This window comes from Nyctereutes procyonoides, unplaced genomic scaffold (genome assembly GCF_905146905.1).
Source record: "Nyctereutes procyonoides isolate TBG_1078 unplaced genomic scaffold, NYPRO_anot_genome, whole genome shotgun sequence".
Lineage (NCBI taxonomy): Eukaryota > Metazoa > Chordata > Mammalia > Carnivora > Canidae > Nyctereutes > Nyctereutes procyonoides.
In genome coordinates, this window is record NW_026575140.1 from 62,364,722 (window position 1) to 62,436,810 (window position 72,089).

The 72,089-nt window shown below is 37.8% G+C and overlaps 1 protein-coding gene across 1 annotated transcript; it reads right to left on the bottom strand.

Annotated features, from left to right (window-relative positions):
• Positions 1–23,550: 23,550 nt before the first annotated feature.
• LOC129497877 (14-3-3 protein theta-like) lies at positions 23,551–24,606 on the bottom strand. Its single transcript, XM_055307089.1, has one exon. It carries the CDS (start codon positions 24,604–24,606, stop codon positions 23,935–23,937), a length of 672 nt encoding a protein of 223 aa, XP_055163064.1. The 3' UTR covers positions 23,551–23,934.
• Between the last annotated feature and the right edge of the window lie 47,483 nt (positions 24,607–72,089).

The following is a 72,089-nucleotide window of genomic DNA, read 5'->3' on the forward strand; positions in this document are numbered from 1 at the left end:
TTTGAACAGTCCATCTTTTAAGATCTTTTTCTTGCTTCACAAATACAATGTTTTAATTTTTTTTAGTAAATTGATTATAGTTCTGAGGCATTTTCCTCATAAAGTTTGAGTTTCCTCATAAACTCTGATTTATAATAAATCAGGTGTTTATATAAACACCATAATTTATACTCTCTGCTTCCTATTATTTTAAATCTTGTTTCTTTCATGTTTGACGTCTTTTCTGCCAAATATCTCTTTATTCTCTTATTTAAAAGTGGGACATCAACAAATTTATTGGAAGCCTTTCAGATGTGGTAGAGGGAGGGGAATAAAAATATCGACAGCTGAGATTCAGCCTAGCGCAATTAGGTGAGATCAAGCTACTTTGTCAGGGGACCTCCACGTATTGGGATTGGTAGGTTTTATAGATGAGGCCAATCCCTTTTCTTTGGAGAGAAGTCATAGCATCTCCTGTTCTAGGGGATACACTTAACTTCTGGTTTTCTGTGAATCACACAGGACAAAGGACAAATCACTCTCATTGTGAAAACATGTTTAAGGTCTGTGCTCTCCATAAGGTATATGACCGCTACTCTCCCTTGTGGCTGGTATCTCTGAATCTGGAGCCCCTGCAGCTCAACCTCTCCAGAGATTAGCTTCCATTCTTCTGCTGGACTTGAGGAAAGCCTGAGGACTAAAACATCTTTATACAACAAACAAACAAGAATAAACAAACAAAGAACCTTTCAGCCAGTGCTCTGTGTATGCTGCCTAACTCCATACCTTTTTTTCTAAGTCCTTTTCTAGGACTGGGAAGCATGGCTTGGTTAGCTTCTCCTTGGTTCTTACTCAGGCAGGTGCAAGTTTCACTTTTCTTTGACTATTTGGATATCACTTCCTGTCTACCTTTTATTTCCAAAAGTGTGCTATTTTATTTTTCATTCTCTTTATTCCTTTGATTTTGAATTCTTCTAAAGTTTTTATTAACATATTCCTGTGATTTCTAGAATGGACTTGAGGTACTGCCTGTCTCCATCTGACACCTGCCATATATATTTTTTAAGATTTTATTTATTTATTCATGAGAGACACAGAGAGAGAGGCAGAGACACAGGCAGAGGGAGAAGCAGGCTTCCTGCGGGGAGCCCAATGTGGGACTCAGTCCACCAACTCCGGGATCACGCTCTGAGCCGAAGGCACCGCTAAACTGCTGAGCCACCCAGGCTGCCCTGCCACCTGCCATATTAATAGGATTAGCTGAACCCTTCTAATTTTTTCCTGCACGAAGTGGCAGTAAGGCAAGGCTTACCATTTTTCCCTCTTTGGAAAGAAGTGCCATCATTGTCTTAGTAAGGACATTGAATGTCCTTTCTTAGTAGGAAAAGCTAAGATAAGAATGAGGCTTCCAGGAAACAAGGCTATTTAGGCTTACCTAGCTTAAGCAAAAGTTGTCCTTTCTGGTGCACACACTTCTAGCTTAGCAGAGTTTCACATTAATATCTGAGGCCAATGGTCCAACTGGGAATTAAATCATTGTCCTCTGGGTACATAATGTTTCTGGAATATTAAGAAATAAGCAAATTAATAGATAAAAAAATTATTGGCAGCATTGGGCATTATATATAGGTATATATATCTCACCATAAATCTGTATGAATATATTGTATATAGTTTTATATAATTATAGTTGCATGTATTTGTGTATATGTTTGTATATTTAACATATATATATATACATATATATAATTTAAAATTATAGCTTTCAAGAAGCCTGTACTGCCAAAGAATTGTAGAAATTTGCTTGTATTCTTTGTTTGCATTTTCCAAGTTACCTGCTATAGAATATGCACTGTATGCTTAATAAAGAAAAAAGTTACAAAGAAGTTATAACCCAGAATCTCTAACTTTAGTGGATGTAACTATTTGTTATTTCCTGAGAAATTAAGGAAAGTTAGGAGAAAATGCTCATGAGAGAAGCTTAGTTTGAGGGTAGAGTTCCTACCATGTTTGAAGTACAGTTATTAAATTTGAATCTGTTGCCTGGGAAAACACTGTTAGAAAAACCTTTCTAATAAGCTTGGAGTTACCCCAATTTCTCTTTTATTCCTGGAAACTTGAAGGAGCCTTAGGGATAGAAAACACTGTGGTAATGTTGATTCCTGAATGGATAGCCTCATTGCTCTGATCTCATGCCACCACTAGACCTTAACTTGCTTTCATGTTTTAACACAGAAGACACATCTTCTTGTGAGGTCCTGTAGAGATTATCCCAATGTGTCTTATCAACCTGCACAAGGAAGTGAAGACTAGAGAGGGTTGTCATGCACATTGTTCAGTACTTTGTCAAATTATTTTTTAATATTCCACTCAGCCCAGAAATGAGTTTAACAATTTACTGCAGTGAAGTAATTTCCAGAATGCATGTGTGAGGTCGCTGAGCCATTGTGTTCCTCATCAGAGTTAAAAGAATTGTATTAATCTTTTCATTGTCTCTCCTCACATAGAGCAAAATGACTGATTGTTTGGCATATGCTTGAGTACCACATGGTGCCAAACAGATGGAAGTCATTCAGGCAGAAGCTGAGTCGGGCAGAGATACTCCACAATTTTTTGTTTGTAAGGAGAAATAATTGAATGGGATTCTTTTTCTTCCTCTATCAAATATCCCCTTGATATTTGGATGCTGAACTGCAGGGGGAAAAAATCATCCTGAATTAATTGCTGTCTCTTCTATTGATTTGGTGTCTATTGAATGAGAACACATTTTCAATTATTCCAACCCTCCGAATGAAATAGAAATTTTAGAAATAGAAAATTATTAATGTCATTGAAACCCTACTAGCAGGATTTGGTGATATATTAATTGTGATAGAAACAAAGCTGAAAAGAATACTCCTTAAAATTATAGTAGAAGCTGGCACTTCTGGAATGATAGTGTGAGCATGCAGATCTCTGAAAATTTGTCTCTTCCATATAGGCAAGTGAGAGTACTGGCAAAAATTGTTTGAAGAAAATGTTTCAGAACTTGGAAATTAACCAAAGCATCACAGCATCCAAGGAGCAGGTTTTTTTTTTTTTTTTGTTTTTGTTTTTGTTTTTGTTTTTGTTTTGGCTGAATCTTGGTAATAGCTGTAAGCTTTGTGGTGTTTTAATTTCTTTTTTTTCCCTTTCCAATTCCATAGAAAACTTGAAAACCAGCCTGCTACCACAATGAGAACCAGCATGCTGGGAGCCATCTTAAGATACAAGAACAGGAATCAAAACCATTCTCAGAGAATTTTCATGAATTAAATTTTGTGGTCATTTCTTGGAAGACCTCAATTGCAAGGCAGTATACATATGACCTGACTCATGACTTGCACAAGGGGGTGGAGAAGGCTTTTCCCTAGGGACATTTGTATGCAGCAACAAGAGACAATTGACTGACAGTAAGGGCTAGCCAAATAACTTAAAAGAAAAAGTTAGGAAATGATATGACTATAGGATTATTGAATAGTTTTGACAATTTCCTGGAAAAAAGTCAGAAGACAAGCACTTAAGCAGAGATGTGAATATGCTTAGGAAAGACATTAGAAAGCTTTAAGCTCTTACCTTTGGTTGACTTTGAGGTTCTATGCAAGCAGAAGGTGAGGTTAAGAAAGAGTTGTTGGCTGTCTGGCTGATGTTGAATGAGTGTCTTACCATAAACACTGTTTAAGTGTCCTTAAACAGGAACTTGGAGAAGTAGTGGTTCTAGCTATTTAATAAATTCATTATAATAAATTCATTAGTAAGCTGGCCACTAGACTATATGTAGAACAAACTTTAGTAGAGACAAATGACAAAGACTAGATTTTGTAGAATTATTCAAATAATCACTAAGACAAAGGAATGACAACAACCTGGGAGGGAAAAGAAAGCCCTCAGCTTTTGGAAGACAGAAGACTGATTGGTAGTTTTCACATTATATTATATAAAATGTTCAATTTTTAAACACAAGTGTATATAATTTTTAAACAAAAAATTAGAAAAAGCAAAAATAAATAAAATAAAATAAGGCTTATAGAGAAGGAGAAAAAAATAAAAGCTGTCTATAGAAACTGTCTTTGAAGAAGTCCAGGCATTAGGTATACTGGACAAAGTCTTAACATCAGCTATTATAAATAGATTCAAAGAATTTAAAGAAACTATATCTAAAAAAAAAGAGTATGAAAATTATACTCCAACAAAAAAGAATATCAATAAAGTGATAGAAATTATGAAGAAGAACCAAACTGAAATTCTAGAGTAGAAATCTACAATGACTTAAATAATACATTCATTAGAGAGGCTCAGCAAAATCAACATAAAAACAAAATCAACAAACATCAAAATAGGTCAGTTGAGATTTAGTCTGAGGCATGTAAAGGAAAAAGCATGAAGGAAAATAAGCCAAGCCTCAGGGAAATGAGGGACATTATCAGTATTTTCAAGATAGGATCACAAAAGTAGAAAACAGAAAGAAGCAGAAAGAATATTTGTTTGTTTGTTTTTTAAAGATTATTTATTTATTTATTCATAGAGACACACAGAGAGAGAGAGAGAGAGAGAGAGAGGCAGAGACACAGACAGAGGGAGAATCAGGCTCCTCGCAGGGAGCTCGTTGTGGGACTTGGTCCTGGGACCAGGATCACACCCTGAGTCAAAGGCAGAGGCTCAACAACTGAGCCACCCAGGCTTCCCTGAAATGAAATTTTAAAATAAATCCATTTAAATTATCAGAAATATAAAATACTCATGATTAGATTTAACAAAAGAAGGGCAAAACTTCCATATTGAAAACCTTAAAAATGTCATTAAAAATAATGAATGAAGAGACTTAAACAAATGGGATGATATATCATTTTCATTCAAAGATTCAATATTGAGAAGATAGCAGTACTCCCAAATTGTACATATTTGGTACAATTTCTATCAAAGTACCAGCTGATGTTTTTGCAGAAATTAACAAACCGACCCTAAATTTTATATGGAAATCTACTGGATTCAGAAGCAAATATGATGTTAAAAAAAGAAGAAGAAAGTTGGATGGCCCACAGTATATTATTTCAGAAGGTAAACGATTTAGTAATCAAGACCATGGTACTGGTTTAAGGATAGACACACACAGTTTAGTGGAATAGAATTAAGATTCCAGAAATAAACTTCATATATTTCATCAATGGATTTTTAACAAAGTTTCCATGATAATTCAATGGAGAAAGAATAGTTTTTTCAACACATGATGGTGGGACAACTGTATAGCCACATGCTAGGAATGAGGTTGGACCCTTTCCTCACACCATATACAACCATTTCCTAAAAATGGATCAAAGACCTAAATGTCAGTCTAAGTCTAGAAAACTTTTAAAAGAAACCAAATGTAAACCTTATAACTTTGGTTTAGATAATGAAATCTTAGATACCATCAGAAGCAACAGGAGAAAAAGAAAGACTAGGTAAATTGGGCTTCAATAAAATTAAAATGGTCTATCTGTTACTTTCTGACAGATGCTAGGTGGGATTCGAGCAGCAGTGGTTAGCCTGCCCTGGGGGACAGGTGTTTTAGGATGTGGCCTTTGTAGACTGGGGACAGCACTGCATACTGGGCCGGATTTATGATGGTGAAGACAATAGGAAAATTTGATTTGTTGGTCACCAGAGACACATGATAGCTCCACGGTAGATCTGACTGCTGGACAATCCATAAGTGAACTGGAGAATCCAATGATAGCATGTGATGATCGTCGAGGGATGGCTCTTGGCTCCTTGAAAGTATAATAAACTTGGACAAAGAAACAAAAACAGGATGTACAGTTATTATGGACTCTAGTTAGGACAATACTATCACTAGAGAAATTTGGCACTCTTGTCTTTGGAGGTTGTACATGTGAATATTTCAGTGTTTTCAATATATGAAGATCCTAGTGTTGTACATAGGGTGTTACTAGTGCTGATAAAGGATATGGTTATCAGGGAAACAAAAACTCTGAGAGGTCACTTTATTCCCAGTTGGATGGCTAATTTTTTTAAAAATGCAAGAGGAATAAGAAGTTAACAAGATGTTGAGAAATTAGAGCATTCTTACATGGCTGGTAGGGATGTATAATGGTTCAAATGCTTTGAAAAATAGGTTAGTAGTTCCTCAAAGAGTTAAATATGATGTTATATTACCCAGCAATTATACTTGCAAGTACCTACCCAAGAAAAATGAAAATGTATGTTCAGAAAAAAGCTTGTACAGAAATGTTTATAGAAGCATTATTTATAATAGTTAAAAGATAGATACAACCTACATGAACACAAACTAATGAATGGATAATCCAAATGTAGTATCTCCATACAATTGAATACTTATGACAAGATCAATGAACCTTGAAAAAAAGTGCTAAGAGAAGGAAGTCAGTTGCAAAATACCATATTGTATATGATTCCATTTATATGAAATATTCTTCCTCAGATCCTTTAAAGGATTAGCTCTAGGCAGTCCAATTTGGTACAGTGTGGCCACTGAACTCCTAGCCCTATCCAGCTAGACCAGAGTAGGGGCCTAGCTAAGGACTGTTAATTGGAGGCTGCCCAGGAATTCATGATGTGACTGTTGAATCCAATTGTAGGTAGTCACATTTACAGATGACTTAAACTAGGAATATTGAGATAATAAGGCATTTAGCAGTAATCAGGGTCTCAGCAGCAGGAAATAAGTGGCATCCTTGAATTAGGATAATTCAAGGAAGACCTAATAGAGTCCGAGAGATGTGGGAAAGGTAAATTAGGGTAGGGTGGGGCAAAGGGAGGACAATTCTGGAGGAGGGGGTGACAGCTGGCTGGTCCTGAAAGGGTTAGAGCAGTGGGGATAGTACAGAATGATGAGCATAAGGCACTGGTGAGAAAATGTAAGGAGAGGAAACCTAAAAGGTTGAGAAAAAACAAACAACAACAACAACAACAACAAACAAAAGCTCTCATTTATATGTAGTAATGTGAGATGTACATGGATTGAAAACTCCCTTAAGGGATGCTAAAAGTTTGAGGAATCTAGAATTGTGTGTAATCTCCACTAAGGTTATACTTCCATTTCTCAATAGGACCAAATGCATGTAGTTGGGCCCTTGAGTTTAATGAATACTTGCATATTCCTCTAAAATAAGCAAAACCTTCCTTTCCTTCTGAAATAAGTACCAGAAAATGCTAGTGAAGTCTGCTCTCCTCTTGTGAACAACTGCTCTTGTTCTTTGCACCTATTCTTATGAATATCTTCTGGGCTAAATGCTCTTACTGAATATATCTGAGGATCCTATCATTCTCCCCAAGACACAGCACTGATTCTGAGCAGGAGAGTCAAATTTATCCACACTCACTTACAAAATGACTGAGCAGTTGCAATTCCCATTAGAATGGACTCCCAACAAAAATTCTTAGTATCTTAGTGTTGTTGATAGAACTGACATTTAGTGGAAATAAATTTTTCTTTCAAAAAACAACTTTTATGAATACAAACCATACAGAAGTGGAAAATGGAGCAAATGTGCATTTCCCTATTCTTCCAGCTAAGTACAGGAACAGGGGCAGCCTAGCAAGACAAACTTCTAAGACAATAGCTACTGTACTCCAGCCAAACACCACAGAAAGAACTGTCCATTACAGCAACCACTGAGTGGGAAGCATAGACTTCCACCCTCATCAGGTTGTAATGAGTGGCCCCAGCAGGTGTGTGAAAGTTGACCAGGGAGCTGGAATGTACACCCTGGAAGGTGGGTCATGACCTCAGCCCATGGTCCCAGGGAGATAACCTAAGAAGACTGGATTTGCACCCTTATGGAGCACTAATAGGATGCTGCTGCTATACCTTCTGCTGGGGCAGCTATAAGGGACATCTAGGCCTATGTAACCCTCACCCCTTTCAGTAACCTGGAAATGACCACAAGGAAGCAAACAAAGCTCTGTGGAAGACAGCCATTGTCAGTGACCATACTCCCTGGTGTGTAGGCATTGAGAATGGTAGAATCAGAAATAGCTTTAGTTGATTTTTAGAAGTCCTTTCCACTTTGTGCCAACTCCAGCAACCTGAGGATATTAATGGGTCTGAAGTGTTCACTGAATGCCATGATATTGATCTATTGTGAAGTGGTCTTTGGGACAAAATGCATATCATTCGCAGAATGTAGATGATATGAAAAGCTGAAAACACAATATAGTTTTGTTTCAAGGGTAAATATGATACAAGAGTCAAATGGTCAGAATGGAACAGCAGTGAAGCACCAACTGTTGTCCTGAGACAGGGTCAAATATTTTACACGAACATTTGCTAGAAGCAGGCAAGGGCATCACCTAGTACAGTGTGGACTCTGTCACCATGAGACGAATGGGATCATTGTTGGCAGAAGTCACAGGTTTGGCATGCAGTGGTTGCTTTTGCATTAGGATCATACAGTCTTTGCCTGTGGGTCTGGTTTATGACGGTAGATGTGTTAACAGGTATGGTTTGATGATGGATTTGGCTAAAGGGGGCAGTGACTAGGTGGTGCTGGCTGGCTTGGCAACGTGACTGTAGTTAGTTTCTTCAGAGAACAAGTCCCTAATGGTGGGAATCCACCTGAGCCTCAATGGCAGTGTTGATTTATCTCTACATTTCATGGCCTGAAAGATAAGAATCTTTGATATGCCAGGTGGCAGTCTTCCAAGTGGCAGCCCAGATTGCCAGTAATCTGAGAGTTTGTAAAATGTGCCCCACCTGGTTCTTAGGAGTATGGGCTTAGGCAAAGGTGATGATGTTGAGTTTATCCTGTGTGCTGACTGGACTTTGCTGCAATCATTCTTCCAAAGACACCATTGCTCTGCATCAACTGCTTGAATTCCTCTACCCGGTTGGGTTTTTTTTTTTTTTTTGTATCTTGTCTTGTCTTGTTTTGTTTTGTTTTTCTGGTGGTTCTTTTTGTAGCTTTGGTTGCTTCCTCACATGTCTATTCAGCCGAAAGCTCAAGGTAACCATTTGCATTTCTCCAGGGTTCTATCTTCCCTAGACTTCAAATTCTTTTCCCAACCATTCTGCCATTGCCCCAGACAATCAGTTGAGAAATGTCAGGCACATGGGCACACTGAGTTCTCAATGGTCATTGCCTTGTGCTGCTGGTTACTCAGTGTGTAAAACCGTCAATTCTGCCTTTTGTCCTACTTCACAGTTTTTCTAGATGGAAGGATATATCTGATCCCTTTTATCCGGTTATGGCCCAAAGTGGAAGTTCCCTATTCTCTTTCAAAGTTGGACCAGTAAGAAGAGGCTTTTTCTTAGAATATCCTTCTGATAGGAGAAAAATAAGGGCCAGAGTGATTGGAGGTTGAAAAAGAAAAATGAAAAAAACAAAACAAAACAAAACATAAAATATATCCAGAAATAAAAATTGTCCAAGTGCTTGGTGTGGGTTTTTTTGTCCTGTTTTTAGGGAGATTCTAATCATCCTGCAAGAATTTAGGCTGCAGATCATCAGTGTTAATTCCTAAAATGATAAATCAAAGAGAAGCACCCAAGCTTCTTTAAGGAGTACAGAGCCTCACCAGTGACATTATAGGATGCTCCCATGATTATGACCTTCTTGACCTCCTTTTCCTCCTGCTTTGTACATACTTTTCTTGGCAAGCACCCTTGATTTCTGTGAGGCTGATGAATTGCATTCTGAGCTGGGAGCAGTCTCAGCATCACAGCACTGGTTTGATGGACCACAGGCTGAAGATAAATGACTAGAGAATATTTGAATACGGATATTCCCATATAACTTCTGCTCAAAATCCTTTACAAGACAAAGACAAAGCCACAATAGACGCCAATAACTCACTAACCATTTCTTCTCAACCATTGGCTCTTCTCTTTTGACATAGATACATTTTTAAATAGCCACACATCTAAATGCAGATCTCATCTCTGTCTGTGTTTTAAAATTCATGTGTTTTCTTTCTCCTTTTTGGAGTTGTTCCCAACGATTAATCCTAAAGCAAATGTTTTGCTATACTTTTAAATAGTGAGAGCTTAGGCCAGTTGTTGTTGTCATTTTTTGTGTGCATTCCCTACATTTCACTCATCTTTAGAGTAATGTTCAGTTCTCTAAACTACAGCGGAAGTCTATGAGGGACTGTTCTCTTCTTTACGTTCAAAGTGTGTGAGCTGGTGAGAGAGAAGAGAAAGTCAGCCAGTGGCCCCTGAGGGCTTTTGTTTTCCTTTGTAGCAGGCTCTCCATCTGGGATTGCATATAGACTGTCTCATTTAACAATCTTGCAGTGTACCTATTATTGTTCTGGATCAACAGAAGAAGAAACACACAGACTCATGAAGACCAAGACCCATGCCCGCGCTTTTCCCATTTCTCCAAATTCACAAGTCTTCCTCTTTTATTGTTCTCTTTATACGTTTATTTTGTAAAATCAAGAAGAGATAGTACAATTTTCTTTTTATATATTTTTATTTAAAAAGTTAATATGATTTTATTCTCAATATTTATAAACAATTAGAAATATAAAAAAGTGGTTATTTATAAAAGTGTAAATACTATCCTCCTTAGTTGAATGCCATCTTCCTCCTCTCAGTAACCAATATTAATAATTTTGAGTTTTGTGTTATTTACTACAAATATATCCAAATATACACATTTCCAATATGGTAACTTCTATGTGACATATTATGCGTTTTGTTCTTCAATTTGCTTTTTTAAAAATTTCACTCCAAATTTTTGATTTTTTCTCCATGAAGCATAATATGCTGACTTTTTAAATTGCCGCATAACATCCTATTGTGCTATCACTTAACTTTTTATCACTCCCTGGGCTCTTGTTAGAGATATAGAATATCTGTAAGTTTTGGTGTTACAAATAGCACCTCAGCCCACGTCTATCTAGTTACAACCTTTTTTATACATGTAGAAATATATTATTCATTTTTCTCCTCTGTCTGGCTCCTTCACCCTTTCCATTTAAGAGAATGCAGTTTAATTAGCAAATGTACCATCCAGTCGCTCTGCCAGGTTTCCCTCAGTTTTGTGAGGGAGTTTAAATGATTCCTTCTCATTCCAGCAGTTTTATGCTGACTTATATTGCCAGCAAACATCAAATTCCTGATTCACAGTCGTTCAGCTCTTGATAGTATTGGGCGTTCCCGTATTCGCATTGTCAGAGCTGGGTCGCAGAATTATAGAAATTGGGCCAACTATTCTCTACACCTGACAGAACAAGATTATTCTGTACTATATACATTATTAATGGGATGAAATGGGTTATATATTTCAAAATCAATCCTTCCACTCCAAAAAAAGAAAGTGGTCTTCAACGAGAAAAGAGATGCATTGAAATTAATGATTTCAGAGTCACATAAAGGATCGAGATATAGTCTTATTACAATATTAACAGAATTATGTCAAACAATGTCAGTTTTGCCTAAGTTAAAATGTTCTAAAATCAGTAGAATTTCTACAATCCTTATACGATACTATTTCATTATTTGAGACTGATAGCCAACAGAAAAAAATTCCATCTCCAAAGTAAATTTAGTAATATTCTTCAGTCTTGACTAGAGAAGATTTGATAACTGAGGGATGGACCATATTCTGATTTCAAAATTAATGATGTAAATTAAGAAGAATTCTGTGAAGATCAAGATGTTGTCCTCTCCATATAAAATATATAATTTGGTAATACAAAGATTTTGTGAAAATTAGTTGAGGCAAAAAAAAAATCAGTTATAGCACGATGCCTATTACACACTCAACAAATATTGCTTTTTCCCCCCTCATCTCATTTATTCACCCTCCTTACCACATAAATACAAGTTCAAGTCCTTCCTTTTCCTGTTCTTTCAGTCCCATTCATTAATTCATCAAAAATGTGCTGAATTCCAATCTATTCCAATCATTATTGTAGATAAAACCAGAACAGTGAATGGAACAGTGATGACTCTGTCCTTTTGGAGATCATAACCTGGTTGGGAAATCAATTATTAATCAAGGAATCATACAAATGAATGAAAAGAAATTCCAACTATGATAGGTGAAGGAAACGTGTAAACTTGAGGGTTCAGGGGGATTAGATCTAATCTGCGTTGTCAGAGAAAAACTCCTGAATGATGAGTAAGTCTCAGATTTTGCAAGATAGGGAGAAGAGGGCAGAATATTCCATGCAGGCAGAGGGAGAATAATGAGCAAACATTCTGCTGTGCTAGGAAGCAAGTCATGACTGAAAGATATCTTGGCCATTGAGGAGAAACTGGGAGGATTATGGATGAGACAAGGCTGGAGAGAGGCAAGAACAAGCCATGGGAAGATAACAGGTTGGATAGAATGGGTATAAAGGAGGTAGCTGGCTTACTAGTATGGTGTTCTAGGCAACATAGTATGATTGCTTGAAGTAAAGGAAGTGATAAAGTATTTCTATGGAAATCTAGACTCTGTCACTTTCCAGTCCAGGGAGCAGAATGTTAAAAAATATAGATCTTTTTACCTTTACTTTATTCACCCTACACCTATAAGCCAAACTCGAAGATTATATCAGGGGGAAAAAGACAAACAGAATACAGTACAAATCTAATTTTAGAAAGACTCAGGTTACAATAAAGTATTATTTATTGGTTTATTAAAAGAGAATATAATAGGAAAAGTGACATTATATTATCTCTTTCCCCACTTTCATTGAAATCTTTTGCCTGAGTTGGTTAATCTCTTAGCTAGTGTCAGCAATAGAAGTTGATGATTGAAGATGGAGATCACATTGCTAATATAGCAAATCCCTCATCCTTAAGACATGGGGTGACACTATTCAGTGTTCTTTCCACTACCCTCCTTCTAACAACCCTCCTCCTTCTATTCATTAAATAATACTTGTGAATTAAAGTATTTTGGTAGATAGTGTTAAAATTTTGACTCTTGGTAAATATATGTTTCCTACAGTTCTTCAGCCTCTTTGAGGGCAAGGTCTTTATCTTACATTTGTAATTTTAAGACTTAATACAATTGCTGGTAAATCAGAAATAACAAATGAATATTTGATGAATACATGAAATAATGAACCACAATTTCTTGCTTCTGTAAGTTGAATCATTACTCTAGTATCACTGTCACTAACCTGTGGCATTTTATATGTCTAGAAGAAGATCAATAGATCAATGGAAATAACATATCTCATCTTAAAGATAAGGGAATAGAGAGCTGAGAAGATAATTTATAAACTAGATCTTATTCTCAGTCAAACAATGTTTATATTGCTAAGTGTGAGGATGAAATGTGGAAGGTAAAAATAAAAATATTATGATGACGTACCCATTTAATAATTCATTGATTGCAACAGACTACGCACGGTCTTTATCATGTTATTGAGATGCATTATAATGCTACCATATTAATCAGATGTTAGCATTTTATATACTTGGAAATGGATGGTCAATTCCATGGAGCTCCTTTTTCTTTCTCTTTCATGTTCTGAAATGTTCCATTATTTTAATCCTTAGTTATATTCTTTGGATTCATCACAAGATGGTGCCAGTGTGTCTCTGTCACCACGGAATTAAAAAAAAAAATTAACAATCTCCAAGTACTTGCATTGGAGGTTGGATATAGATCTGGTAAATTCCAACCATATTCACATTTTCTTCTTTTAAAATTCAGTATGCCCACTCAAGCAATTGGTGAATATTTCCTTAGGGATTGTTCTTCAAATTTCAAATATTTCTATGTCTAAGAGAAATTCTGTCTGTAAATTATTCATATATGCCTTCTTCTGATTCCAAAGAGTTTCACCTGTCTTCAGGAATACACACACAACATGCAAACAAATTGAAGGTTATGGTCATTATTCTTATTCTGGCCCATGTATAGAAATGTTCTACTGAGGACTTCTATGTATTGTATATAAATCTCAATTCATAAACTCATCTCTAAATTTCCTCAGGTTAGTGAAAAATTACACTTCAATCATGCTTATGGTTGTCACTCAAACATCTGAAATCTTAAACCATACTAAGCATCTCAGAGGACTAATTGGTCACTGATCATGGGTGCCCTTTGAAAATTCTGTATTTCCGTTGACCAGAATACTTACCCTCTGCTTCTGCACCTTCCTTGGATGTGGGGTTTGGTGTAGTGGTTGGAAGTGCTGGGCTTTTGAGGTCTTCTCAACATGGCATGTGGCCATTCATTCTGAGGGTCTGCCATATATTCAGGGATAATGCAAACCCCTTCTTTCATGAGGCTCATCCTTTCCACATGCAAGGTTCTAGACCTCTCTCAACCTGAAGGCATCTCTTTTAAGTATGGAGATAAACCATGTCTTCTCAGATTCCTATTCATTTTGATGGATTTAGACACTTGGAAATGAAAGCCAGGAAGCCCAAACACAAATTTTATCTGAACAACAACAACAACAAAATACAGTGCAGTAACCTGCTGAAAGAGGGGAAGAAAAAGGCATAAAATGAAAGAATAAAGTGGAAGATTCAAGGAAGAAATAAATATCTGTCTCAGAAAATTATCTTGGCAAATATGCACAGAAATTCATTCCATACCCACAGATACTATATTTTTCCCGTTGTATTATTAAATGCAGGGGCCTCTGACAGGTTCTGCTGAAACCAAGAATACTTGACCAATGTCTGCAAATGGGAAAGCTCACTAACTAGTGAATGTACCTGAATCAAAGAATCTGATAATTTGTTTATGATAAATAAATTATCTAATGCCCTAGTCACCAAAGGATTTAATGTAGCCCTGAATTATTAAACTGCAGCGGAATATGCTCAATTTTCTATCATTAATCTGACTTTTTTTGGTCAGTCCATACTAAGGCTACATCTCACATCAAGATAGTGATGGAATCGTTTGGATGTGTGGAGAAGCTACAGTACTCCTTGATATTTCACATTCCCAGTTTTTAATGTTCTCGTCTGTGTATATGTTATTTTAAACTTTTATATACTTTCTGGATCATTTTTAGTATAATAGACAATTTTTTAATGAAGCATCCCTGGGATATTCCCTACAGAAGTCCTGCTTACTATTAATTTTGATTAATTTGAGAAGCAGTAGTTAATGAATATTTTTAGGAAACATTTAAAAAAATTTTTTGACAAATTCTGTCAAGTCTTCCTCCAAGCCAAGTATGTATGTGTGTGTATGTGTTTTATGCATGTGTTTTAATGAATTTGATCTAAATGAAAACCAATCTCCCCTTTGCCAAGACTATAGGGCCCATTGACTTAAGCAAACATTTAATCATTGAAATATTTTTGGATGTCAAACCACAGCAATGAAATCATTTTATGCCTCATGAGTAGAAAAGTAGCAGTGGTCACGTGTCACACCTGAAGGTGAGCTGTGAAATGCTTAATTCATTCACAGCCCCTATCACTTAGCTACTTCTTGGGGCAAAGAGACATACATTCACACATATGTCTATTTTTTTGTAGCCTGTATTTTCTGGATGATGATCACATCAACTTTAGTAACAGAGCTTCTTCTTCCCTCTTAGTCCTCAGCCTCTCAAAATTGGTATATTGCTTTATTTTTTCTATGGTTGAAACCCTCATATAATGCATAATTTTTCATCATGTTCTACTTTCTCAAACTTATTATCTTATTTTAAATTGTTTCTCCCTAATCTCCATTCTCTGCCCAAAGTACTATAATTGAGTTTGTTTTACCCATATTTTTTTCTCTCTTGTAACTGCGTTCTATTATATCTTTAATACTTATTTGATCAACTTTTATCCCCATTTTAAAATAATTTTTAGTATTGTACAGAAAGCTGAGAGGGGGCAAATGAGATGTCCTGTCTTTTATTCAACCATTCTTTTGTTCATTTATTTGTGAAACATTTTTTGGCAATGATGACGAAGGTCTTGCATATAAAGTTCACTTCCTGCAGTCTAAGAACTGATAGAAACTGAATAAATTTAATGTCAGAGTTGGAAGGATATTAAAGATCATTTAGGTCAGCAGCTCCATAGACAGGATATATAAGAATCACTTCCAGTGTTTTAAAAAATTCAGAGTCATGAATTCTACACCTCAAGCTACACAATGAGTATCAAATGGATTTGGAAATTTATGTATTTATTATGCATCTTAGATGGCGTTGGAATGTCAGAATGACAATAATTAACAATTTGGAGCTGTGGATTTAATACAACCTCCAATTCATGTCTTGAGTTCTTTCTTTTTTTATAATATGTATATAATAAAATTAATAGTTATATATTACATTATATACATAATATCTATATGTTATAAAATACAAACATTTACTACATATGGATATAGCATATGAAAATGTCAGTGTTCTGAAATGCACGTTCTAGCTGTGGACAGCTCTGACCAGTACAAATGTTCTTGAATTGAAAGAAAGGCTCTTTATAACTTCCACAAGCTGATCCTTTTTCTTTCTCTTGGCTTCTGAACAGGTTTACAACTCCTGAGAACACTCCTCTGTCTTTTCATCAGTCCTTTGTAGTTGAAATACAAAAAAATGATACCCAGTGTATCCTAATGGATTTTGTTGTCTCCTTGAACCCTCACAGACAGTGGGCCCATCGGAGTTCTGTGCTCATGTTCCAAAACCATATGTCTCTGATGGATTAGTGGAGAACTCATAATTGTAACTGGATATATTGAAACTGGATCTTGCTTTGTAAGCAAAGTGCAGAAAGGGTAATAATGATCTAACAAACTGAAAGGCCTAAGGAACACTGTCACAAATGTCCTTTCTAAACCCTTTCCTGTATCAGCCACACACTAACACTGAAAATGATAGCGCACACTCATCCATAGCAGCTGTGCCATTTTGCATTCTTATCAGCAGTATTCCAATTTGTCTGCACCCTTGCTTACTCTTGTCATTTTCTTTTGGTGATATTTATTTAGTTAGTTAGTTACTTGTACTAACCATTCTTGACATATATGATATGATATCTCATTATGGTTTTGATTTGAACATCCTTGATGATTAGTGAGGCTGAACATTTTTTCATATATTGTATGGAGGTTCCTCAAAAATTAAAAATAAAACTGCCATATGATCTAGCAATCCCACATTTGGGTATTTATCCAAAGAATCGAAATTAGGATCTCAAAGAGATATCTGCCCTCTTGTTGTGGCAATATTTACAATAGGCAATATGTGGAAACTTTCTGAGTATCCATCAATAGATGAATGGGTAAAGAAACCATAGTATATGTGCACAATGGAATGCTAGTCAGTGTTTAAAAATAAGATGATTCTTCAATGTGTGGCAACATAGATGAACTTTGAGGGCATTTTATTTATTTATTTTATTTTTTTTATTGGAGTTCAATTTGCCAACATATAGCATAACACCCAGTGCTCATCCCACCAAGTGCCCCTGAGGGCATTTTAATAAGTGAAATAAGCCAATCACAGAAAGGCAAATACTGCATGATCCCACTTAAATGATGTGTCTAAAATAAACCCATAGAACCACAGTGGAATGGTGGTTGTTGAGGTTAGGAAAGGAAGAGTTAGAGAGGAACAAATCAAGGAGCATAGAGTCCGTGAAACTATATGGATGAGCCCTAGAGACCTCTTGTGCAACGTTGTATCTATAGTTAATATACAATTACAATTTTGTTCAGAGGGTAACTCATAGGTGTTACTACTATATTAAATTAAATAACATACAAAGAAAGGTGAAAATAGAGCATTTCATAGTTTCATTTTCTTTTGATCCTTTCTTGCTCCCTGGTAGCTGAAGGATAGAGTATTTAGAATGTGTATTTATGAGAAGCTCAGTAAAAAACAATTTTGTACAGTGTTTATAGTGTTCCACTAAAATTAAATACATATTCATGTGTAAGCTAAAGAATCCTGGTGATTCTGCATGTAAGGAAAATGCTTTTGTATTTGTATTTAAAACTGGCATTATATAATATGAGGATAAATAGTAAAATACATGCTATTCACTTAAAATTTTAATTCTTCCTTCGTTTGAATGAGAATTAATGTGTTACTTGATTTGTATCTGTTCCTAAGAAATAACACAGAAATTCTAGGTACCCTTTACTATTTCTCAAATGTTAACATCTTGCAAAATTGTAATATGGTATCATAAGCTGGATGTTGACATTGGTACAGTCAGGATACAGAACATTTCTTTTCCAGAAGTACTTAAATTATGAATTTTGGGTGCCTAGGTGGCACAGCCAGCTAACCCTCTGACTCTTGGTTTCTTCTCAGGTTGTGATCTCAGGGTCATGGGTTGGTGCCCTGGGTGGGACTCCGTATCAAATAAATTCTGTATCAAATGAATTGTGGTAGTTTGTGTTTTTCTAGAAAGCAATACTGTTCGTCTGAGTTGTCAAATTATATGTGTAAAGTTACTTGTAGTATTCCCTTACTATCGCTTTGATGTGGGAAAGCTAAATGTAGCCCGTTTCATTCTTGATACTAATCATTTGGATCATGAGACTCTAGATCCTATTTCATCTTCCTGTTTTAGCTGGCTTCTGTTGACATCTGCATGCAGGCCCCCCCCACCCACCCGGTCTGATTCCCTGCACGGTTTACACTAAGATCATGGGAGGTGTTATTTATAATCTGACAGGAATGAACATCCAAGCTCCCCATGTGGTCTTCTCTAACATTACTTCTTGGGGAGTTTGGGATGTCTTATTGTATCCTTTTGAGTACAGAAGTTTGGGCTAACCGCTGGACCTTGACTGGCATCGGTGCTGTTGAAGCCATAGTCATGTCCATGAGGCTTAGCTTATATTGAGCAATTATTGTCTGAAAGTTTTCTGTCTTTTCTTGTCCCTCTCCTTTTTTTCTGGCTTAAGAGGACACTCTAAGGACAAAGTCTCAATTCTTTAAGAAAGCCTATGAGGTTTTATAGAGTTGGGACCCTGGCTGTCTCTCACCTCACTTTCTCTTGCTCATTATTTTGTCCTGGCCCCTCATCCTCCCAGTTCTTCACAGACTCTCTTCTCTCCCACATCCAACCCCTAAGCATCTCTCTCCTCTGTGGGAAAAGCCAGTTCTTCTAATTCCTATTTATTCCTTATTTGCCAGTCTAAAGGATCTTTCCTCAGGGATGCCTTCCCTAGCGATCAAAATTAGATTAGGGCCATATTATAATAATTTGTGTTGGCCTGTACTCTCTTCCATAGTAGAGTTGGGGATGTTCCATCAACCATCTGTTACCTTCTGCAGTATAAGCTTTGGGATGGTAGGGTCCTCATTCTCTCTCTCTCCCTCTCAACTGCTATTATTTCCAATGTCTTGCACTGTCTCTGGCATGTCATGGTCAATCATTAAATATTTATTAATCACATTATTAACCACATTGTTTTGTGTGTGTGCATAAACATAAAAATTACTCTTGGAAAGTTAAAAATACTATCCTAGGATTTGTAAAAATTCATTATTTATTCAGCAAGTGTTTATTTGGTACCTTATGTGTCAGGCACAATCCACCTACATGGTGCCCCTCCCCCGGTAATGACAAGATTATAAAATTGAAGATTACATGGTAAGAGTTATAAAAGTGATCAAGAAAAAACCTATCTCTGTCCTTTTAAGTCTTGAATCTTAAAGACTTAAATATATTATATATATTATATAATGTATCTGATATATATATGGGTTTATATATATTTTAATATATATGAGTTTATATATGACTTAGGCAATGTGATAGGAAAAGTATGAATACAGTAATAAGAACATCACTGTGAGAGGCTGTCTGGTCAGGGAATCAAGGAGAAAACTATCGTAGCCAAAATATTCAACAAATACAAAAGTTCTAGTTTTATTTTGCTGTATATGTATTTTTATTTGTTATAGCTTTCAAAGACGTCTATAACCATAAAAGCATTAGTTCCCTACTCGGGGCATCGTTTAAGGCACACACATTATCAGTGGAGATGTTTACTAAGCTTGAGACCATTATGTAAACCTAAAATATCAACTTCCTCATGGGAAATATAACTTTTATAAGAAACAGAATGCTTGTGTTCATATAGCAAGACCATTTTATTTATTTGGCCCAAACTCAAATCAAACAATTGCTCAGTCAAAACAGAATTAAATAAGAGAAAATAGATAAATACAAGTATAATGGCATCAAGCTAACAATTCCACTTCACAAAAGAAATATTCTCATTAATGGGTTACGGTATTCAAAGACCACTGATTGCAACCCTTTGCACCCTTGCATCTTCACTAAATACTTTGTTATCATTTAGCTAAGGCTCCCTTTTATAGGACATAGAGAAATGGGTACTGCCACCTGCCCTATGGCACTTCTTCCTTATTATCACATTTCATACCTTTGTACTTTTACATTTTATGAAGTATTTTAAATTTAACTTTCAGTAGAAAGTAGTTACCCATTATATCTGAATATTTCAGATATTTTTGACTCTCGATTTCAGTTCAGGTCATGATCTCAGGGTCCTGGGGTCGAGCTCTGTGTTGGGCTCCCTGCTCAGTGGGGAGTCTGCTTCTTACTCCCCTCTGCTCTTCTTTCCTGCTCATGCTCACTCTCTTTCTCCCTCTCAAATAAATAAAATCCCTAAAAAGCAATCAATTATTCAATCAATCTTTAAAAAAATAAAAGTAATTTGTCATATGGACCAGAAAAGAAAGAAGTATTGTTTGATTATGAGGAGGGACACTGTTTTTAATCTTTTCAAGTATTTCTCTATTTTCTACTTGTATCCTGCCTATGATATTCAAAAGTATCTCCTGTTGTTGCACATATCTGCCCCTCCCCTGATAATGACAAGATTATAAAATTGAAGATTATAGGAATTATGTCTTCAAGTGCTTGTGAAATATTTGTAAGGACTTGTTGATGTGACTGTGTATTAAGACTATTGATATATCCTTAACTGGATGGTTAGGGAAACAGGGAACAGGATGGATCTTCCTTCTGAGAAAAGGAACATATTTTACCTAAATTATGTTCTTTATTCCTGGAAATGCAGGCTTTTCATGGGCAGCTAAGAAAGTGTTTTTCTCCCTTGAGTCTAATTCTTCCTTTCTTTCTGGGTTGCATTACTGACTGTCCTCCCCTCCATTGGAAGATGGTCACACAAAAATTAGTGTCCTGATAGAGGGAAGAGACTTTGATGGGAAGGGAAAGGGCAAGACAAAGGAAAGAACTGATGTCACTTGAAGCTCATTTGCATTTGATTCCTAACTGAATTCCACCTGCTTCCCCTCTCAGATTTAGAAATTTTGACAAACACTTGGTGATGTGGGCAATTCTGATTTCATACATGCTGTTCAATCTTCTATCCATTTAGTACGCCTTCTTTCTTAATCAAAACTGACAACATAACTCCCCTGGTTAGTATTCTTACATGGTTTTCCATTATCCTTGGGGTAAATAACCCTGATGCATTTCACCAGGACATCTAATCTTTTCAACTAATGCCTCATCCTTTCCTTTCCAACCATGCAAACATATTTTTAAAGTTTTCTTATTTATTCTCACTCTCAATTTTTATACATTATTTTCCTCCTGCCTGATAAAAATGTCCTCTTATCTCTTCTCTTGGATTACTCACATCCTGTCCTTTCTGGTCTTAATCTAAAAATTACTGCAGGGGATAGAAGTCTCTAGGAAATCTACCTGTGTATTGCCACAGAACTCCATTCACGGCCTCACAGATCGAGTAGTAGCTGCTGACTAATAAGTTCATCTCACTAGGTTTTAAACTTCAGGAAGATAGGAATTGTGTCTTACTCAACATTCTATACCTAGGGCCTAGAACAGTGTGCATAGATGGTTCAATAATTACTGTATATCTCAGTGGCACTTTCTATTTAGGGAAAATTACAATTTTGAGTTTTTATAATTTATTCATACAATTAGTTGTATCCCAAACAGCTTTACAAACAAAAGCAAAAACACAGAAAATACACTCAAACACACTACTGTCTGAAGTATTTAGTCTGAGATAGCAGAGCTGTCCTGATGGCGTATATGACTATTGCAACATCTTTTTTCTACTCCTAAAAGTATTTTATGTGAGCAAAATCAGGTAATAAAATTCATGATAGACAGACTGTAAATGCCAAAAATTCAAAAGTTCAGAAGGAAGAGATGAGTCTTATGTGTGAGGAACAAGATTGAGAGGGACCAGGAGGAAGATTGCTGCTGTAACCTGAAACCAGCACCATTCAAGGAGCAAGCATAGAGAGAGAGAGACCAGAGGCAGAGGCAGGCCTCTCCAGATTTGCAGGTGGCAGGTTTGATAAACAAGGGAACTTACTAAGGAGGCTTGCTTGGGGCAGCTGCAAGATGAGTGGGTTTCTGCACCTGCTTGTCAAGTTAAGAGTTTATACAGAGGCCTTAACTATGTTCAGTAATGTACCTGGTCCAGAGAGCCTCAATGCTACACTTTTATCTCCAGGATGTATCTTTGGAGCAGCATCTGGGTGTGGGGAAGGCCTGCAGAACACATACATACTACCAGACAAGTGGAGGAAGGGCTTCCATTTGCTCAGGTTCAGCTTATGAGTAAACTGGTGCTCACACCTTGATGACCTCCTCTATCAGGTACAGTTAGAAATGATATACATTTGACCCCACCTGGAGATTTTTGAATATATGGACTAAAGACTTGTCTACCCAGCTCTTTGCAGAGCCAAGTAATAGAGACAAAGCCATAGAGGAAAGACTTTCCTTATTAGCGTGGTCACTAATACCAGCATTTGTTTAAGGGAACACTGCCTGAAACTACAGCAGTAGACCTCATGCACCATGTACCCTTCATCCGGATACTCATAGGCATGGCCTTTATTTAGATGGCGCTCGCTGTGGTACACTTCCTTTGTTTATAATGGAAGCCCTTTTGACAAAGGTGTGTGTGTGTGTGTGTGTGTGTGTGTGTGTGTACCTCATGAAACTTTTTTTTTTTTTTGGTTTATAAAATGTAGTTTTATGTTACTCTGCTGTTACATAGGGCATAACATTTTCACAAGACTTTTTTGGGACTACAGTCAATGATTAGCAACACACAATAGTGTCTACATGACAATGACTAGACAAACTGGACACCCTCTCACATGTGTACACATCTGCATGGAAAAGTACTAACGTTTTAGACTTGGACTTGTGTACTTTATTTCCCCATTCTAGTGTAGTAAGAAATGACATGCACTTTAATTTGCCAAAAGCAATGCTTGTATTCTGGCAGCAACATGCTACTTCTATTACATAGTAAAGTGAATACCAGGAGGTATTCACAAAGGCAGGAGGTGTAAGTGAATTTTTATTGGGAAGGGAAGTTGTCAACTTAAACAGCAGCAAATGAAGAATGAGTAAGGAAACTTCCTGTTGTCACAGATACACAAGACCTCCATCATGTATGATACGGGAGGCATTTCAATTTGTGACCCCCAGCGCAGAAATGCCAAACGCTTTTCCACTCAATCTAATACTTCTGGATTCTTACCATAAAGGAATACATTAAGAGCATGAAAAGTTGCTTACTGAAAGGAAACCCCCGAAGAAGAGTAGGGGAGGGAATGTAGAAATTAAGAAGTTATATGGAACACTTTAAACACAATAACTTGCAGAACTGGTTCAGATTACTTAAATACCAGATACATTTTTAGTCCTCTACATAAGTGTTTGGAAGTTACTTATGTTTATATGAAATGAAGCTATTAATACTTTTCTACAGCAGAAACTGCACACCAGGAAGGCCAAGACAAACACAAATCAAGGAATGGAGTTTTCCCAAAGCTGTGGTGTGAAAAGACTATAAACAGTTGATTCCACACACATGAATGGGTTTCTTTGCTATAGGAAATCCAAATGGAATAAAGAATGGAGATGAGTAAAAAGGTTTCTCGAGGGGAAGAAGGATGGCCACCCTGTCTGTATGCATTTAGTTTTCTGCCCCTTCTGCTGCATCACATTCTTCTCCTGCACTGTCTGATGTCCGTGTTAGGTTGTCTCTAAGCAACTGCATGATGAGGGTGCTGTCTTTGTATGAAATCTTCATTCAGTGTATCAAGTTCTGCAATGGCCTCATCAAAAGCTGTTTTAGCCAGAGTGCAGGCAAGCTCTGGGTTACTAAGGATCTCGTAGTAAAATACAGAAAAGTTAAGAGCCAGCCCCAGGCAGATGGGGTGTGTGAGTTGCAACTCTTTTTTGCTTATATCAAAAGCCTCTTGGTAAGCTCCTTGGGAATTATCTATCGTTTGTTTTCGATCATCACCCCTCGCAACTTCAGCAAGGTACCGAAAATAATCTCCCTTCATTTTCGGATAGAAGACCTTACTCTCTGGATTAGTTGCTTTGGCTATCAAATACTGATCCAACAATTCCAGCACCGTGGTGCCGATGGACCTCAGCTCGGACTCCACTTTCTCCCGACAGTCCTTAATCAGCTGCAACTTCTTGTCCGAGGTGTCGGTTTTCTGCTGGATGCTCGAGCTGACCCGCCAGGCGGACCTGCGGCCCCCGACCACGTTCTTGTAGGCCACGGGGAGCAGGTTGCGCTCCTCGTTGGACAGCTCGGCGGCCTGCTCCGTCACGGCCTTCACGCAGGTGGCCGAGTCGTCGTAGCACTCGGCCTGCTCGGCCAGGGCCGGCTTCGCCTTCTGGATCAGCTCCGTCTTCTCCATGGGGACGCGGGGAGGAGAGCGAGGGCCAGCACCCACCCGCATCGCCAGGAGGCGTGCGGACGGCCTGCAGGTCTCATGAAACCGTTCTGATTGCCAAATCGCAAGTAAGAATGCTGGTACAGATCAAAGGAAAGCCTCCAAAGGCTCAATACTGGATTCAACGTTTTTTTCCTCTAATTTTTGACATTCATGATCTATGTACGGGCATTTATTTAACTGCTAGAGCCGTAGACAGATGGCCTAGCTCATTGACCTTGACCTTGTCACTGAAATAGAAATAAATTGTGCTCTTTGGTAATTAGAAAAAAAAAGTTATGAAATAGTAAAACACAAATTCTACTTATACATTACAGTTGGATTATTAATGGTTACAGAGTTGATGTGCAACAGTCAGTATATGCAGTATTATGTATTTTGTCGTTGGTTTCAAATCAGGATATCCAGAAAGGATTTACAACAGGACAAGAGCTACAGTGTGGTGTCTTCCTCAAGTCTCTTATTCAAGACGCCTGGGTAGCTCAGCAGTTGAGTGTCTGCCTTTGGCTCAGTCCCACATTGGGCTTCCTACATGGAGCCTGCTTCTCCCTCTGCCTATGTCTCTGCCTTTCTCTCTATGTCTCTCATGAATAAATAAATCTTTAATAGAAAAAAGTCTTCTATTCAACCTCTTCTTTCCCTTGTGTACTCCCAGAGCTTTGCCTGTCCCCACATCCCAGCCACAACTGAGCTTCTAAATCTCCTCCCCTGACCAATCTTTAGTTTCTCAAAAGGGCTATGGTAACTTTTTATATAAAAATATTTGTATTAGGGGCAGCCCGGGTGGCTCAGTGGCTTAATGCTGCCTTCAGCCCAGGGCCTGATCCTGGAGACCTGGGATCGAGTCCTGCGTCAGGCTCCCTGCATGGAGGCTGCTACTCCTTCTGCTTCTCTCTCTCTTTCTGTCTCTCATGAATAAATAAATAAAATATTTAAAAAATATATTTATATTATTTTTAAAAATTTTATTTGCAATAAACCCATTGTAGAATATCTGCAAAATAGACTAAAGAAGAAAGAAAATATAATATTAGTAATATCTGTCAGTCTTTCCTTCTGTATATACATATTTTGTGATGATACCATTCTTTGCCATATTTTTTAAAACAAATGTTATGAAATTTATCGTGATTTTTAATGGTTACATAATGTTCCAACTTAGGGATTTATCATAATTTGTGTAAGAATTTCCCTATTATTGGACTTTTATATTGATTACAATTCTTTAATAAAGAAGAGGTATTAAATTCATAAATCCTTGTGACTTGGAGATTTTCAAAGTAATCCAATAATTCAATTGCTGTCCAATAAATGCAATTACTGTTTCAGACTGTATATTTTAAGCCACTTTATACATTTTGTAAATGCCTTATCTTAAATTTATTCATAGTAGTTACTGCTATCATTTATATACGAGATTGCCCAAGTCACTACATCCTTCCTTTAAAAAAATATTTTGTTTATTTATTAGCAAAAGAGTGAGAGAGAGCATATGAATGGCAGAGGGGCAGAGGGCAGAGGGAGAGGGAGAAGCTGACTCTCCACTAAGCAGGGAGCTGATGTGAGGCTCGATCCCAGGACCTTGGGATCGGGACTTGAACTGAAGGCAGACACTTAATTGATTGAACTACCCAGACTCCCCCATATCCTTCCTTATAAAAGCTGCACACATGTGTTGTGATGAGCACTGTGTCATCTATGGAATTGTTGAATCACTATATTGTACTCCTGAAACTAATGTTACACTGTATGTTAACTAATTGGAATTTACATAAAACTTTGAAAAAAATTAAAAAAAAAGAAAGGGGAAAAATAAGTAAAATTAACAAATTAAGTAATTTAGGGCCGGGGGAAGGACAAACCCCTTTTCTAATTTTTGGTCAAGAATTTCTCCTACATGGTGTGCAATGATAACACTTAATCATTTATTTAATGTATGCTTATTCTTTCTTTCATTTTCTGTATTCTCCAATTTGCTGAGAACCTACTTAGAAAAACATTTTACATGAATTATGTTATGCATGTTGAAAAAGCCATTTCAAATAATGTGCATGAAATAGCATGATGTAGGAAAAAATTAAATAGTAAGATTTCTAAAAATCCCACATTGTTTTGGGGAGAAGCAATAAACTCTGCATATATTTTGAAAATAAAGGAAAAATATGAAACAAATAAAAAAGCTGTACATAAATTTAATTGCTTCATGAATCTGAAGAAGCACTCCCTAGGTATTTGTGATTTTTATTAATTTATATTTTTCCTCTGGCTTTTCTGTTTATATCTTACAACCAGATTTCAACTGGAGGTTTATTTATTTCAATTAATTGATAATTAATTAAATGAGGTATTTTAATTAATTGGCTAATTAATTAAATGAGATATTTTTATAGTAATGCTATTGTGTGTTCTGTTATTTACTGCTAGTGAGGTGTCATCTTCCCCCTTCTACGGACTCTGAGTATCAGGGGTTGAAAGCCTGGGAACTGTATTTCCCAGAATCGCTCACAGCATGTTATTGGGTTTGAAATAGCAATGTGAAACATTCACACAAAATTTGTGAGATGGAGCAGAAAGAAAAACTACTGTTGCTTCTGCTGCAGTATCGTAATAGGCACGTCCACCAGGCTACAGATAGACAGGATGACCAAAGGCATATGAACATCCTTGTACCAATTGCCCACTTGAGTTCTATAGACAACTGATATTATAGAGTGTGGTATCTGGTGCTCTCTAAACTTCCTGATTTCTGAAACCTTGTCAGCCCTGACTCTGACACCCCCAGTGCCTCAAATGCCTCATACTATACTGCCTTGCTTATATTAAATCTTATGTTTATATTACCCTATATAAATCCTACTGACATACTAATATTTTCCTCAAATGATCCCTATTTTATTTTTACCTTTTTAGTTTTCAGAATTTCAAGAAAGTTTTGTTTCTACATATGTAAAAACTTAGCACACCATTTTTTTTATTAAACCTTCATTGTTTAAAAAAATCTCAAAAATACAAGATTGTTGCACACAAAGTGCAAACATAATTTTTTGAGCTGAAGCATTTGAGATAAACAGCTAAACTGATGTCTCCTTTGAACTGAACACGAGAGTACTTCCTGTAAGCAGGGGTATTATTCTAATGTCCTTATGCACAATACAACCAGCAATATGTGTCCTTGTGTCAACCAAAGTCAGCAAAAGAACATTGATACTTCATATGTGCAATTCCTAGACTTCATATAACTTTCCCCAGTTGTCCCACTGAAGCCCTTTATCGCATACAATTCCACTCCCGAATCACATGCTGCATTTGGTTAGTTTCTCTTTATTCAACTAAAATCTGAACACTACCTGAATCTTTCTTCGACTCTTAGGTTTTTAATACTTTTGAGGATTGGAAGACATTTATTCTGTAAACTGCTCCTCAATTTGGATTTCCCTAATAGTTCCTATGATCAGGTTGTCATCTTTGGCAGGGATATCACAAAACTACTGATGTGTTCTTTTTTTTTTTTTTTTTTTAATTTCTTTTTTTTTTTTTTTTCAATTTCTTTATTCATTTATGATAGTCACACAGAGAGAGAGAGAGAGGCAGAGACACAGGCGGAGGGAGAAGCCGGCTCCATGCGCCGGGAGCCCGACGTGGGATTCGATCCCGGGTCTCCAGGATCGCGCCCCGGGCCAAAGGCAGGCGCCAAACCGCTGCGCCACCCAGGGATCCCTACTGATGTGTTCTGTATATATTCATCTTTATATTGCATAGAAGATGGCATATGATTTCAATTTGTTTTACTACTTGTGGTAATAACTTTGATCACTTGATAAAGGTATTGACCAGCCTTCTGCAAAGTGTCTCTATGGTCTTTTGTACACCACCTTGATGTCTAGAATAAGAAATTGTGTAGGTTTCATCATTTGTGCTTTCTCTTTCCAAGGGCCAGGATCAGCCATTTCTCCAAAGAGTTCTGGCTCACTTAGTAATGACATTCAGAAGGAAAAAATCTGGAAACTATATTTGCTCATTACCATGAAGGTGTAGTTTTTCCCAGACCTCTTATATGACAGAGCTGGGCTACATCTATATCTATACCCATCTATCAATATCATTTATCCATTAAAAACCACATGTTCACCTAATCTTCAATTCAGTCACCATAGGATCCATGCTACTTTTTTCCCTTTCTATAATTTTCTCTTTCTTCTCCAACAATGTGAAATCTGCCCTTCATTAGCCTGAATACATTTATTTAATTGACCAGTTCAGATGTTATTAACTAATCCTGTTGCTATATCAACACAATCCTTAGCCTACTCCAGTGCAGATGCCCTATGTGGTGCCACAGCTCTCCATTTGGTTGCCTTCCTCACTTTGGCTGCATGTCAACACCACATATCACCACACACCCACCAAGCCCTCTTAACCATGCTTAGCCTATGACACCCCACGCTGTCCCACCACTGTCACTCTCATATATGGAAATTTTACTGACCCCACTTGGACTCTAACATCCTACATTCAACTTCCCTTCGGCACTCCCCTCCTCACTTTGGGGCTTCACAACCCATCAACACTCTACTTATGCTCTGACGTGCCTTACTAGAGTGCCAAAGCATGGCACCTCCCACCAGAGAGACACACTTTGTTTAGTTAACAACCACTGATTTTTGTTTTTAGACTAAGTTATAAATGCCTTACTCAGTGAAGCATTTACAATCCCTGCCTGCCTTTTAATTGGAGCATTTAAGTAATTTATATTTAGAAATATTAATGATAGAATTTAAATATACCATCTTACTGTCTCTTTCCTGTATGTTCTATTTTTTAAATTTATTTTTTCCTTCTGCCTTCTTTTGGATTATTCTATATGCTTTTCTTTTATCGCCTTTGTTGGTTTATTAGCTATAACTTCTTGTGGTGTTATTGTACTTGTCAATTTAATGTTTATACCATATATCTTTACTTGATCATATTTTATCTTCAACTGATATTAGACATTTCCTCTATGGTAGGGCACTTGATGGGATGAGCACTTGGGTGTTATACTATATGTTGGCAAAACGAACTTCAATAAAAAAAAATAATAAGCTGGTCAACTCAATCCTGGAAGCCAGTTTATTTACAAAGACTCCATCATCATGAGAAAACATTTATGAAAATCTTAGTATGAAGCTCAGAAGCTCCAGGTATGACAAACATAACTATGATGCTAAAGCAACTCTAGTCTCTTCCATAAAGTGAGTAAGATGTACATTTAGCAGAGCATATTGAAACAGCGATCTTCAGATTTCAGTATGGCCCTACATGTTTTGAAATAAGCAGGGGAAGAATGAGCTATAGAGTTTTTAAGAGTACATTGAGTGACAGATGGCAATCATATCAAGTGATCTGAACAAAGGCCTTCACATAGGTGGACTATTGATGCCATTACCAACCCATATGGCCCCCTGTTTCATTAGGACTGTGCGAGTCTCTAGAGGAGGGCAAGGTGGCTTTTCTCACCTTGCCCTATTCATAGCTTGTTATTGGCCTGTGTTCTACTACACAGGCCTGGTTCTCTCTCGTGGGAGAACCACCTACCATCAGTAAATGCTTTTGTCTGTAAGAAGATTAGCCGTTCTGTTCATGTTAGCATCAGCAGAGGGAACTTGATATTAAAAAATCTACATCAAAAATCTGTAGGATGAGTCTCATTAGAAAACTGAATTGTACAGAGACTTAGGTCAAAATCATTTTCATAAATCATTTATGAGCTTTAAGGTTAATAATGTGTTTTCAGAGATACAGTATCTAAAGGACCCACCAACATGACATAGATCATGAACAAAGAGCAGAAAAAGATCTTAAAACTGAACTGGAGAAGACAGTAGGAAATACTTACCCTAAAGGAAAGGGTTCAAAATAAAGTAAATTTACAGGATGTTGGGCTGGCTGAGAGACAGGGGGACCCAAAATGGCTGATCTTCCCACCAAAGCAGCCATGGCCACCACATCTTCTCCAGTAAATCAAAGCCTAGACGGGAAACCAAAACTTTCCATCCAGCAGGACTTTCCAGCCAGGGACCACCCCCCATCGTCTGTACTATCCCCACCCCAGCCTCACCTAGGGACACGGTGTTCCCTTGCCTAATTTGGCAAGGGACCCACCTGGATCCAGACCCGGGACCAATAAGGCTTAAAACCCTCCACACCCCCCAACCCCGGTGCGACTTCCCTGACTCGGGCCACCTCTCCGGGTCATGGAACCTAACCCGGGAGTGCCCCCCATTAAAGTACTCTCGAACCTACTGCCTGGCTCTGCTGTTTTTTTTTTTTTTTTGTTTGTTTGTTTGTTTTAATTCTTCCGCTGTTCATTTTGGAAAAAAACCTAACACAGGATGTTAAAAACATTAATCTTCAGCCACAGTGAGGCCTCTTGAAACTCCCAAACCTTTGCTTTCTTCTCTGCTAGTTTTTGCTCCCCACTTGTCTGGAGAAGAAGTGGTTTGTAAGTCTTTCTGTGGAAGCTAACTCTGTTTACTTGCTCCTTCAGAGAATTCTTCTCTTCATTTATTTATTTTAAATATTTTATTTATTTATTTATTCATGAGAGACACACACACAGAGAAGCAGAGACACAGGCAGAGGGAGAAGCAGGCTCCACACAGGGAGCCCGACGCGGGACTCGATCCCGGGTCTCCAGGATCGCGCCCTGGGCTGAAGGCGGCGCTAAACCGCTGAGCCACCGGGGCAACCCGATTCTTCTCTTTAGATTGACCCCATTGTTCTGGCCTTCCCGGCATAGCTGGTGGGGGCGGGGTGGGGGTGGGGGGCACAGGTCAGACCCTGGTGTCCTGCTGGAGGCTGGAGTCCTGCTACCTCGGCCACCCATCTGACTGGGGTGACCACAGGAGTGGAATCCCCCCTTGCTGGTCTCTAGGTTAGATGTCCCCCGCCCCGCCTGGCCTTTTGGGGCATTCCCAGAGGCAGCAGCATGTGGACACTTTCTGGCTGGAGTCGCTCCGTGAACTTACGCTCAGTATCTCTGGCAGCCGCTGAAAACTTGGTGTTTTCAAGTTTGCTGGCACTTGGTGGCAGTTGCTGACAGGGCAGAGGCCTGCAGGCTGGTGGCAGGATCGCGCAGGGTCTTCCCCTCAGAGGGCCTGCTGTCACCACCGCTCTCTGGGGGACCGGCTACCTCAGTACATTGCATGACTTGTGTTCTTCAAAACGTTTCTTTTTCTCTCTCCATACACTGATCTATTGATCGGTGGACTTCGTTTTCTGGAAACAAGCCTGGCGAAGCCTCTTAAAGGTAGAAGCAGTGTCTACAGGTCTTGCACTTGTTCCAGGTTTGGAAAACCCGTGTGTGCAGAGAGGCTTCCCTCAGAGGGCACCCTTGAACCCTCAGCACCAAGTATTCCGCCTCTCCTCCAACACCACTCCCACCCCCAGGAATCGGTGCTCAGGGCCTCCCCCTCCAGGGTCTCCCCCCCACGCTACTGCGTGGGGTGAGTGCTGCACCCTGGTGGAACTGAGCCCCATCACCTGTGCGGATCCCTGAGAGTCCTGCTGGGAACTGGGGTTCCCGGAAGTCCTGCAGCCCTCCGGTGCTGCTTCCAGGTCCCAGCCACCCAGCCCCAGGTCACCCTCATCCCACGAGGACCCAGGATGTGCAGGTGTAACCTCCATCCTGACTCTCCTGCACTATTTCTGCCCAGTAGTTAGCTGGGTTTGCAAGGCTTTTATTTTATTTTTTATTTATTTATTTATTTATTTATTTATTTATTTATTTATTTATTTATTTATTATAGTCACACACACACAGAGAGAGAGAGAGAGAGAGAAAGGCAGAGAGAGAAGCAGGCTCCATGCACTGGGAGCCCGATGTGGGATTCGATCCCGGGTCTCCAGGATCGCGCCCTGGGCCAAAGGCAGGCGCCAAACCTCTGCGCCACCCAGGGATCCCTTGCAAGGCTTTTAGCAGCGTGTGTGCCCTCAGGTTAGGAGGCCCAGACTGGCCAAGCCTGCAGACGTGTAGGGAGGGAGCAGTGAGGCGGGCTGCATGCAGGGGCAGGGAGGGTGAAGGGGAGGGAGAGCATCCCAATACCTGAGAGCAAGACCTCAACTGAAGCCAGTCCCACGCTTAATGAGGGAGCTCCAAGGCGCCCCTAAAGTTTTTAGTAATAAAGACGGTCTTTTCCACTTGCCAGTGCTTACCCTCCTTGCCCTGTGGCCATGCTCCCCAGGTCTCCCCCTGCAGGTGTGCTCATGAACCTTTGCTTGAGCTTCTGTGTGCGCAGGGAGGATTACACCTGCCTGTGCCAGAGATCTTTTCTAGCTTGGTCGAATTTTTCATTTCACTACATTGAAGAGATTCCTCCCCTGTCTCTGGCTCACAGTTTTCTAACAAGAAGTCCTGTATCATTTTAGTCTTTTTTCTCCTAAATGTACTTATGCCTTTCTCTCTGTTTTTAAGAATTTCTCATCCTTGGTAAGCCAGTTGTTATAATAGGACTTGATATTGTTTTTAAAATTTTTCCTTCTGCTTGAGGTTCACTGAGACTCTTAAATCTTTGTGCTTCTAGTTTTTATCATATTTGGGGAAAAGTTGACATCATTCTTTGAAAATTTACCTTTTGTCTCTCTGTTTCCTCCTCTTAAGGCACTCAGATTACACATACATCAGACTTTTTGAAATTGTCCCATGGCTCAGGGAATCTTTGTTAATGTTCTGTGTCTTGTTTTGGATGTCTCTATTACTCTATCCCTGATCTTTACTTCTGTAATGTTTAAGGTACTGTTAATACCATCCAGTTTATTTTTTACCTGAGGCATTGCTTTCAGCTTTGCAAATATGAATTACAGCTCTTTCCACTTCTCTGCTTATCGTGTGCAATTTAGCTTCACATACGGAATAAACTTTAATAATTATGGTGATGTCTTTATCTATTAATTCTATTATCTGTATTTTTCTGAAGGCTAGTTCCAATTGACTGTCATCATGTATTTTTTTTATTTCTTTTCATGCCTGGTAATTCTGTACTGGATGCCAGCAATTACTTTTTTTTATATCCTTGGGTGCTGGGTATTTTGGTACTTCTCCATATATTCATGAGCAGTTAATTCATATGAAAATTATTTGATCCTTTTGGACTGTTTTTTAAAGATTTTTTAAGCAGGAGCTCTGCCTTTAGTCTTCAGTTAATTTTATTGCATTTACAGAGTAATCCCCATATTTCACTCAGTACCTGTATACCCAGGTACATTCCTGAATTACAAGAGTCTCCATTCTTGCTGTTGGAACAGGCACTACATTCCTGGGCCAGTGTGAGTTCTCCTTACTGCTCCCTCTAATTCTTTTGGAGGCTTTTCCCTTGGTCTCTGGTAGTCACCTTGCATGCATGAACTAATCAGTACTAAGCTGCGCATCTCCAGATTTCTCTCCCTTTCTCTCTGTCTCACCTGCCCTTCGCTCCTCTCTATCTGTAGCTGCCTCCTCTCTGGTCCTCTCCCCTCAAAGTCCAGATACTTTTTCCTCCCTGTTTCACAAGGCTTTTTCTCCTTGGCTCAGGGTGAACACTAAACTCACCACTCAGATTCTTCAACATTGCACTCTAGCCTGAGCTCACTCCCCAAAGAAAGAAGATTGGGGCTTTCTAGGATTCACCTAGTCCGTTTCTCCTCTCTCAGAAACATCTGTTCTTTATTACCTGCTATGTAATATCATGAAAACGGTTGTTTTGTAATTTTTCATGGTTTTTATTTTTGGTTGTTTTGGACAGAAGGGCAAATCCAATCCCTGTTGTTCCACCTTGGCTAGATGTGGAAGTCATTTATGCTTAGTTTTGTAACATGCCGAAAATCTTTTTATACCATGTCAATATATATAGAATGTACCCTAGCTGTATCAAGAACCAATGAAAACCCTTTTACAATATACTCAGATGTATTTTTAAATATTTTTATGTATTTTATTTTATTTTATTTATTTTATTTTATTTTATTTATTTATGATAGTCACACAGAGAGAGAGAGAGGCAGAGACATAGGCAGAGGGAGAAGCAGGCTCCATACACCGGGAGCCTGATGTGGGATTCAATCCCGGGTCTCCAGGACCACGCCCTGGGCCAAAGGCAGGTGCCAAACCGCTGCACCACCCAGGGATCCCTATTTTTATGTATTTTAAAAGTCACTTGGCATTTTCTAATCTAGATTTGAGAGAGATGACATTTATTATGCAAATTACATATTTATCATAAATTCATAATTCAGATAATTACATAGTATTGTAAATTCTAAGTTTACAATACTTTTGAAGCAGTTCAATGGAAGCAGGAATGGAAAAGGTAGGAATGATAAAAGTTGAAGCTTATTTTAAGAAGTTACACAGAATTGTGTTGGTGTAGTGACTGTCCTCATTTGGGTTTCCCATTAGGTTTAATCAAGAACTTTTGTGGAAAGAAATCTTTGAAAGTTGCTCACTCATCTTACTCCCTCATTTACTTTGTTTCTCTTAATAATTTGCCTTAATTCTCCCTTTCATTTTGAAATACATTTTGAGACCCCTACAAGAATATACCAGGTTGCCTATTTAAGTCTCATGTTCAAAGTTGGAATTGTCTCTGCATCCTAAGACAGGTGGTGCTGAGCCATACACCATAGTGATGTTTCTATTACTTTCATTTGAAGATGTGGTTTAAATGAAGAACACGAAGAGATTTATTTTTTTTACAGGTAGCATAGTGAGTGGCTAAGAGTGGAATCTTGGAGTCACGCTGCCTCAATTCAAATCTGGACTTTTTCATGCTAGCTTTGGAAACTCAGACCTGCTAATAATTCCTGTGTGCTTCAATACTTTATCCACAAATTGTAGATACCATTACGACTTATCTCATGGTGTTGTGCCCAAGATTGCGAATCCGAGAAACCACCAAGGAGCCGACACCGATGCAAACACACGAGGGTTTATTACAAGCTCGAGCTTGGGTCCAAGTACACCCGACACAGCGGAGCAGGGACTTGGACCCCGAGACTAAGAGGCGTAGCAGCTTTCTAGGGGCCAGTGGCCCATGGGATACGCAGAAAGGTGCACAGTCACGTCGGTCCACACGCAGGTGGCCGATTGAGTTACACCTTACCCTCCAGTATCCACTTGAGCTGGCCTAGTACTGTGGTCAGAATCGGCGCGCAGTTTTGGCGGGCACAAAGCAGGGTTACATCGTTATGAGCCGATTTCCCATTCGGGTGTGCCCAGCGGCTTGACTGGGGGTGGGGGGTGGGCAGCGCCTTAAGCAATAAGCAGGTCATGTGGGGGTCATATAGGAGGTGGCAGGTGTAGCACAAAATGGAGTTAGTCCTGCTCTGCTTGTCCAGGGGTAGGGGATTTTTGTTAAATTTCCTGGGTCCCACAATGGAATCATTGTGAATATTCATTGATTTGATACATGTACAGCTCTTAGAAAAGTACTTAAATAGCACGCAAAAATGTCTGGCTATTATCATTTTGTTAGCTACAAAATAGTTCATTTTTCCTAGAGAAACTTGGTAGTGCTTTAATGCTACCATGGTTATTTTAGTGCAGTCTGCCTACTATCTAATTATCATAGATCTTTATAGAGAAAGGTTATTACTGTATTAACTACCCAACAGTGATCCCAAGGAGAGTTTGTGATTCAAGAGATGGAGCTAAGTTCTTTCCAAATAATTTGTGCTCTCATATGACCCTTTATGATTTTGGGCAGTAATATCTATGGAATAGTATTAGCATAAGATGTCACCTAATAATCACAAAAAATATTTTATTGAGAACATTTTAAAAGAAGGAAATGCTTTATTTTGTTCTTAAATTTTATAGTGTTTCTTATTAAAAATAAGAAAGAAAAGATTGTATTTAAATCTTGCTTAAAACTATATAAAAATGGTTTCTATGTAGTGTGTTGAGGTCAGACTAAAATGTTTAAAGGTCTACCATGCAGAAATGATGATGGTCAATGATCCTGCATCCTTTTAAGCTATTATAGCATTTTTGAAATGTCTCTCCAGAGTTCTTGAGTCCATAGCCAGGACCTGGAAAGAAACCTATTTCCTGTATATCCATCACTCACAAAAGAAAAACAAATAAATAAAATGTACAATGAATAATTCTTTACTTTAGAGACCAGTTTCTCAAACTAAAAATTAATCAAAAAGAAAGAAACCATGAGTTAACCCTTTCAAATACATGTTCTTAGAGAAACTAGAACACTAACTTATAAAACACATGATTTCAAAGGCTTACAGCTATCTAATACTATACAGGCACACTGGATAGCAATCATTTTTAAATTATAGGCTGAAGGTGGTCATATTTTTTAAAGATTTTATTTATTTATTCATGATAGAGAGAAGAGAGAAAGAGAGAGAGAGAGAGAGAGAGAGAGAGAGAGACAGGCAGAGGGAGAAGCAGGCTCCATGCAGGGAGCTGGATGTGGGACTCGATCCTGGGACTCCAGGATCATGCCCTGAGCTGAAGGCAGATGCTCAACCGCTGAGCGACCCAAGTGTCCCAGTGATCATATTTTGGACAGCATGACATAGGAGCATGAAACTCAAATATAGCTGTATTTTAATGTGTGTTTTTCCTCACTCTTTATGAATGATTCATCAGTCTTTGACATTCTACCTAATCCCTAGTAGAATTTTCTGTTACAATGTTCCTGAATTTTACCATTCAGTAGATGTAGGTCTATTTTGATTAGTACTTTGTTTTCATGCATGAGCAGTATTATAGAACTGAATATATTTGGGAATTCCTTTCAGAAATTCTGATGGGAACTATATAGATTTTCACTTATGACACCTTGCAAGCCTCTAGATTTGTTAGCACATTAAATCATAAAATAGATATCTTGGTTTGTTGTTAATATCCATTAATTATCTTAGTGTGGCAAAAAACCCTTGTAAGGGTACAAGCAAAGGCATAATCAACAAAGGAATACCCACTTAACTTTGCTTAAGAACATCAGAAAAGACTTCATCTCACAGATCACTGAAGGAAAGGGAGGCTTGCTTATGCATGTGTGCCTGTCTCCCACTTAGCGTGTGGGAGTCAACTTCCAGATGATGAGGCCTCAGGATTTCTCAGCTTTGTTTGCCATGCTATCAGCAGATAAAAGTAATTTTCACCAAGTAAGTAGTTTCCTCAGACTCTTGGCTCTTTGGTCCTTAAACATTCCTGTTCTTTCCTTCCTTGAAGTATTCCTGTGGTGAGATTCATAAACAGGTTATCGTCAGTTTATATAGGATGATTAATTTTTCTTTCATTTGTTTTGAAGACAGAAAGCTCATGTTTTAAATCATATGGGTATGTCTGAAGGTATTTGTAAGTTAGAAAATGTTGAATCATTTCCGTAGGGCTGACTGGATGGAGTCAAGAGGGGAAGTTCAAATTACTGAATCTTAAATTCTGCCTTCTTAATTTCTGTTTCAATTTCTCGGAATTGGGGTGGCTTTTGAACACCACGTGCAGAGTAGACTCCCTATGTCTCCACGGGGGATCACAGATTTGGTGACAGCTCCCTATCCCGGTGTACTTGGAGCAAACTTTCCAACAATGAACCTCCGGAAATGAGTGTTTCTGTCAGCCAGGAGAGCCCCTGCTGCCTGGCTGGAGAGAAGGGCAGGCTGAGCTCACAGATGGAGAACAGTGCTGTTTTGAGGTGTTTCATAGAGTTTATGTATCTGAGCCTGTGCATTGAAACTTGTCCTGCTTAGCTAGCCCTGTTTCATTCTCAGAAGCATACACTCCTCCCATCTCCTCTTCACCTGGTTCTGAAAGTTTTACATGAGATGCTATATTTCCTGTGTTTGCAGAGGTTTTTAGTTTATCTGCTGTCTTGCAGAAAACATGTAAACGTGTTATTTGCTATCAGGATACGTTTGGGTGGCACTATTCTTTAAAGAATCTCCATATGATTAAGTGATTTGTTTCTAACAACAATGTGAAGAAAATAGTGTAACTACTCCAGTAGCTATTTAGTTACAGAATGTTTTAAAAATTGGGGTACCTAGGTGGCTCAGCGGTTGAGCATCTGCCTTCGGCCCAAGGTGTGATCCCGGGGTCCTGGGATTGAGTCCCACATTGGGCTCCCTGCGAGAAGCCTGCTTCTCCCTCTGCCTGTGAAAGTTTTAAAAATCTGAATGAAGGTGTATGGTTTAGCAAATATGCAGTGGAAAGCTTCATCTGTGAGCAGCTCAGGGAGATGCTGTTGGGGATGCCGTTTGAAGGGCATTATCTTGAGTTTTTGCTCCAAGATCTTTCTCCCACCAAATGGTCTTCTAGCTCTCCCTATAAAATTATGTTGTACACTCACCAGAGGTGAATTTTATATATGCAAATTATTTGCATTAAAGCTGTTAAAGCAAAACAAAACAAACAACTCTGGTCATTATGGCCTTGGGTGTGTTTTGTTTTTGCTCTCTCTCTCTCTCTCTCTCTCTCTCTCTCTTTTTAGTGATTGTGTTTGAGAAAGAGTAATTATTTTAGGGAACATAAATTGACAACTCACTCATTTTAAACTCTGATGGGCCTTGATGCTAAAGATGGGAGAAAAATGCTTATGGCAAGAGCTATTGTATAGATCCATTTGTGTTGTTTCCACTTTTTACCTGGGGCAGATCTTTCTCCACAAGGACACACTGCCTTCCAGTGTAAATTAGGTTCTCACACTGCAACATGCCACCTAGAGTGAAATTCTTGATTTATACCCATTTTGAGCAGCTGTGGCAGCTATTTTATTCAATATTAAGCTCCGCAGTCAATCATACATAATAAAAGTGAAGCCTACATAACTCATTGAGATACAGTGTGAGCCAGCTCCTTGTACACTGACAGAGCTTACAAACAACTAAATGGCTGTCATTTCTGAATGGCCCTACATCATAAAATTTATATTTTACTTTAATGTAAAGACAACCCAGATACTTTTAAATTTTTACAAAATTATAAGAACTGAGAATGGAGGACCTTTTTTCAAAGTATTCAATGTAAATGTGGAGGCATACAGATTTTGGGGAAAAAGAGCACATTTAAGAAAACTTTGGTATGACTTACATATTAGAAGGAAAATGATGAGAAGGATGGACAAACACGTATCTTGAGATTCTAATTCAATAAGCAGCATCCATATTTTTGCCTGTTTTTGTTAAAATTATGTAAAATCTTTAAAAAGAATTAAAGAATTAAAAAGAAAACGATGGCCTCTCAGAGGCTCAAATTCTATCAACTGATTTTTATTGAGCTATTAGGGTAAACTTTTATTAGATACTGTAGTAAATGCTGTAAACACGGTAGGAATTAATTTAGGTTCCTACTATTTGGTAAGTCATGGTGGGCACAATGCAAATGACTTTTTTTTTTTCAACATTTAAGGATAAAAGTCACAAAAGAATATAGATTTAGAGTAGAAAATCACTACAGATTTGGGCAGGCAGTAAATAAAATCTTCACAAACATGGACTTTAAGACAGTTCTTAAAAGATAAATAGGTTTTATTTGTGAAGGACAACAGTAGCTGGAAGGATTGTTTGACAATTGGAGCAGGAGTCAACCACACAGCACAATGAAAATGTGTCTGCAAGCCCAAGTGGAATGAATACCCTCTCTAACTCTCTGGACACTTAGAAGCACGAGAGGAGCCAAGGATGGAGATATTTCAATATTACTATTGAAAAGATGATGTAATATCCATTAAAAACTAAATAATAGCAAAACCCATAATCTTATATTATATCTTTTTAAATTGACTTTTAGTGTTTCCATATAGACTTCTTTGTATGAGGAAATTTGGTTTTTTTTTTTTTCTGGATCTTGGAGATCAAAAAAAATTAGTTGAGAAGTCAGGAAAGTGATTATTTTTCATGAATCACAGCTTAAATCAATGTAGAGGCATCACTGGTTTGAAGGAAGACAAGCTGACACACAGAGTCCACAGTTAAGGATGCTGATTCTCAAGTAGGAGAGATGTGATCATGACCTCATCGGCCAGGCTTACTTGTGTTCAGTGTTATAGGTATGTGTTTATGGTCCCTTTCTGGGTTAACAGTGAATTTCTATTGCAAATAATGTATCTGAGAAATAACAAGTTTAGGCAACAAAGTAAGTCCTTAAAAATGGCAATTTGGAAACACTATTCCTTTGAATTCTAGTTCACAGGAAAACTGTAGATAATACAATTTAAAAAGTTTAATCTTGGCAGTTTCTAATAATGTTTTCCTGTGTATCATGGTGTTAGAACATAATATTCTCTGACCTCAACTTGAGGTCATTTCTGTGATTTAGCAAATTTGCAGTCTGTTTGTATAGACATGCAAATACAGGATGTCTTAACTGTTCATCTCACTGCTTTTCATTGTGTTGTTCCAATGCTTATCTGTCACCATAATCAAGTTCTGTTATGTGACCTTTCACCAAAAGCAATGTGACGATCTAAGGAATAGTTTAACATACCATGGGGTATTAATGTCTTAATTTAATGCTTTAGACTTTTTAATTCAATTTAATTTTATTTTATATTTTATTTATTTATTCATGAAAGAGAGAGAGAGAGAGAGAGAGAGAGAGAGAGAGAGAGGCAGAGACACAGGCAGAGGGAGAAACAGGCTCCACACAGGAAGCCTGACCTGGGACTCGATCCCAGGACTCCAGGATCACACCCTGGACTGAAGGCGGAGCTAAACCGCTGAGCCACCTGGGATACCCCAACTTATTTATTTTAAATGTATGTTTTTGATGGTCTGGTTGGAGATTTCAACATTTCAGATCATACATTTTAAGAAGTAGGTTTAGGAAATGGCTTAGAGAAAAGTCTAAGAATTATAATAAGCAAGATACATTTTGATAAGAGTACAAGAATGATTTATCACTCAAATCAGGCTACATTTAATATCCTTGCTTGTCTTGTGGAAATTGACACATCATTTTTTCTTTCACATTTTCTTCTGCAAAGCCCTGAAGCAATGTGTTTTGAGAAGAAGGTCAAGGAGGAAGAATGCTGTCTTCAGCATCATTCTGATTTCAAACCTAAAATTACATCTGCCCTGGATTCTAGAAAACATTTTTAACTAATAAAATGCTTCATCTAGTAAATCTACTAAAATTCCACAGTCGCATTTCCAGTGAATACTGGGAAATTTGAGAAATTGTGAGCCACAGTTGATAGAAAATAATAGCTAACTGTGTACACGTATTTTAAAAATTAGTTTTTTAAGGTGATGTTTGTTTTTTCACTGTATTACAGTGACATAATGGGAACACCAAAAAAAAAAAAAAAAGATTCAGTAAAGTGACATGATTCCCTGATTTCCTAATGAACCACATGACTGCTTCCATATGATAGTCCTGTTGCTTTCTGAATTCCATCTTCTCTGGGATGAAGACATCAGGTAGGCAGCTGCCGAGGCACCACTGAAGAAGGCAAGTCAAGGCCACGATGCCATTTATTTCAAATTTCCAAGAGTGATTCCCATCCTCGTAGGTAAGTACAGACTCACCTGATTCCTGCATAAGAAGATAAACACAGCCCAAACTACGCCACTGCTTAGCAGAGCTGAACATTTTTTTCCCTGCATATATGCTGATCCAGGCTGCATGGTGAGACGATGGGCTCAACAACCATCCCACTCAAAACCCCAGCAAACTCAAGGATGCTAAAGAAAGAAGCAACAGGCAGAGGTCATAGGTCAGTTCACTGCAAATTTGCTTTATGACTTAATTTTAAAAGTAATCACAAAAAGTCTTCTAGTACAAAAACATACCTGAAGGCATTCCAAAGGAGCTAACACGTTAGCTACCCCAGAAAGAATATCTCCATCCTTGGCTCCTCTCATGCTTCTAAGTGTCCAGAGAGTTAGAGAGGGTATTCATTCCACTTGGGCTTGCAGACACATTTTCATTGTGCTGTGTGGTTCACTCCTGCTCCAATTGTCAAGGCTCAAGAACCCCTACTCCTCTACACCAACCCTTTGTAATTCCCAGAGCAAGAACTAGTTTAAGAACATAATTGTGATTTCCAGGTTATTATAAGATTAAAGAAAGATCTCCCCTTCCCCGTCCTTGTCTTCATTGTCCTTAGTGGCTAGGAGTTTGGGCTGTGTGATCTGGGCAAAATTACCAAGTTTTGTGTTTCCAAGTTTCTTCATTAATAAAATAAGATTAATGCAGCTTTTTTTTTATTAGGCAATTACAAAGATTCATTAAGATCAAGTTGGCAAAGTGTTTATCATAATGTCAGGTGTATAGAGAACACTTAATAGTTAGCAGGTGCTATGATATGGTTATAGTTGCTGGTGTCATGGCCTCTGAGTAGTAGGGCACAGCTCCCGTGGCAGGCTGCAGGTAAGACCCCATGCTATATGTTTATCAAGGACCTGTTTTTACTTGTTCACATCTGTATCTCTCTCAGTTAGTGCCTGATAAGTATACTTTTCAACAGAGTAGAACTTCATTGTGGATCCTCGGGTATAATTCAGATGGTGGGCACTTGAGATGAGTTAAGAAGAGGAAGTCAAAAAAAAAAAAAAAAAAAGAGGAGGAAGTCAGCTGCTGCCAGGACCCCTGAAGCGGTGACCCTGCTGCGTGTCTGGGAGTGCACTCTAAATGAGTCAGCGCTTCCAGGAAGTCCATGGGCAGGTCTGGGGTCTGCTGTCCTGGCTGCTCTTACAGTTTGATTTTTCCCTCCAGAGAACACAGACAGTTGAGCTCCCATGGAGGAGGAGGAAAGTAGTAGAAAGTGTAAAGGACAATTAGACAAACAGCTTGACACGTTCCAGAATGAAGATAAAGGTTCGTTACTGCTGATGCTCAAGGTCATTTTTCTTACAACTTTGGCTCTTGGATTATCCTTTATGGTTCGTGGCAGAAGCTAAAATTCATGTTTTCTCATCCTCACAGCCAGTAGTTGACAAGTGACTCTTTACGGGTGAGAAACTTCTACTGTCTCTGGAAGAAAGCCTCCAGGCAAGTTTCTTTCTGTTCTATACTACAGGCAGCAGCGGGGAATAAAACTGTGCATTCACTGAAGTGATCTGCACTTTCCACCAGATGCTGGGCCGTAGAAAGGACATCAGGCTGCCTTTGAGATGCTAGGGGTTCCACTCAAGGTATGAACCTGTAGGTAATGCCCGGCTCCCTCATTATGAAATTCTGGGGAATTTACCTTTCTGGGCCACACTTCTAACATATATAAAATGAGAACAATAATAGCATTCATCTTACTAGATTGTTTTGGAGATCAATGAGTTAATCCCAATAGAACATTTAGAACAGGGGACTGTCTGTAGGTTGATTCAATAGTAGCGAATTGAAGTAGCATTTACCTCCCCAGGAAAAATCACCTTCTAGTCATTTGGTTATTAAATGTCAATAAGTCCAGCATTTAGGTAGGTCTCTTACTTTATTAAAATCTCAGGAATAGGGCAGCCTGGGTGGCTCAGCGTTTTAGCGCCGCCTTCAGCCCTGATCCTGGAGATCCAGAATTGAGTCCCACGTCGGCATCCCTGCATGGAACCTGCTTCTTCCTCTGCCTCTGCTTCTCTCTTTCTCTCTCTCTGTGTTTCTCATGAATAAATAAATAAATATTTTAAAAAATAAAATAAAATAAAATCTCAGAAATACTAGTTAACCCATGTCCTACCAAAGACCTTAATTAGCCCCACGTGAAATCTGATCCTGTATCTCAGTTTATAAGTCAGGTTTGAGAAACTGTACCTGGTGGGGAGATGGAGGAGTTTTCAAATTCTTTCACTCTTCCTACTCCCGGAAAACAAATGCCTTTGCACAAGTCACTCAGCCCTGTTAAAGAGGACGATTAAGAGTTGTAGATGGCTATTGATTAATTATAATCCACCACAATTTACTTTTAATCATTCTGGAGATAATCATAAAAACAGACTCCAAAGGTGAGGCAAGGTCTTTGAATTTGAATTCACATTTTACACTTGAAGAAATGGTCTTCATTTGGACTCAATTATACCCTTTCCTTTCCTTTTGAAGAAGAGCGTCTGGAATGGGAATTCTGGTCTTAGCCATGGCCTGCCTGCTGTGTGCCATCCCCAGTACTTACCCTAAGCGTGTCTGCTAAAGGAAGTTGAGGGTGAGGGCCTGGAAGGCTCCACTTTGCCAAGTGCATGCTGCCTCGTCCAACTTTCTCCAGCCACCGTGTGATCAGCAAGCCTATAGGTACAGTTTTAGCAGCAAAAATAAATGTGAAGCTGCTTTAGTTCCAAAGGACAATGCGGTTAATGTAGATGTGAATCTCTTATTGACCTTGAATTCCTTTGAATTTATTAATTTGTGACCTGGCATTAAATTTCTCATATCAATATGTATATCTAATTGCAAAGTGAACTCCACACATGCCAGTGCTGAGTTATTTCAGTTCAGATTAGAATGACTGCGCAACAAAGACAAAAGTAAGAAGATGTAGTGCATCTAATCCCCTAATAGATGGCAAAATCCAATTCAGTGTAGAGTAAATATGAACACTAGTGCTCAGAGAAGCCCCTAATACATGTATGATAGACTACTAGCCGGAGGAAATGTGGAGGCCCAGTTTGGTGCAAATGACAATTTTGGCCTGAGGTAAACAGGCAGCATCCTGTTATATAGTTTGGATGCTAGAACGAGAGGCTCTCTGTGGCATGGTATTTTCCTAAACTGTGTTCATGCTATTTTCGGCTCCCATGACTTCTCAGAGAAAAGATGTCACATTTTGATACCACTGTTGTAGAAAAAAGAGAGTATGGCTTTACATGCCTACAAAGTGGAAAAGGGGAGACTTATGATTGTTTTAATATTGAATATAGTGTATTTTTATACTGCCAAAAAATAAAACAAAATGTGTATGTAGCACGCTAATAGCAGCTGGACAAAGGTCATGTCTCTTACTCATGTAAATTCAAGTAGTATTTGAAAGATCACTTTAATCTGTAATAAAGGATGGTAATGGAATTTTCAAGATTAATATGTAATATTTTAAACAGTTGAAATGATGAAGGAAAGCATACGTATCTTATAGAGAGATATCAGGAGAGATGGGACACCAAATGGAAGATTACTGGGTTTTGTTTTTTTGTTTTTTTTCATTGCACATGTAGAAAGGTTTCTTTTTCTGGTATTGATTTTTCTTGTTTAAATACTGTTTATATAAATCATATGTAGGGCTAATGACTACCATCTGTACACAAATGCATTAACAGAAGTGATTAAAATATAGATGATTCATAAGCAGTATCGTTTTCATATGCATATAGCTTTGTGCTGCCTTGAAGAATACAGATAGGAAAGGCAGACCCACACACATACTTCTTTAAAAAAAAGCACCAGGGATCCCTAGGTGGCGCAGAGGTTTGGCACCTGCCTTTGGCCCAGGGCGCGATCCTGGAGACCCGGAATCGAATCCCACATCGGGCTCCCGGTGCATGGAGCCTGCTTCTCCCTCTGCCTGTGTCTCTGCCTCTCTCTCTCTCTCTGTGACTATCATAAGTAAATAAAAATTTAAAAAAAAAAGCACCAATAAAACTACATCGCATTGTTATAAATCGCAGATGCAAAATAAGGTTGTTTCTTTTCTCTTCCTCAAGTGCAAGGGCATAGACTCTTGAAAACAGGAAATACTGATGTCCTTGTTGAGATTTAAATGAGATGATAGAGCAGGCATTGGTTATGACATAAAGTGAATGTTTCCCAGTGAGACAACCACAAAGTTTTCTTTCTTGTGAGTGACAGTGTGTCTTTCTAGGTCTCTGTGCAATGCTGCAAAAGACTAGTATGAATTTCAGATTGTTAGGAAATAGCTCACTCCACAGGAGCTCTCAATTCTCAAGACTTTATGAAAAGTAGCTCTCAGTCAGAGCTGCCAACCACATTAGAATAATCTGGAAAGCCCAATTCCACTTAACTTTCTCTTCCTGAAATATTAGAAAACAAAATATACAAAGAGAAATAAGATCAGACTTTTAGACCTCAATATTCCAGTAACTAATACATTAGGTGAGTCAATCTCCTGAGCACACATAGTCACCTGTAAAACAGGTTCCCTTAATGCAAAATAATGCATTCTAATGGGGTTGCAGGTTTACACAAACATTAATTGAGATAAGGGATGTCATAGGGTTTCGAAATGCAGAAAATGCCATACAAGTGTAAAGTCTTATGGTAACTTAAAATTTTTAAATGCTTTACTCCATAGATGTATTTTTTTACCATCTTAATAATTTCATTTATTTTTTTTAGAGATTTTATTTATTTATTTGGGCTCACGCACATGCGCACACGAGAGAGAGAAAAAGAAAGAGAGAAAACAAATGAGACGGAGCGGCAGAGGGAGAAGCAGGCTCTCCATTGGGCAAGGAGTCTGATATGGGGCTCCATTCCAAGTCCTCGGGATCATGACCTGAACAGACAGCAGCCACTTAACCAACCATCTGAACCCCCTGGTGCACCTACCTTAATCATTTTAAAGGATATAGTTCAGTAGTGCTAATTTCTATTAGGTGTTTAAATTTCTTTACTGAGGTATAATTGATAAAATTGTAAGATATTTAAAGTGTACAATGTGGGATCCCTGGGTGTGGCGCAGCGGTTTAGCGCCTGCCTTTGGCCCAGGACGTGATCCTGGAGACCCAGGATGGAGTCCCACATCAGGCTTGCATGGAGCCTGCTTCTCCCTCTGCCTGTGTCTCTGCCCCTCTCTCTCTTTCTCTGTGTCTCTCATGAATAAATAAATAAAATCTTAAAAAAATAAAGTGTACAATGTATACACATACACACTATGAAAAGATAGAATTAATCACCCATCACTTGGTATTTTTATCTTTTTTTCTTTACGTTGAGAACATTTAACTTCTATTTTGTTAGCAAATTTCAAGTATACAATACAGTGCTGATAACTCTAGTGACTATGTTTTACATTAGATTATCAGACCTTATGAATCTTACAAATGAAAGTTTGTGCCCTGCACCAATCTTTCCCTATTTCCCCCATACCTTAGGCATTCATAACCATATTTCTATTCTCTGTGTCTATGAATTCAATTTATCTAATTCCTCTTCTTCTTCTTCTTCTTCTTCTTCTTCTTCTTCTTCTTCTTCTTCTTCTTCTTTCTTCTTCTTCTTCTTCTTCTCCTCCTCCTCCTCCTCCTCCTCCTCTTTCTCCTGACCTATTCTTTCTCCTCTTTCTCCTTCTCCTCTTCCTCCTCCTTCTCCTGCTCCGTCTTCTTATTTTTCTTCTTCTTTTGTTCCACATTTAAGTGATATACTATAGTATTTGTCTTTTTTTCCCTGTCTGGCTTTTTCACATAGCATTTTGTTCTCCGGGTTATTCCATTCATATGACAGTATGTTCTTCTCTTTTTAAGGCTAAATAATATTCTATATAATATATGCCACATTTTCTTTATCCCTTTTTTATCCTTTTATCTGTAGGTAGATATTTAGGTTATTTCCATACCTTGGCTATTTTAAATAATGCTGCAATGAATATGGGAATACATATATCTCTTTGAAATAATGGTTTTATTTGCTTGGGATATATACCTAAACCTGATACTGCTAGATCATGAGGAAGTCCCATTTTTAATTATTTGAGGACACTCCAGACTGTTTTCCATTATGGCTATATCATTTAACATTCTCACCAACAGTGCAGGTTCTCTTTTTTCTATATTCTCACCAGCATCATTCATCTCTTGTATTTTGCTAACAGACATCTTTAACAGGTGTAAGGTGATAACTCACTGTGGCTTTGATTTGCATTTTCCTGATGATTAGTGATGTCAAGTCCTCTTTCATGTACTGGTGAGCCATTTGTGTGTCTTTATTTTGGAAAAATGTCTATTCAGATCATTTGCCCATTTTTAATCAGATTATTCATAGTTTTTTTTTTTTACTGTGAAGGGTGTGATATCATTATATATTTAGGACATTGATGTCTTATAGATTTATGGTTTGCAAGTGTTTTCTCCCATTCTATAGGTTGCCTTTTCACTTTGTTAATGGTTTCCTTTGCTGCACAGAAACTTTTATAGTTTGAAATAGTCCCACTTTACTTTGGCTTTAGTTGCATTTTATTTTGGGGTCAAATCTAAAAAAAATATTTACTAGACCAGTGTCAAAGAGTTTACCCCTTCTGTTTTCTTCTAGAAGTTTTAGTTTCAGGTCTTACAGTCAATTCTTTGATCCATTTTGGTTGATTTTTGTGTATGGAAAAGATAGGAGTCCACTTTCATGATTCTTAATGTGGCTATTTAATTTTCCAAAAGCGTTTATCAGAGACTATCCTTTCTCCCATTGTATATTCTTGGATCCTTTGTGGTAAATTAATTGAGCATATATTCATGCATTTATTTCTGGGTTCTCTCTTCTGATCTATTGATCTATGTGTCTATTCTCATGCCAAAATCACACTGTTTTGTTATTATTGCTTTACAGTGTAGTTTGAAATCAGGAAGTATGATGCCTTCAGCTTTGTTCTTCTTTCTAAAGAAGATGGCTTTGGCTATTCAGGGAGTTTTGTGGTTCCATGTAAATTTTATGATTGTCATTTTCTACATCTGTAAAAACTGCCATTGGAACTTTAATAGAGATTGAATTGAATCTATAGATTGCTTTGAGTAGAATGGACATTTTGATAATATTAATTCTTGCAATCCATGAACACAGATACTATTTCATTTATTTGTGTATTCTTCACTTTCTTTTATCATTGTCCTCTAGTTTCTAGCATACAGGTCTTTTACCCCATAGGTTAAATTTATTCCTTTATATTTTATTCCTTTTGATGTGATTTTATTTTATTTTATTTTATTTTTCTAATTTTTATTTATTTATGATAGTCACACAGAGAGAGAGAGAGAGAGAGAGAGAGAGAGGCAGAGACATAGGCAGAGGGAGAAGCAGGCTCCATGCACCAGGAGCCCGACGTGGGATTCGATCCCCGGTCTCCAGGATCGCGCCCTGGGCCAAAGGCAGGCGCTAAATCGCTGCGCCACCCAGGGATCCCTTGATGTGATTTTAAAGGGATTGTTTTATTTATTTCTTTTTCTGATAATTTGTCATTGGTGTATAGAAAGACAATTGACTTTTGTGTATAGATTTTGTATCCTGTAACTATACCAAATTTGTTTACTAGTTCTAATAAGCCTTTGGTGGCATCTTTAGGTTCTCTTTAAAAATATCTAATATCATTTTTCTGAAAAAGAGGCAAGTTTACTTCTTCCTTTCCAATTCAAATGCCTTTATTTATTTTTTTTTAATTTTCTTGCCTAGTTGATTAGGACTTCCAGTATTATTTGGTATCAAAATGGCAATAATACGTATCCTTATCTTATCCCTGATCTTAAAAGCAAAGTTTTAGAGGAAGACATAGACATGGCAAACATGCACATGAGAAAATGCTCTGCATCACTTGTCATCAGGGAAATACAAATCAAAACCACAATGAGATACCACCTCACACCAGTGAGAATGGGGAAAATTAACAAGGCAGGAAGCCACAAAAGTTGGAGAAGATGTGGAGAAAGGGGAACCCTCTTGCACTGTTGGCGGGAATGTGAACTGGTGCAGCCACTCTGGAAAACTGTGTGGAGGTTCCTCAAAGAGTTAAAAATAGACCTGCCCTACGACCCAGCAATTGCACTGTTGGGGATTTACCCCAAAGACTCAGATGCAATGAAACGCCGAGACACCTGCACCCCGATGTTTATAGCAGCAATGTCCACAATAGCCAAACTGTGGAAGGAGCCTCGGTGTCCATCAAAAGATGAATGGATAAATAAGATGTGGTCTATGTATACAATGGAATATTACTCAGCCATTAGAAATGACAAATACCCACCATTTGTTTCAACGTGGATGGAACTGGAGGGTATTATGCTGAGTGAAGTAAGTCAATCGGAGAAGGACAAACAGTGTATGTTCTCATTTATCTGGGGAATATGAATAATAGTGAAAGGGAATATAAGGGAAGGGAGAAGAAATGAGTGGGAAATATCAGAAAGGGAGACAGAACATAAAGACTCCTAACTCTGGGAAACGAACTAGGGGTGGTGGACAGGGAGGAGGGCGGGGGGTGGGGGTGAATGGGTGACGGGCACTGAGGGGGCCACTTGACGGCATGAGCACTGGGTGTTATTCTGTATGTTGGTAAATTGAACACCAAAAAAAAATATTATAAAAAAAAGAAGCAAAGTTTTCAGCTTTTTATTATTGAGTATGATGTTAGCTGTGGGTTTGTCATCTCTGGCTTTTACTATGTAGAGATACATTCCTTTTATACCCAGTTTGTTGAGACTTATCATAAGAGTATGTTAAATATTTTTAAAGTTTTTTTCTGCATTTGTTGAAGTGATCTTATGATTTTTATCCTTCATTCTGTTAATATAGTGTATCATACTGATTGATGTGTGGCTGTTAAACCATTCTTGCATCTCTGCAATAAATATCATTTGACAAAATGGACTTTATACCAAAGATTGTAACAAGAGGTGAAAAAATCCATCATCTAATGATAAAAAAGTCAATTTATCAAGAGAATATAATATTTGTAAATACTGTTGGCCCAACATAAGAGCACTTAAATACATAAAGGAAATATTAACACACATGAAAGGAAAACATAGATAGCAATAGAGTAATAATAGGGAATTTTGATATCCCACTTTCAACAATGCATAGGTTATTGAGCAGAAAATGAATACAGAAACACTGGAATTAGGCTCTGTTAGACCAGATGACCTAAGAGACATATACAGAACATCCCAATAAATAGCAGTAGTATGCACATTCTTCTTGAGCACATATGGGACATTCTCCAGGATAGATCACATATTAGACCATTAAATAAGTCTTATTAAATTTAAGGAGATTGAAATCATATCATATATCTTTCCTGACCCCAATCATATGAAACTGGAAATTAATTACAAGAAGAAAACCGGAAAATTCACAAATATTGTGGAGATTAAACAATGTGCTTCTGAACAACCAGTGAGTCAAAGAGGAACTCAAAAAATCAATTAAAAAATATCTTGAGACAAGTGAAAATGGAAATACAGCAGATCAAAAACTATGAGATACATCAAAAGCATATCTAAGATGGAAATTCATAGTCATAAGTACATTAAAAAGAAACAAAGATATCAGGTAAGCAATCTAACTTTATGCCTCAAGGAACAAGAAAGAGAACACTAAATTAAGCTCACAGTTACTAGAAGGAAGGAAAAAACAAAGATCAGAATGAAATTAAATGAACTGGAGACTAAAAAATCAGTATCAATGATCAATGAAACTAAGAGTTGGCTTTTGGAGAAGATAAGCAAAATGCACCAATCTTTAACTGGAATCATCAAGAAGGAGAGAGGCCTCCAACAAATAACAGTATAAATGGAAGAGATGCTAAAACTGACACTGCAGAAATACGAAGGATAATTAGAGGTTACTATGAATAATTTTATGCCTATAAGTTGAACAACCTATAAGTGGATAAATACTTAGAAACATACTGAAGTTTGAAATCAGGAAGAAATAAAAAATCTGAACAGGACAGAGGAGAGAGACTGAGTCAGTAGTCAAAATCCTCGTAATGAAAATAAGTTAAGAACCAGAAGGTTTCACTGGTGAATTTTACCAAACACTTAAAGAAGAATTCTAATCTTTCTTAGACTGTACCAAAAAGTAGAGGAGGGAATAGTTTCAAACTTACTTCACAAGGCCAACGTTACCAAAGCCAGGCAAGGAAACGACAAGAAACGAGAACTTCAGGCTAGTATCCCTCCTGAGTATAGATGCAAGAATTCTTAATGTATTATCAGCCAATCAAGTTCAACAATACATTAAAAAGATCATGCACCATGATCAACTGGGATTTATTATGATTAAAATTAACATAAGTCGTTAAGTGATCACTAAACAAGTACCTACATGCTTCTGGAGGAAAAAAAAAAAAAAAAACGTGCTCTTTGTCCATATACCTAAATTTAGTATGGAAGCAGAAGGAATGCGTAGAATGGGAAAATAAAGAATCAGGGTATAGAAAAACAATGATATTAATAGGATATTAATAGGAGGAGGTATAAAAAAGTAAGTTTCAATAACTTTCAATAGAATAAGTTTCACAAAATGCTGTGCACTGTCTACATATAGCACAGACTTCTAGGAATTATTAATTTCTAACCTTTCATTGACTTTGGTCTATTTTACAACTCTTTGTAAATTGTGGGTCACTGATATACATGCAAATTATGTCTTGTCTGGTAGAGGTTTAATTATCTTCACTTCTACCCTGTGGAAAAACCAGTCCTGCCACCATTTACATATCTATTTCCATACTCTTGATCTATAAATGTGCCCGTTTTTAAATTATTTTTTGAACCAGTTATAACATTTGTTTGAATCCCTCACTAAATTAGTAGATCTTTAAAATATGTTCATTTTTATATGGGCTTTAAAGTCATAATCTTATCCTTTACTAAAAATTATATTTTTTAAAAGACCAGAAGAAAAGTCAGCTGAAAAGAGGGCAATTGAATGATTATTCAGAGAAGCAAAAGGACATGCAGAATAAGATGTTCCTGAGATCAAGGGAGGAAAAGGTTTGGGGCATGAGGGAGTATTCACACAGCTCCAGGGCTGTCTCTCGTAAGTTGAAGGAGTTGAAGAGTATTGCACTTGGCAACTGAGTGATCACTGGTATCTCTCCAAGTGTATTTTCATTAAGTACAGGGCAGAGTTCTGAGGAATGAATATGAAAAAGGAAAGCTGTAAAGGGAGACAATCTTTTCCTGGCATTTTGTCTTTTGACCCTTATTCTGTAACCATAAAAATTATAAACAGGCCCTATCAAAAAATACATAATCCATAAAATTTTTAAAAATTAATGCAAAACCCACCTGAAAACACACTGACAATTTTTGAACATCTTTCTATATGTTCCTCTAAGTGGACAAGATTTAATATAAGTAGGATCAAAATACATCTCCCTACTTTTAAGTCTCTAACCTAATTTTTTTAAAGATTTTATTTATCTATTCATGAGAGACACACAAAGAGAGGCAGAGACACAGGCAGAGGAAAAGCAGGGTCCCTGTTGGGAGCCTGATGTGAGATTCCATCCTAGGACCCTGGGATCATGATTTGAGCCAAAGGCAGATGCTCAACCACTGAGTCACCCAGGTGCCCTCTAACCAAAATTTTTAAGCCATGTTTTAGTAGATCTCAAAGTTTTTGTTTTTAATTTTAGTGCTTTAGTGGAAAAAATATACTCTGGCAAAGAAAAATAAATAGCAAGATAGGTAATTTGGATCTGTTTGCATGACGATTAATTTCTTATATTACTCACATTTGTATAGTATTTTACAATTTACAAGGCATCTCCCCTTGTTTCATTTCAGTTAACCCTCAAATTCTTTGAGGTATGCTAAGGAGGAATTATTGTCTTCATTTACAATGAGGAAGCTGAGCTTTAATATAAATACGTAGTCCAAAGCTACAGAACTAAGTGGCCATTGTATATGCGAGCATAAAATAAGTATTATTTAAACCACTGATTCAACAAAAATATGATGGAGACCATGAAAACAAAAATAAATAAAAAATTATTTCTTTTCTTCTTTCTGCAATTCCAAGTTTAGTGAGAAAAGCATATAAACAAAGACAAGAAATCACTCTGAGAAGTCTGTATGGAAGATTTGAGCATGTAGGGGAGGGAAGTCACTTCTTGTTTGATGATGGGATTTGGGGGTTAGATCACAATAGAATAAGTATGAACTAGACCAAAAAAAAAAAAATGGACAAACTACCTCAAAGGAAATCTGGTTAGATATGAGGTAATGCCTTCATTAGGGATCACTGCTTTAGGTATGGATTTGTCTTTAAAGAAAAGAAAAACCAACTTTATTCCAAGATTTTATTAAATTTTAGTGGACAAGCAGAGCAAAATGTAAGTCTGTGAACTTCTTTTCAAGGTAAGCCTGTCACGTAGACACAATGAAAATGAGTTAGAGTGTTTTACCAAAACACTATTAAAGTATTCATGTCATCTCTTCAGTTTCAAAGATTCATGCTTTCTGTCCTTATCCAGAAAAATTGGCTATTGTTAAAGAAAAACTCTATGGAGCTGAAATATTTAGCAAGTTCAGGCGATTTCGGATCTCTCTTAAAATGGCAGAGAGAACAGGATGCCTCAAAATCTGACCTGGCTGAAAGCTAGCAAGCATTAGTGTATAAGCAGACACCACCTTGGTCAGTGGTCTCTGTTCAGGAAATGAGGAGTCAGTGACTCATAACAGAAAGAATGTTTGCTTATGAAAGTCTACAAGTGAAAGAGAACTCCAGACAAATGAACGGGTCTACTCTAAACTGAACGCAGACACTACCCTGCTTTAGAATTGAATTCTGAGTTGATTTCAAAGAGGTCCCACTGACCTATTTAGATACAAAGTGCTTTTCTTTTCTTTCTTTCTTTCTTTCTTTCTTTCTTTCTTTCTTTCTTTCTTTCTTTCTCTTTCTTTCCTCTTTCTTTCTTTCTTTCTTTCTTTCTTTCTTTCTTCCTTTCTTTCTTCTTTCTTTCTTTCTTTCTTTCTTTCTTTCTTTCTTTCTTTCTCTCTCTCTCTCTCTCTCTCTCTCTCTCTTTCCTTCCTTCCTTCCTTCCTTCCTTCCTTCCTTCCTTCCTTCCTTCCTTCCTTCTTTTTTTCCTTTCAAAAAACAATATGAAGGGGCACCTGCTGGCTCAGTTGGTTAAGTGTCCGACTCTTGATTTCAGCTCAGGTCATGATCTCAGGACCTGAGATCAAACCCCACCTTGGCTTCTGAGCCCAGCAGGAAGTCTGCTTGAGATTCTCTTCTCCTCTGCCCCTCCCTCCACCCTGCTCAAATAAAATAAAATAAAATAAAATAAGATAAAAACAAAATGAAGCTAACTCTTCAAAAGGACCATCAGAATTACTTAGGAATATTGGCCTAACCTAGCGATACTAGACTATGTTATAATCAGTTGACAGTGTTAGAACTTCACTATCATATGAATGATGCAACACATAAACATTTTTTCTTTGAGGATTGGTGGTTTTATTATTTCAAGAAATAAAAAAATTAAAAAAATTGAAAACTCAGCATTTAAGATCCAAGGCTTCACTAAGCATCATATCAGCATGTTACATCTAAGTAATAATCCTAAATAAAGCATTATATCAACCTAAGCAAGAAAGATTTTTTTTCATTTGCAGTTATTCTACTTTTAATTTAAACAGATAAAGTCATCTCTACATTTTTAGTTCAAGATCAAGAATGACATTTTATGCATTAAGATCTTATCTGGGAAAATAATTTATATGTAAGAGAGCAGATTTTATGAATAGGGACTGGGGCTTCATATTTAATTAACTTAAAGCTCAGCTGCAAAAATAAGTGCCATCAGAGTGGGAATATATGCATTGAATAGTACTTGTAATTGATGTAACTAGAGGAATTTCTTTCATTTTGAGAAGAGTTTCCATTGTGTGAATCCTATAAAAATGCTATAAAATGCAGTTTGAAATATAAAACATGAAATTTAAAAGTGACTTTAATATTTAATCTCTTTGGTTTAGAAATGGGAATGCATCACTCATTACTCAGTTATTTTCATGTGCCTGCAGCAGATGTGAGTCTTGTTCTATGAACCCAGGTGAACATGTATTTCCACTTTTTTCTTTTTCTGTGAACTTCCTTAATTTCTACTCTGAGCACAGCCCCCAGAATTGGATGGGAATTCAACTGTAGTTCATACTCTTTGGATTGTACTCTCTGTCCCAGCTTTTGAGGTCTGCTTAACTTGGAGGTCTTACTTGGAGCCAAGGTGTTTAGCTTGTTTTGCGATTAGTCTCTGTTGACACTAATTGTTGCTAGGAATCCCATTGTCCTGGTCCGTTTAGAAACATCCAAGCTGGCACTGTTCTACTTCTAGTATGTGGAGACATGAGGCTCTCTGATGAGGCTGGGAGTCCCAGGCCTGCAACCAGGAGTCCTGGCACACCACACTGCTGATTCCTTGGTGATTGTCTTATAGCCTGCAACTTGAACCCTCTGCAGCTCACTGGTCCCCAGACCTTCATCTCTTTTCTCCTACTTCCAGTAATAGTATTTGAATATTACATATCCCTCTTCCTTCATGCATTTTCTCCAGATTTTGGAAAATAAATCCAAGAAACCCTGCTACTAACTTCTTAAGCATATACGGAACAAGATGTCTGCCTCCTTGCTAGAATGGAAGGAATGGAAGAAGAAGGTAAGGAAAATAATAAACTCAAAAATCATTTTTCCATATTCATAAAGCAATTTACTAGCTTTAATGGATCTGCTGTTAGAAACCAGCACTTCTCCCCTCCAAAAATCCTATTGGCCAACTCCTTTGACTTAGATGATGGATACTAAATATTAATGATTTAAGGTGTCTTTAAATTTGGAATTATTAAAATATTTATGTTAACCGAGTGTCTAGTCCCATCTGATTTGAAATATCTTGGATCTTGGATTTTTAATCTCCACTGCAGTAAGTTTACAATATAGTTTAAAGGCTTTAAAGTCTTTTAAAGTGTGACATATGCAGATACTATGTTCCAAAGAGTAATTTGTGAAATGGCTGAAATTAAAGGAAAAAAAAAAGAAAAAGATAATGCTGCCTACTTAAATTTATGAGTCAATCTTCTCATATTCATCTCTACTATTCCCATAGAATCTGCCTTTAAAGTGGTCATTCTTGGCCCTGTGGGTTTTATTCAATCTATGTTGGTTCATCTGGGATTTGTTTTGTTCTTGTCTTTGTTTATCACCCTCACTATGAAAAGTACTGGACGAGGATGCCTGGGTGGCTCAGTGGTTGAGCATCTGCCTTTGGCTCAAGGCGTGATCCCCGAGTCCTGGGATTGAGTCCCGCATCCAACTCCCCACAGGGAGCCTGCTTCTCCCTGTGCCTGTGTCTCTGCTTCTCTATCTATATCTCTCATGAATAAATAAATACTTTTTTTAAAAAAAGGTACTGGATGATCTTTCCTAGAGTTACATTATGTTTTATCTCCCTTATGTATAGCAAAATACTTAAAATCTAAGCATTCTCCATGTTACTACAAAAAAATATTTTGTGGCTCATTTTTTTCATTAATGATATGCTTGCTACCTTATAGTATATGTATACTTTTAGCCTCACATATGCTGAAGCATCTGGAAGACATATTCTCATATGAAGATTGACATAGAGGAAGTTTGCCAGTGAATATTCTCCTGAAACAAGATGTGTAAAAATGAAGAAAACAGGACTGGACTTAGGGAGGTGAAGTGCAATGCATTTTCACTTGAGGCCTCTCAGCCAGTCTCACGGGACACATACCTGAGCTGGGATAAAACTTTAGGGATATGTAGTATAATGGGCCTGTACCTTTGTACCTGACTCCAATTAGCAAATAAATGTGGCCTCTACCAGGGAAAAGACATGCACTTGGTTTGATGAAGACAACATAGGTTAATTCTTGGGGATAGGCTTAGAGGGGAGTCCTCGGCAACCAGCATTTCTTGCATTTGGGGGAGAGTGCTTTAGTCATGGAGGGGGATCCGAGGTGCATAAAAGAGCATCCCATTAAGCCTTTCAGATACACTTGCTTTGTAAAAATAAATTTATCCCTTCTAGGAACAGCTCCTTCAGGATTTCAAATAAAGTGGTGTTTTTTGTAAGGAAACTTAGATAGACTGGGAGGAAAGATAGCTCCAGCTGCAGCAGCTGTTCCCAGGGATACACTTGAAATTTATCATCTCTGCCTTCTCTCCTTTCTATTTTTCCTTCACACTCAGCTAGCTTCAGCTAGTTTTGGAGTATTATCTGCTGACATAGCCCAGACCCACATCACTAAGTGAGCCAAGATCCAGTTCAACCAATGTCTTTCTAAGTTTCTGGCTACTATATTTCTCTGTATCATCTCAGTTAAGGAGGGGAGTACCATGACATGCCCCCAATGAGCACCTGGATGCCAAGTGTGCTTGCTGTGTCCCCCACTCTCAATGTATAGATTCAACCCTATCTTGGGAAGATCAGGGTCATTTGCTCATACCTGGAAGTTGACTCGATTCCTTGTCTGTTCATCTCTTGGCACAAGGAGCCCAAAATGATGAGGCAGTAGTCATAGCTAAACTATAAATGGGTGCTCTGAGAGAAATATATGCCCTTTGGAGGCTTCTAGAAGCAGGTCTCTGTGTTGTAAGACAAAGGAGCACAAACTCTACTTACTGAGCTATTAAGAGTGTCAGGGAATGGAGCCACCTTTTACTTCCACCTGTAATTCCAGGACTCCTGTATTTTATCTGCTGGGCACATTGCACCATAAATAGTATTGATTTGGTGGTATATCCTGCATCCTGGAGATTGGTGTGACATTTTTTAGAGAGCATTATATCCAAAGTGGCACCTCTGCTAAACCTTCAAAAAGACCTATCATCATTCTTCAGACTGGCCTTTGTGTATTGCAGTATATGTTAGAAATGGTAGCTTCCATGATCAATATCATGCTCATCCTCACACTTGCTTTTCTGTAAAGTGATTCCTTGATTGATATAATATTGTGTGTGAATCATAATTGGATGGGAATATGCATTCCCTTGAATAGTGTACTTATTTAGGTCTTGTGGATAGGAAATACATGTAAAAATATCACAGAAGCAAGGAGTCCAGTAAGGAGATATGAAAAAATTATCCATATGAGAGATAATATTGGTCTTAATGAAAACTTTGGCAAGGGAAATGGAAATAATGGGTGGCTTTGAGAGACATAGGATTTAGATTGAATTGATGTGGATGGAGAGACAGGAAGAAGACAAGGAGGGTGCCTTCTTTCTGGTTTTGTAACTGGTACCATTAACCTCAATAGAGAAATTAAGATGTAGAGCATGTTAGTTATGCAGGGATAGGATGACATCATATTGGAATTTCATGTTTTTGTTTAATTTTTTTAAGTTTTATTTATTTAAGTAATCTCTACCCCATACATGAGGCTCAAACTCATGACTCAGATCAAAGGTCACATGCTTTTCTGACCAAGCCAGCCAGGTGCCCCTGAACAGTTGTTTTTGAAACATATCCACTGGAGAGATTAAATGAAGGGTTGAATTTATGGATCTAGAGCTCAGGAAATATAGATTTTGGGGACATGTCTATATACATGACCATTGAATCCTTAGAAGTAAGTATGATTTTCTAGGTAAAAACATGTAAAACAAGAACTAGAAATGAAAAAAAATGAGACTATCAAAAATAATATCAACTATAAAAGAAGAGCCTGCTTTCAAGAAAAGCAAGAGAGAAATGCCATAGAATCCAAAGAGTATAGGAGGTTAGAAATCAGCCATGACATTTGCCAGAGTGAAATCAAGTAATTAAAAATTTTTACTTTGAGTTTAGAAATAATTGATGACCCTGGCAAGAGTATTTTCTGAGAAATAGTTGTTAAAGCAGTCAGACTGCAGAAGCTTTAGAAATGCAAAATCTTGAAAAAAGTAAGAAATGTCAATAGCAAAAAGCTATTGAATGGTACTGTTGTTCAGGGATTTTAGATTTTTAAGTTGAAATAAATGTGACCACAGTCAGAAGATGTCCACAGAAGAGGAAAGCTGCCTTTAATACAGGATGCATATGTTAAGAATTACAGTAGGGCCATATGAGTCTAAGTAGAAGACACGGAAAAATGCAGGATACCACTTTATGTTCAGAAACTCTAATAGCTTTCCATTGTGTCCAAAACAAGTCACATTGCATTCATCCTCTCTGATTGTTTTTGTCCTTATTTATGAATATAGGAGTATGTTTCCCCTTATTATTGACCAGCCTTCTCTCTTTTTTTTTTTTTTTTGTCCAGGGGGTGGGGTGGAGGGGCTGAAATCTCATCATACAAAACAAAGGAGAAATTAGACCTTTATCTGATAGTCTTTTAGAAATCAAAATGCACACAATTAGCTCTTCCTTCCCTCGTACCTCATTCATTAAACAAACAGGTATTGAGTGCCTATTAGATATGAAACACTGGAGATATAGAAAGAAATAAAATATTAAAAACAACAGCGACAACAACAACAAGAGGTTCTAGTTTAAAATGGCTACATGGGAGGATCATGAACTCACCTCATTCAGAGGATCCAGACCTACTGAATCTACACTAGGCACAGAGGAATTTCTTCTGAAAGAAACCAGAAATGAAACAAGCAACTCCTACACATCCAGCAGACAACAATAGAAAATACTCACACCATCCACACTGAACTGGTTAGGAAAGATGCTCTCTTGCCATAAACTTCACCCCTGGCACAGTGACATACCATCCAGAGGGAACTCATAATTCCCAGCTGTAACCTAAGGAGCAGAGGGTTTAGACCTAATATCTAGCACCTACCTTTTAACACTTCCCCCTGAAGGATAGCCCTCCAAAAAGGATAGCTTAAAAAGCAATGGAACTTGCATCCATGAGAATCACAAGACTATAGTAGGCCAAGTTAACAGTTCTTCCCAGGGCTCAGCATGAACAGAACTGACAGAAGCTAATCTCCCAATCTCGGTTTGGAAGAGGCCTATTTCCATAATTTAAAAGCTGCTGCCTAAAGGTCAAGATGAACATGATCCTCTCCAGACACCTGAGAGGCTTATGAGTGCAGTCCCCTTGTTCTTCCTCTGGTTTCCTCCATGTGGCTAGAATATCCCTTGAAAGAGTTTGTACACATGTCTGGTGCTCCAGCTTTTGTGGTCGCCACCCAGGGGAAGCACCTCTGGATTGACAGCAGAGCTTCCATTCTCTGATCCCACAGGACTATAGCAGACCAAGAGAGTTCTTAACCAGCTATCTCCGCTATCTCCCAGAGCTCAGCACAGAGGGAACTGACAAAAAAAGTGTCTGTCTTCCAGTTTTTCCTTGGAAGAAGCCTGTTTGCATACTTTAAAAGCCACCGCCTGAGTATATGGCTTCTAATTAACTTGAATCAAGGTACTAACTAGGATTTTCCCTGCTGGAATGGAACACTGACAGGCCTTGGCACTCCCTCAACTACTAGGAGCCACTAAGAACAAAGAAGGTAGTTTGGGCAATCACAAAGGTTTGAAAATGAATCAAGAGCTTGGGCAGGGTGAATGAACCTGGTCTGTCAAGAGTGGGAGAGATGGCTGTTAACACCTAAGGCATAGAAACCAACACAGAGAATCAAGGAAAATGAAGAAAAAGAAGCTGTTCCCCTCAAAAAGAAGATAAGGAAACCCCAGAAACATTTTTTTATAAGATTTTATTTATTTATTCATGGGAGACACAGAGAGAGAGGCGGAGACACAGGCAGAGGGAGAAGCAGGCTCCCTGCGGGGAGCCTGATGTGGGACTCCATCCTGGGACTCCGGGATCTTGCTCTGAGCCAAAGGCAGACATTCAACCACTGAGCCACCCAGGCGTTCCACTCCAGAAACAGATCTTAATGAAATAACAATAAGTGACTTACCTGATAAAGAGTTCAGAAAGCAAAGTATTAAAAATAACAGTAACTATAATAATTTGTTAATCCATAAGGGAAAGATATCTAAATTGTGACATCAAAACCTAAAACATTGAAGGGGAGAGTAAAAATGTAGAGCTTTAATATTCATTTTAACTTACATTGTTACTGGTTCAAAACAGACTGCTATAAAAATAAGGTGTTTTGTGTAGGCCTCGTGGTAATGACCAAGTGAAAAGCTAGAGTAGATACACAAAAGGTAAGAGGAAAGAAATCTAAGTACACCACTACAGAAAATCATCAAATCATAAAGGAAGATAGTAAGAGAAGAAAGGAACAAAGGAATTACAAAACAGCCAGTAAACAATAAAATAGCAATAGTAAGGCCATATTTATTGATAATTACTTGATAATTACTTTAAATGTAAATGAAATAAATTCTCCAGTCAGAAATGGTAGAGTAGTAGTAGAATGGATTAAAAAACAAGAGTTGTGAGTAGACACCTGGGTGGCTCAGTTGGTTAAACATCCAACTCTTGATCATGATCTCAGGCTCATGATTTGGAGCCCCAAGTCAAGCTCCACACTCAGTGGGGAGTACGCTTGGGATTCTTCTTCTTCTCTTCTCTCTCCCCATGTGTCCCCTCAATCGCTCACTCTCTCTCCCCCGCCTCTCTCATAAATAAATAAATAAATAAATAAATAAATAAATAAATAAATAAATATTTTTATAAAAGAGTAAACTATATATTGACTACAAAAGGTTCACTTCACCTTAAGGACTCATATTTAAGTGAGCCTTAAGACTAGAAGTGACAGAATGTATATATAAAAAAAATTCCATGCAAATGGAAACCAAAAGAAAACAAGGAAGATATTTGTATGTATACGTATACATATGAGACTTTAAGTAAAGATTGTAATAAGAGACAAAGGAGATCAGTATACAATGATAAAGGTGTCAATTTAGCAAGAAGATGTAACATTTGTAAACATGCATGCACCCACCATAGAAGCATGTAAACATACAAAACAAATATTAACAGACTTGAAGAGAGGAATACATAGCAATATAATAACAGTAGAGACTTCACTAAACCATTTTCAGCAATGACTAGATCATCCATACAGAAGATCAATAAGGGGACATTGGACTTAAACTACACATTATACCAGGTGGATTTCATAGACATTTATAACATATGCCATCCAACAAACAACAGAATACATATTCTTCTCAGAAAATGTGATGCCTCCAGCATTGTTCTTCTTTCTCAAGATTTCTTTGGCTATTCAGAGTCTTTTGTGGTTCCATATAAATTAAAGGGGTTAGTATCCAAAATATATAAAGAGCTCATTCAACTCAATAGCCAAAGAAAAAACAAAAACAAAAACAAAAAACAAAAAAGAGAGAGAAAGAAAAAAAAGAAGTCAATTAAAAATGGGCAGAGGAACTGAATCAACAGTTTCCTGAAGATATCCACATGAACAACAGCTATATGAAAAGGTACTTAATAATACTAATCATCATGGAAATTCAAATCACAATCACAATGACATATCACCTCACATTTGTTAGAATGGCTAGCATCAAAATGACAAGAGATAGTAAGGACTGGTGAGCCTATGGAATGCAAGGCTTGTACACTGTTGGTGGGAATGCAAACTGGTACAGCCATAATTGAAAACAGTATAGAACTTATCGAAAATTTTAAAAATAAAACTACCACATGATTTAGTAATTGGTCTTCTTGGTATATACCCAAAGGAAATGACGTCAATATCTGTAAGAGATATATGCATTCCCATGTTCATTGGGAACTGTGTTCACAAGAGCCAAAATATGAAAATAACCTAATTTCTGTCAATGAATGAGTTGATATAGAAATTTTAAGTGTGTGTGTGTGTGTGTATATATATATATATATATATATATATATATATATATATATTTCAGCCTTAAAAAGGAAGATCATCCTTATAGGGTACATGGGTGGCTCAGCTGATTAAGTGTCCAACTCTTGACTTTGGCTTGGGTCATGATCTTCCCATTGTGGGATTGAGCCCAGAGTGGGGCTCTGTCCTCAGTTTGGAGTCTGCTCCGGATTCTTTTCTCCTCTTCCTGTGCCCCTCCCCACTTGTGTGCATGCTCTCTCTCTGCTCTCTCTGTCTCATTCTCAGATGAATAAATAAAATAAATAAAATAAAATAAAATAAAATGATTCTGCATTAATGACAACATGGATGAAACTGGAGGACATTATGCTAAGTGAAATAAGCCAGACACAGAAAGAAAATATTGAATGGTCTCTTATATGTGAAATCTGAGAAAGTTGTATATGTGGAAGTGTAGATTAGAATGGTAATTCAAGGGGTACCTGGGTGGCTCAGTGGTTGAGCATCTGCCTTCGGCTCAGGTTGTGATCCCGGGGTCCTGGGATTGAGTCCCACATCATGCTCCCCACAGGGAGCCTGCTTCTCCTCTGCCTATGTCTCTGCCTCTCTGTCTGTCTCTCATGAATAAATAAAATCTTTTTTAAAAAAATAAATAAAATCTTAAAAAAAAAGAATGGTAGTTGCAAGGGTAGGGAGATGTTGGTTAACAGGTAAAAAGTTGCAACTATGTAGGATGGATAAGTCTAGAGATCTAATGTAGATTATGATGACTATAGTTAAATATACTATATTTATACCAAAAATTTGCTAAGAAAGTAGATTTCAGGTGCTCTCCCCACACTTTCAAAAACTGATAGCTACGTGATGAGATAAATATGTTAATTTGCTTGAATGTAGTAATGATTTCACTATATGTATAACAGAACATGTTATACACCTTAAATATATACATATTTATTAAAAGTAAAAATAAATAAAAATTGTATTGTGGTTTCATTTTCAAACATATGTTGTAGATTCATACTGAAAATTAAACAATATTTTTTATTATTTGAATAGAGTAAAATTTTGTATCACAAATTACCTTTACATGATTCTGACTCACTGGCACAGAGGAGTCATTGGTATGCAGGACTTGTCACTTTCGAGCTTGTGCCATCTGTAAGGCATAGAAAGTAGTTTAGTTATAGTATGTATTTGAAAGTGTAATTTTAGTTTAGTATATTTTTCATTCCACAAATTTGAAGTATAAAGGAGAAAGGGATATGACAAAATCATGAGGCTCTCAACACAGCAAGCGAGTTGGAAATTCTCCAATTAGCAATAATTGCAGAATCAGCACTTACCATACACTTGAAATAAATGCCTCTTTAGAGAAACTACAATTTAAATATTTCTTATACAAATATAGAAAACAACACTGCTTCAAAAAGAAATAAAATAAAAACATGCTGATTGGCAGCTGAGGTAATTGCTGCATTCAAGTTATCTTGTCTGTTTTCACATTAAAAAGCATATGCCCTACTTTTCTATTCTTATCTCCAGAGATGGAAAAATACATATATTTTGCATTCTGGATTGAGGCCATGGTTCAATAGCAATGCTTCATCGAAGATAGTAACAGATACTTAATGTCTCATAATATTGGGGAAAGAGTTGGAATTCCCATTAAATTAGCAATAATTTAACATAATTAATGTATTTGTTCTCATAAATTCTCTACCATTTTTTAACAAATTGGACAATATATATATATTTTAACATTTTGACTGTTTTTTATATTTTTAAAGTTTTTATTTATTTATTTTTAATATTTTATTTATTCATTCATGAGAGACACAGGGAGAGAAGCAGAAACATAGGCAGAGGGAGAAGTAGGCTCCATGCAGGGAGCCTGATATGGGACTCAATCCCAGGACTCTGGGACCATGCCCATGAGCCAAAGGCTCAACTGCTGAGCCACCCAGGCATCCCTAAAGTTTTTATTTAAATTCCAGTTAGTTAACATACAGTGTAATATTGTTTCAGGTGTACACTACAGTGAATCAACACTTCCATACATCCTGGTGCTAACCACAACAGGTGCCCTCCTTCATTCTCATCGTGTATTTCCCCTATCCCCTCATGACCTCCCCTCTCCATCAGTATCTTCTCTGTAGTTCAGAGTCTGTTTTCTTGGTTTGTCTCTTTGTTTCTTTTTTTTTTCACCTGTTTACTCTGTTGTTTTTTAAATTTCACATATGAGTGAAATCATGTGATAATTATCTTTCTCTGACTGTCATTTCCCTTAGCATCATACTCTCTAGCTCCATCCATGTCTTTGCAAATGGCAAGATTTCATTCCTTTGAGAGCTGAATAATATTCCATTGTCTATAAATACCACATCTTCTTTATCCATTTATTGGTTGATGGACATCTAGGCTCTTTCCATAATTTGGCTAATGTAGATAATATGCTATAAACTTGGAGGAGCATGTATCCTTTTGAATTAATATATTTGTATTCTTTAGATAAATACACAGTAGTGTGATTGCTAGATTGTTGGATAGTTCTATTTTTAACTTTTTGAGAAACCTCTATATTGGATAGTTCTATTTTTAAGTTTTTGAGCAAATTCCATACTGTTTTGCAGAGTGGCTACACCAGTTTCCATTCCCACCAACAGTGCACAAGGGTTCCCCTTTCTCTCCAGTCTCACCAACACCTGTTGTTTCTTTTGTCATTGATTTTAGCCATTCTGACAGCTGTGAGGTTATATATATATATCCCTGATATATTGTGTGTATATATATATATATATCCTTGATATATATGATATCCTGTATATATATATATATATATATATATATATATATCCCTGATAATGATTGATGTTGAGGATCTTTTCAACTGTGTTAGTCATTTTCTTTGGAGAAATGTCTATTCTTGTTTCCTGCCCATTTTTAATTGGATTATTTATTTTTTGGGTGTTGTGTTTTATAAATTATTTTTATATTTTGGATATTAACCCTTTATCAGACACTTCTTTACAAATATCTTCTCCCATGCAGTAGGCTGCCTTTTAGTTTTGTTGATTGTTTCTTTTACTGTGCAGAAGCCTTTTATTTTGATGGAGTTCCAGTAGTTTATTTTTGCTTTTGTTTCCTTTGCCTCAGAAGACATATCTAGAAAAAAGTTTCTATAGCTAATGTCAAAGAGGTTACTTCCTGTGTTTTCTAGGATTTTATGCTTGCAGGTCTCACATTTAGGTTTTTAATCCATTTTGAATGTATTAAATAAATACACTTCAAATAAGACTTGATTTCTCAGCTATTAGTATTTTATTTCTTATTACCCTTTGTTCATTTTTTAATTCATCAAATATATGTGGAAAATATAGGGTTTTATTTTTACTTTTATTTTGAAATACTTATCGATTCATAGGGAGTTGCAAAAATGTGTACACAGAATAGACATTAATGAAAATGGCATAGTAGGAAACTCCAAAAGTCTGTCTCACTAACAGTAGCAATGAATCAACTGGCAAAAAGTATCAGAATTAAATTTCTTGAAATTCTGGATATTACTCAAAAGCTTACAGCAACAAGAGGAATGCTTAATTAAAAAAGAACAAAGCAGCTGAATATCAATAAGAGAACTTCATAGCATTTTCACTTAGTCCTCTGATCCCTGATTTGGTAGTGGTCATGAAAACACCAGCCTGCATTCTGGTTACAAGTGTGTGATATCAGAGGGAGTAGAATAGACCTTACCTTCAAAGAATTATGGTTGCTTACTCTGCCCCTTGTGGTGGCTCCCCAAGGCTTGGTCCACAGGGCTTGTCTCTATTTTGCCTAACTCAGAACCCTCCCAGGGCTAAGGAGCCTATCTGACCCAGTAATATTTGTTGAAATCATTTAAAGGAATATGTATTCTTTGCTGCTGCTTGGAGCAGTGGATAATAGTTGGAGTAAGCAATAGTCTAATCAAAAAGTTGAACGTAAAATTACCCAGCTTTTCCACTCCTGAGTATTCTGAAAAGATCTGAAAACATATGTTAAACAAAACACCTGTTCATGAATATTTATAACAGCATTATTAATAATATGCAAACAGTGGAAGCAACCCAGATGCCCATGATCTGACTGATGGACAGACAAAAGTGGTATATCCACACAATGAAATATTATTTTGTCATTTAAAAAAAAAAAGAAGAAGGGGTCTGGTTGGCTCAGTCGGTTGAGCATCCGCTTTTGTCTCAGGTTGTGATCTTGGTGTCCTGGAATTGAGCCCCATGTGGGGCTCCCTGCTCAGTGGGGAGTTGGCTTCTCTCTCTGCCTCTGTAGCTCCCCCTGCTTGTGCTCTGTCTCTTGCTCAATAAATTAAAAAAAAATGAAGTACTGATACATACTATAGCATGGATAAACCTCGAAGATGTGTAGAATAAAGAACTCCATAGAAATGGAGAAATTATATGGCTGGGGGGGTGACTCTTTCATGGGCATAGAGTTTCCTTTTAGGGTGAGGAAAATATTCTGATATTAGGTACGGATGAAAGGTGCCAAACACTATGGATATACTGAAATCTTTCAAGTTGTACGCTTAAAAATGGTTAAAGAATGAATTTCATTTTATGTGAATTTTATGACTTATGTGTGCTTGCACACATACACACCAAAGTGGCTCTGGGCCATGGGTAGAAGTGCAAGCTGTTCAGACCATGACTCTTCAACTGTATTCTGGGGTGACAGGAGCACTGAGGTCCCCAAGATCTTTCCCTGAGTCTGTAGCAACAGACAAAGCCCCTTCACCCGACCTTTGCTTGTTTGGCATTGATGAATGTGGTTATTTCATTTCTGTCCTTACCTACCACACGGAAGTCTCATCCAAGCTACTATTGGACACTAGGTTCCCACATCAGATTCTCAACAAGGGCTCACTGAATAAAGGGATATAAAACAGGAGGGGGAAAATGTACAGAGATCCTACGTGCCTTTCACCCAGTTGCCCCCTGCCAAGAGTAATCATGATGTAAGGATTTGAAATTGCATTGGTATAAATCTGTTTGAAGATAGATGCATGGTAAGACTTTAAGATTCAATGGTAATTAATCAGTTTGTTGGGAAGCTCTGTTAGAGGCTTCTCTTATTTTCTAAAATATAGAGGCAATAGCCAATATGATCTTGAGCCTACCATGAATATTTTGAGCAAACATGGCCTTTAAAGAAATCAGTTCCCAGTGCTTAGAATTAAGGACTTGGGACTGCACGTGATGAACTTGGTATCTGACCGAGACAGACTTGACATTCCCCGTGGCTTGACTGAATTTTAGGCAGACTTCTTTCTGACTCCAGGCCACAGTCTCTCTTTTCTTTGAGCATTTAATTTAAAAGACTTGAAATTGTAAATTCCCTCCCTGATCCCTGAGATGTAAGTTTTCTAATCTTTTGTCAGTTTTACCATGGAGGGGAGGTGTCTTTGTTCAAAAAGAGCTATATCTTTAAAATAAAGTGATCAAGAAAGATAGAGCCCCTGTTCTCTGGCCTCTGTGAGGAGGCAGGAATCTGATTTCTATAAGCTCCAATCAGCAAACACAGATGGCCTCAAGCACTGCACAGCCTCTCCACCAATGTCTTCCAGGATCTAGCTTCCCTCGGTGCCTAAAAGTGCTTCCTCCCAGTGCCCCAGTGAAGAGATGAGTCTCTGTCCCCTACTGCAAGAGTCTGGAGTAAATTCCATTTTGCCTATTTGGTCCGGTGCTTTTTCTTCTACAGTTTTTCAAACAATTTCTGACCTGAGGTTATACACTTTAGTTACAATCTGATGTTTTTTTCTGCAGTTACCGATCACTTGCATCCTTAGCAGTCAAAAGTGGAGCCCAAAGGAAGAGTTTTGACCAGGAGTTCAAATTCGTAGAGATTCATAAAGGCAGAATTGTCATAGAGGAGCAATGTGACAGCCCAGGAAGGGATTCATGTACCCATGAGACTAGGTAAATAAAGGTAGCAGGAGAGTGGGAACTTCACTGTGGTAAAGAAAGGGACAGGATGGAGAAGTTCATGGGCACAACCATCAGTCAACAGGTAGAGTTGGGGGCTGGAGGAGGGGCATGCAGAGGGTGAGAGATTCAAGCATATTGTATATTGAAAAAAAATAAAGGAGCAGGGTGCCTGGGTAGCTCGGTCCATTAGCCTCTGATTCTTGGTTTTGGCTCAGGTCCTGATCTCATGGCTTGTGAGATAAACCCCTGCATGGGGCCACATCCTTAGGAGGAGTCAGCTGGAGAGTCTTTCTCTCTGTGCTTTTCCCCACTCGTGCTCACTCTCTCAATAAATAAACAAATCTTTAAAAAAATAAAATGAAGGAGCAAGCCTAGGCAATAATCTGTGTAGAGGACCTAAGATCCCAGCTATTAAAACTATCCTTCCTTTTCACCAAAGATACTGACTGAGTTCCAGGCAAACAGAAATGATTGGAGCATACATTTTAGGAACCAACAACTCAAAAGAAATATGATCCCCCATTAACACCACTTGTCACCTTTTGTCTATGTTTATACTTATGTTGAGACTTTTTTTTTATGCTAGTCACACACACACACACACACACACACACACACAGAGGCAGAGACACAGGCAGAGGGAGAAGCAGGCTCCATGCACGGGGGGCCCGACGTGGGATTTGATCCCGGGTCTCCAGGATCGCGCCCTGGGCCAAAGGCAGGCGCTAAACCACTGCACCACCCAGGGATCCCCGAGACTTTTTTTTTTAACCTGAAATTATCCTCTCCATCCTTTCTGGTCCAGCACTTCTACATTATGCAATACTCCTCTTCCAGAGCCATTCTCGCTAGCCCACATCCTGGTTAGCTGTTCTGCCTGTGTATGCTCTGTGTACCCATTGGTTCCAGGGGCACAACTTGAAGGTTAAATGCCTGTCCACGAGATGCCTTCCCACTAGACAGTCTGTGCTTGAGGTCAGGGACCACATTTTACCCTTCTTTGTAGCTCCAGCACCTGGCACAGTACCACACATCTAGTTTCTGCTAGCAAATGTCCATTAAATGTGACTAAAGTGGGAGAGAAAATAGAACAGAAAATTTTGAATTTAATTTCTGCATTATATCTTCATCAGTGAGAATGAGTCTTCTTTGGTTGTTTTATAGCAGAATTTGACTAATAAAAGACAATCACTTGAGTCTTGCAGGGGCCATGTACCTGGGGAGGAAATTAGCACCTGCAGAAGTTGAGAAGTGTAGGGTCCTATGGCCGCCAGGCCCTGACTCCTCTCTCACTTCTTGTTTCTCAGTCAAGATGTGGTTATTTCAGGTTTTACCATAACCATACTTACATCTCTCAGTCTTCATGTGAATTTGTTAATCAGTCATTGCTCTTTTCTGTTTTCTATCACAGACGCCTGCCTGCCTAAGACGCAAATGCAGATACAAATCCAAAGAAGAAAATTTGGCACTGGTTCAGACCCACAGATAGCCACTTTCAAACCATTAATAACTGGGAAAACAAGAATTATTTTAACTATGGGCCATATAGTTGGAAAAGGGATAGAATACTAATTTGCTTCTCAGTATCCACTGTAGCCAGGTAAACTTGGGCTATTTTTTTTTTAACTTTCTTCTTTGTAACAAACATTGCTTGCATTGCTTTTTAAATATTTTTCTATAATGCTATAAAAACTGTTTAAATGAAATTAGTTAATGAACTAGCTTACTTTGTGTATGCAGTGTTACACATTTTCCCCCTTTTTCATACAATTTACCATCCTTTAAATTTTAAATGTTACTTTTCTCCATTTGCTTTTTTTCCTAAATGATTATAGATATCAATCCAAGGGCTTGGGTGAAGTGAAATGATGTAGACTTGTCTGTATTGTGTGGTCAGGGAGCTTGTAGCAGAAAGAGGTGTTTAGGGGGATCCCTGGGTGGCTCAGTGGTTTGGCACCTGCCTTTGGCCCAGGGCGTGGTCCTGGAGTCCCCGGATCGAGTCCCGAGTCAGGCTCCCGGCATGGAGCCTGCTTCTCCCTCCTCCTGTGTCTCTGCCTCTCTCTGTCTATCATAAATAA

What these genes read in the sequence shown, in the direction of transcription:
- LOC129497877 (XM_055307089.1), bottom strand. Translation starts at nt 24,606, where the DNA reads ATGGAGAAGACGGAGCTGATCCAGAAGGCGAAGCCGGCCCTGGCCGAG.